This window comes from Cololabis saira, chromosome 6, assembly GCF_033807715.1.
Source record: "Cololabis saira isolate AMF1-May2022 chromosome 6, fColSai1.1, whole genome shotgun sequence".
NCBI classification, from domain to species: Eukaryota; Metazoa; Chordata; class Actinopteri; order Beloniformes; family Belonidae; genus Cololabis; species Cololabis saira.
The window spans coordinates 20,156,680-20,228,768 of NC_084592.1; the positions used below are offsets into that span (position 1 = coordinate 20,156,680).

At 40.5% G+C, this 72,089-nt stretch overlaps 1 protein-coding gene across 1 annotated transcript; it reads left to right on the forward strand.

Moving 5' to 3' along the window:
- Nucleotides 1-3,523: 3,523 nt before the first annotated feature.
- fign (fidgetin) lies at nt 3,524-31,719 on the forward strand. The gene is made up of 2 exons (XM_061724483.1): nt 3,524-3,632; nt 27,366-31,719. Exons 1-2 carry the CDS (start codon nt 3,554-3,556, stop codon nt 29,600-29,602), a joined length of 2,316 nt encoding a protein of 771 aa, XP_061580467.1. The 5' UTR covers nt 3,524-3,553; the 3' UTR covers nt 29,603-31,719.
- Nucleotides 31,720-72,089: the final 40,370 nt, after the last annotated feature.

Sequence of the window (72,089 nt, forward strand, 5' to 3'; positions counted from 1 at the left end):
GATCCCGCTCCTTTATAGTGATAAAAATGATCTTGTGAATACCGGCTTCCTCAAATACCCAGCAGCAGAATGTGTGCTCTCTAAAACGTCCAATCTCTCCCTCGCTGTTTCCTAGAGCGGATCATACAGTGGCGGTGAAAGCTACTTGAGTGTATGAGCGTTAAACTGTCATTCTCCCAGAGCACCTCGGTGGCTGCTCCGTTTTTTGGCCTTACGAATTCTCCGAAGAGTTCCTGCGGGTTGAATTAGCATGGTGCAGTCAAGGGAGCACTGAAGGCTGAATCAATGCATCACTCCCAGGGCCTTGGCTATGGAGATGAGAGGGCATAATGCGAATTTTGGTGCCAAAGCTCATATCATGTGTCTAACCAGGGTCTTTCTGCAGTCCCATGTGCAAAAGGATTCACCTTCCACTTTCAAGGCTGTGCACAGATAATAGTGTCGTGCTGGAAAAAAAAAAAAAAAAAAAAGCAAAAATAAAGGTCTGACTTTTCTGGGCTAAACACACTGATCCCTTTTTAAATGCTGCAAAGTACATGATTGGAGTCAAGGTTTTAAGTATTTGCTTTAGATTAGAGAGCGGAACAACGAGTCTTGTTCTACGTTTGATTAACACAATATATAATGTCTCTTTTATCCATAAATAGACCAAACTGTGCAAAAGAAAAGGAGTATCTCTATAGGGAACATGTGATTTAATGGCTGGATTCGTGGAAATCTACGTTTTTTCTTCTCCTGGCTTAAGAGTTCATATTATTCATTTACTTGTTCATCGTTTTATATTTAGAGGTCTCTTGGAACACAAATGACATTACTATTCTCCTACAGTACTGTGCTGCAGCATCTCTTGTCACTGATTATCCAAAAACACTTTCAGTTTCTGTCTCTTTGAAATCCTCATCTGATTTGACGTTTCAGTGTTTCAGTGTTATATATCTTTTATTATGTCACATATCCTGCAGAATCTAGTCCAACAAAGACAAAAAAACATCCTCTTCTAGGTGTACTTGAGAGATTGTATGTTCTCTGAATGTTAATTCCTTACCTTGCACACGGGGCATAGACTAATTTTGTGTCCAATGACACGCTTTTTGGGAATATAAATTGCAGAAAAGCTGATGCAGATTGATGCAGGACTGCTCCGGCAGTGTAGCTGACCAGTCAGAGCAGAGTGGGATTTCAATACGTCGCCTTCCTCACCTCTATTTTTTACAAGAAAAACAATAAATACACAAAGCATAAGCACCCTGTTAATCATTTCATGGGTGTGCTAAGTGGTTACTGTTTGTAAATGCTGCATTCAAACCTGGCCTCTCCTTCCCAGAAGAGGCTTCGGAAGAAGGAGTCTGCAGTCAATCGCACAGAAAAACCAGTAAATCAGAGAAATGAGACTGATTATTTCATGGGGGCTACATTTTGAAACGCAAATAAACATACCCAGACCTCTGCACAACCCTGTGGGAGGGTACTGCATCATTAGATTTTATGTCAAAGTCCCTGTTCTGCTGAATGAGCCTGAATGTGTGCGTGTTTGTCCAAGGAGGAGACAGCGATTGAAACTGATCACTATCCTTTTATAGTCCTCGCACCCACACGCTGTCATTGGTTGCCGTCTGTACACCCTGTGCCAAAAGCTTGCACACCAAAAACATCCAGAACACAGTAAAATGAAAGGAACAAGTGGACAAATATGGTGGGACACAGCATCTGATAAAACAGGATTACTAGGTTTGATTTTTTTTCTTAAATACGTCATAAAAAAGTGTTTTTATTTCTATGGCGTTAAGGACATTTTCCAAAATGCTCAATTTGCTCTAAAGGATCAGCTGATTGATAAAAAAGTGTCAGGTGGCAGTGACACAGCAAATTATTCTTTGTTGGATGCCTGATAAATGTATGAATATGTGTTTCACAGTTATATAAAAAGGATAACAGAGAGAAAGCCTGCGTAATGTGCTGAGCAAATGTTTGTTTTTGGTGGAAGTGAAGAGAAAACGTGAAAGAACGTGTAAATATATCCTCCGTACATCTTAACAATCACGTGCTAAGCCAGGCCTGCCTTGCTGCGCTGCTTTCCTTCATCAAACGCATTGTTTTCAGCATGATACCTGATAAGGCAGCATGAAGGTTGAGACGGACATTTTTCGAAAATATACACAGATTGAGGAAGGAAGTGGAGGTGAACAGCACTTGATGCAGTTATAGTGCTTTTGCAAACGTTTCAAATGGAGCACCAGCTCAGGTCGGAGCTCTAACTTGGAAAGTTGGACAAACGTCACAGACTTCCGAATTCAGAATCAAACATAGCTGCTGCTCACATCAGCAAAGCATTTAACTCGCTTTGTTGTTTATAGCAGTATTGTCTTTTTTATTCACTTCAAGTCAGGCGTACACATCGTAGGCTACTGTTATTTCTTTGTTTTTAGTGAAAGTGCTTCACTATTTGTATGAACTACAGCATTGTTATAGAGACACATTGATAGCAATGGCTAGCAGCAGCTAGTCCTACATTTATAAAGATTCAAATATACGTGTATTTGTCCCAACTTCTGTGTCATCCTGAAATCCTACTTCAGAGGTAAATGGAACGCACCATTATAGCAGCATAACAGTCAAGATCCTGTTAATCATCCAGTGAATCAGACTAAACTGTGAGTGAAGCATTTCATCAGTCCGTTGGTGTCCAACGGGCTTTGCTGCACTGAATTGTAGGTTCCATGTGTCGTGGATGTAGCATCACCTCCATCAACAGTTGGGGAATGTATAACTTCTGACGCTTCAGTGCAGCCGATCGTACATGGGGGCTGGACAGTGTCAACGTTTTTGTATGTCAGAAGTGCCACTCACGCACGGTTACGGTAAACTCACACGGCAGTGTTGCATTAATGCTTGGCGAGGGGTTTCTGACGTGCCCTTGTCATTACCATAATCGACCAAAACAGATAATCCTGCAAGGTTTGAAACTGTCTCAACTTCATTTGCTACTACTAGATGCAAATTGATTTGGCTGATGGTCTGGTGAGGCCCAAAAGTTCAAAATTCCCAGCATTGTCATGTGAGTGTAGGGGAAAACCCAATCTTTGTCTAAGCTATGTGATTGCTGCTTTTAATTTAAACTTGGCAAATAAAATAAATTTCTCAGTATGGACATATATAACAGTTTAGCCCAAACATTATATTTGAAATCGTATTTAAATAGTCAGAACATCATGTGTGGAGATCAGGATGACTAACATACCCCGTCCACAGCAGACATGCAGCGCAGGGCAGGGGAAGGTACAGCAGAAAGCGCCTGCAGATAGCAGATATAGCCTATGATTATTTGGTTAATACTTCAAATAAGCCCGAGGCGAAGTGTGTCCAACAACAAGGCTACTTAACCGCGGCTCATTAAGGGGCGATTCTCTTTTGAATTTGGCTCCCACCAGAGAGAGAACATGCGCAGTGTTGCAGCAGCGTGCTGCCTCCAGTCAGCGGAGCAGCTGTCCGGGGTTTGGAATTCCAACATGGCAGAGTGTGCTGCGGTCAGTCTTCCTCCCCGCACTCACTGGGAATGGTTTCAGACCGAGAGCAGCCACGCTTGAGCCGTTCATGGTGCGGTAAACCCCGAGGCTGCCCTGTCACCTACACAGGTAAGCCCTTAGCTCGCCCCTGTCTGTCCGCCAGTCCGTCTGTCTGTCCGTGGGTGATGGGAACAATTAAAACGGCGCTGGACGCGCAAACGCTCCGCGGGCTCCACGGACGCGGCTGCGCTGCGCGTCCGTGCAGGGCAGCCGCATCCGTGGAGCCCGTGGATCACTACAGATCCCCTGGATCCCTCAGTGTTTTACCCCTGCACGCTCATTCTGCGTTTTTCCTGCAAGCTCCGAAGTTTTTCTTTCTCTATTAATGTTTAACTCACCATAGTTTGTGTGGGGGGGGAAGCAGCTTTTACGCACGGCTGGATCCGATCTGCTTAATAATAACTTTCCCCGCAACGACAAGTTTTTTTTGTTTGTTTTTTGTTTTGTTTTTCTTTTTCTTTTTTTTTTTTTGCATGCATCCTGAATGAAACTTGCGTTGATTGCAAAAGCGGGGAGGTAAATAGAAAAATTGGCTGTCATTGCGCTCTTTTAGTGGGACCAATGCTGGCAGGTATAGTGTGTTTTAGGGGAATAAAAGGGAGGGAGGGAGGGGAGGGGGGGCATCACGCTGGTTTGGCCGCTTCCTTTAATGGGCGGCATGAAGAATGCGTGTTTTATGTCATCTTCAGCCTCTCACATGCTTCCTATCTCTAGTTTCAACTCGCGCAAAGAAGTGACAGGCTTCCCCAGTCGCGGATCTGTGGCTTCCGCGTCTCCGGCACATTTGATTTCATTTCATTTCGACCTGACTCGCGTGGCCAGTTTTGTTTTGTTTTTTTGTTTTTTTTTTCACCCTCCTTGGTTTATTTTTCTTCTGAATTACTTGTATTGGCCGAAGTTGTGAAAATCCGCTGGCTCGAGGAAAAAGTGGCTGTAATGAAAAGCAACGTTTGGAATTCCTCCTCGTGAAAAATTCCGATTCTGCTGTTTTTTTTCCCCCTCTCCTCTTTTTTTTAGGCTTGAAGACATGATCACTAGCACCAGTATTTATGGTAGGCCATGTTCATTTTGTAATTACCTTCAATGTTGTTGTTATTATTTCCTATTTGTCACATTTTTGGGGGAAGGAAAAAAAAACTGTCATTGCAGCGTTTTGTCTTTGTGGCTGCATGGTTCACCCTCCAAAATCTGCTTGATTTAGTTAAATAATCTAATGATCATAGATGGCTCAAAGATATTATTTTCACTCAAGTTAGGTTCAAAGAGCCTTGCGAGGGTTTAGGAATTTTAATTTAGGTTATGTGGCTTCTGTATCAGACATGTAGTTTAACTTTTTTCTCTCGCTCATTGCACAGTTTTCATGTTTTTGCATGCAAAACTCCTACGTGGTGGCCTCTTTCATCGCATAAACAATGGAGATGTGTTTTTGCTTCTTTTTTTTAAGGAATGCAAATGTGCATCAAAGAACAAAATACAAACCCAATCCAAAACGATTTTTACTGTTAAATGTAATTATAGTCATTATTTAGTTTAGTCACTTGCTTTGTCACTAAGAGAGTTTACAGGAGACATTTATTTTTCAAATTTTCAGACATTTCAGCAGGTCATGATCTTTTTAAAGTGGTAAGGATTTAAACTAAGCTCAGTATCATGGTTTCACATTTGCTCATCACAAATATACTGCAGTTTTTCTTTTATAATTATGTATTTGAAAGATGTCTAAAATGACTGGAGCAAAATACTGGAGAAGTTATTATACGTTTTATTGTTAGAGTGTCATAATATGTTAATAATAGTATAATGTAGGCTGTGTGTCAGACACCATATGGAATATATAGGAGCGTTTTTGTTACACACTTGTTAAAGCAGATCTGCTCACAAGTAAGTTCAGTGACTAGTTGTTATTCTTGTTCTGGATGCAATTACTTGTGACAAGCCAGTAAATGGAAACAAAGTCAGGAAAAGTAACAAGTTGTGTGCTGGTTTTCCTCTGCAAACACGCTGTCCTGAGTGAACCTTTTTTTCACCTGCACAGAACAATCTACTTAATTGTGTTCACACATTTCATTTTCATGTTTTGCTTTGAGAGGAAATTAACATCATCAGCAGTGAGCTGAAGTATGTTTTCTCTCCTCTTCAAAAATAACAGCATCCAAGCTTCTGTCACTCAGTGGGGGAAAAAAAATGTACATTACCATCGTGTTCATTATGCTGGAGTGTTTAGTCGTAATGTGATTTTTGTAAAGTGGGTATTAATTTTTTTTTTCTTTGCTTGGATTTGAATGTTTTTCATACTTGCATCCTCCCATGCATGTGTGGTGTGTATTTCTCTACAGTTATTATCATTATTTGTTTATTATTATTTACTTGAGCTGCTCAAACATGGACACTAATCATGATGGCTAATTATTTGGAGCAATAAACAGTATTTTTATTTCTTTCCAAAGCTAGATGCATTGTTCTTTAAATGCAAGATTTGATATTTGCAGGTCTTTAAGGAAAAATTAATAGATGTAATTAATATGTTTATCTTTTAGCAGATGCACGTATTCCTAGTGAAAGTCAGATTTTTTTCAGGGTTGAGTAAGACTGGGTTTGTCTTGATACATCAAATCTCAAATAATTGTAACATAGTCATCAAACTCTGGAAGTGTTCCATGTGTGAGCTCCTGCAGTGTGATAGGCGATTCTTGCAGATCCTCACTTAACCCCAGGCACCTCGGGTGTGCATGGAAAGAAGCTGACAGCCTTGTTTATTTCTGATAGGATAGCGCCTGTGATAACAATCTGAGCTGTTGCTTGACATAAATCTCTGACCAGAATTTGACAACAGATGCTGACCGTGCTTTTTGTCATCACCAGTTTCACTGTATGGCTCCCATATTGTAACGAGCGCTGCTAAATAATAACACAGTCGTGTGCCGTAAGATAAATAACTGCATGCAAACACACTGAGGCCGAGATATGAGAAGAAGAAAAAAACGTGCTTGTATCTTGTGCTATTATTAAGAAATTTAAGAATTCTTTGGTAAAAATATTAACACATTTCTTTCAGGCCAGTCTTATTGCCTGTACATTTTAAATTGCCAAAGTCATTTTGACTCTTAAAACATTTTTTTCCTCCTAAAATGTCCCTTTACAATGTCATATTTTTTGTGTTCACTGATTGCTCCATAGTAGGTCTCCGTTCATTTAGCATTTGAGTCTTCTGCATGTAGGAATATCTCTTTGATGTAATTGTCAGGTCACTTATTTACAGATCTACCCAAGTACTCGCAGAAATAATCAAGGATGTGCCGATTACATTAATCTTTGTCCTGATTCTTTCATGTGTCCTTGTGAAGCAATTTAGCTTTTCCAAATGTTCTGTCTATAATCCGAGGTGCGTAACACCACAAGTGACGACTAAAACTGTCAAGCACAATTTAAAGCATCAATTTAGGGAAGTAGTTTACAATGGAACTGACACTTCATATATGCACTAATGACGACAATTAAAGCCAGATCAGAATGCATTGCGCTGACTCTTTGTAAACGCCCCCTGGGATGTCTGGGGAGCTTTTATAACTAGATGAAATGTTCATCTTTACAGAAGGATCCAGTTAAGTGTAGCTACATGAAATCACATTCACTCCCTTGACTGTATTAAACGAGATCAGAGCCGGATTGTCATCTTGGAGCAAATATGTAAAGCGGTGTCTTTACTGTTCTTTATTTAAAAAGCAAAAGAGTCCCCACAGGAGCCAGACTCGAGCAAAAAAGGGACGAAAAACTCCAGTCTTTCAACGTGTTTCCCCCCCTCCCTGCTCTCTCTTTGTCTCTGTCTCCGTTCATCTCTCCCTCCCTTGTATCCACATTTCTGTCGTTTCCCTCATGGCAGCTTGCTATGTTATCTTTGTGCGTTTTCTCTCCACACTGACAATTCTTGCACTGATTTAAGTTGGACTGCATTAGAAGGTGGAGGCAGCTGTCTGTTGCTATACTGAGGGACGTGTTTGCTCTACTGCAAAGATGAAGGACCATGAATCCTTGACATCCTCCCTTTTTCTTCCCTCCTCCTCCTCCTACCATCTCATTTAGACACAGTGACTGTCTGCTCAGAGTTGGTTTTTTTCTCTCTCTCTCTCTCTCTCAGAGTGACAGCATATGGCATAGACATTTTCTAAAATGCATGTGCTGCCCATTGGCTGCTTGTACTTACCCTTCATATGTCTCCAAGCTATGGGCTTGTCATATGATTTATTTCTTATAATTATATGAGAATACTTGCAGATTAATTTAGTTTAGCAAAACAATACAGATTTTTCAGAACCAATTCAACACAGTCCCTTCTATTTTTTTATTGATTTTTTTTTTTTTTTGCAATGAAACTAATCCTTCTCACGTTCGTAATGTCATTATGATCCAACCTATAAAGCATAATGTGCTTATAGAGCTTAGGGTTCCCTGAATGATTTCCAGTGGGTATGTCACAGGCCTGCTTTATTCAGGCCATTACCAGACATATTATTTACACAGAGGGGTGCATTTGTTGCTTCAGAAATCCTTGTTCTTCTCATCTCCAGCACACTGAATCAGGGGCTTTGTTTCATCTCCTTCACATGAGGTGTCTCTGCACTCATAAGCAGACAAGGCAGCTCGGAGCCTGTTGGGGTTTGGCTAGAATAGACAATCCCCAGGTGTACTAAACTAGGTTTAGCGCTAAGGCTTTTAATCTGGACTTGTAGGAGATTCATGTGCATTCATAGATTTGCCTCTGTAATTATCATACCCCCTGTGGCAGCCAGAGAGACGTTTGCCTAAATCACTGATGTCCTCATTACACTGTTTACATTTTAATTAGACATGCAAAAATCCTAGATTAAAAAAAATATATATATATTTTTATTTTTAAATGACCATAAGGATCAGATATTTAGAGATCTAAGCATTGGTATGACCCTGTATTTCAGTACTATGTGCAAAAATACTGATAATTCTCCAGTTTTTGCTAAAAAATAGTAAATGCAGCTCTTTTTAGCCCATTTGAAGTATTTTTCTTTCTTTTTTTATCAAATCTGTGATAACTTGGTATTATGTGGAGTTATTTGCAGGGCATGGTCTGAACAGAGGAGGTTTTTTTTCACGGCTTTAGCCAGCAGCATGAGGATGTTATTTATCAGCAAGAAAGAACAGGATCACGTCCTCGTGAGTGAATCTGCTTTCAAATCTTTAATTTAATTTTATAAAGCAGCCAATCTATTGTCAATTCGTAGCTATCAAGTGCCCAACACTCAAAAAGTATGATTGACTAAAATGTAAAAAAAAATATGTATAACTTTTGAAAATATCCGCCACTTTGAGCTGCCATTGTGTGTCTGAGTACTGTTGCTTATCATTGAATAACCTTGGTGAAGAGAGGCGTTTGTTCCTGTCCTTCTTCCAAGGTGTTTTTTTTTCTTTTTTTTCTCTTTTTTCTTTTTTTTTTTACATGCTGTTGGGGCGTTTCATATTGTTGAGAGAAAGGCGAGCTTTTCACAGGAGAATAAGAGAAAACTCAGTATTTTTTTCTGTATTGAAATTCCCCTTGTGCTCCGATTCTTCAGCGCCTGATTAATCTGATAATCGAGGCCACCAATCGCACCCACATCCAACACCGCATGCAAGTACACAGCTTTTTAAATGATATTTCAATTCACAACATTTGTCAGCTTCTTTGCCAATTATTCTTAACGATATATTTTTGAAATTATATTCTTTAGGCAAGTTGTGACTTCTTGTGTCTCACTTATGTGGCTTTTTCAGATGTGATTCAAAACATGACTTTGTTTTGAACACTTTTTTTTTTTAAGTGGAACTAAACTTTGCCATTGATGTAATAGCAGAAAGGTTGTTTTATGATTCATGTATTGAAATACATGCTTGAATTAACTTTGACATTTATATTCAAGAGCACGCGTGAATTTGCTCCAAACATGAAAGCTGGTCTTTTTCACTCTTTTCCTCCTCCCATTTTTCACAGCCCGCGCTAATTGTCTTAAATATCAATTTGAGACAATTAGCTAAAGAGATGATCAGATGAGATGCGCGCTATCAGTGCTTTTTTCTCCAAGTTCCCAGCGATTCATTCATCCTTGACGGCATCGGGTGGCTGACAGGTTGGCCCGGCGCCAGGAGCTCGCAGAGGGAGCTCTGAGTGCCGGGGACGGGAGACGATGGGCTGAGGTTCGCCTGCTGGTCTAGAGAGAGGCGAGACGGGACGAGTGGAGGGAAGGGAAGAGAGGATAGACTGGCTCGTGTGAGCTGTAACAGAGGTTTAAGTGTAAGGTGATGGGGACATGATCATGTTTGTTAGATTCATTCATGTACATAAATCAAATGAACTTGTACTTTTGCTCCTTAAGTGAACAAACCCGTCTCATCTAGTGTGTGGCCTAACTGATGGTCCTTCTTAGAACCATCTGGTATTAAATTCATTTAAAACATTGGGGGGGGGGGGAGAAAAGAGCACCAAGGAGTTCAGCATCATCACTGAGCTTTATGAGGTCTGACGCTTCTTTTGTGTTCATTATCAAGAAATCCCCTCAGGGAGTTCTGTTGACTTTGCATGGTTTAAGAAAGCTGTTACAGTGGACTGCCCCCCGCTCGCACGCTCACTTCCATTGCAAGTATCTGGGGAGGCAAAGTGGAAATACCAAGCTGGGCTTTCGCGGAGAGGAGCTAAACATAGTTTAAACTCCCACTTTTGCAGAGGAAATCAAGCCATTTGTCCTGCTGCTCTGTCTGGCGTGTTGCGCAAGTTAAACAAAAGCTGTTGTTCTGTTTGATTCCAGAGTGTAATATAGTATTATATCTCTTCAGAGTCATTTCCTGCTGTTAGCTGGCGGTCGCTGCAGTGAGACCAACTCAGCCAGCCCACAGATTGTTTCCCACAGTGACATAAAAAGGCGCAGGGCTGTTGTCAGTGATTTCTTTAATCTCTCCTGCTTATTTGAAGGTATTGACGCTACATAATTCCTGACATTATTAGGCCCGTGAATGGTTTATCGCAATAATACAACAATAGTGGATTCATTTAGTTAAGAGTGTGATGTTTCTGCAGCCCAAACCCTGACCGCATCGCCTCTCCCACATCTTTAAATGGATCCCACGAGTCTTCAGCTCTGTTGTTTCCATTATTCATTTCAAAACAGATGTAGCACAGGGAGACGAGAGGGGTGAAAAATAATTTTATGACTGAAAAAAAACTGATGCAACGGAAAAAAAGATAAAGTCCCTGCTTTATGTAAAGTCCGCCGTGCCTTGGGAGCACGCGAGGCCGGTGCACCGTAGGAGGAGTAGGCGCTGGTTCGGGAAAGGGGGAAGAATTGCGTGCGCGTCCTGCATATGCATGTGCAGTGCTGTCAGTCTGTCAGTTACGCCTAATGTTGCTCCCTGGAGGTACCTGGGGGAGACCCATCTAGCACCCAGTCAGCCTCCACTGGCGGCCGAGTGGTGACAACGGGTTCCCACAGAGAGAGGAAGTGTCATAGTATGTATGTAAACTAGTGACAGATGACTGGAGACATGTGGCCAGAAGACGCGGGGTCTGAAAGCAAAGCAGTTTTGCCTGTGTGGCTTTCCTTTTTTTTTTTTCTCCCCCCCTCCCACTTGAGACTTCAGAGAGTGGGCATCAGGCCCCGACAACGGTGCAAAATACTGTGACAACGAGTCAAAGATGTGAATAAAAAGGATGCAAATCATTCAGCATAAAAAGACGCACGCTATGCACGAAGCTTTTGTTTGCTTTTGAAAGGCTGTAGCGAAGGAGTGAGGAGTTTTTTTAGCACGCGGAGCTTCAGGCAGCTTTTCTAGGCCACAGGTCATGTGGGTCAGTGTTACACTCCCTGCAGCCTCACTTCAACCCTGGATCTGGAAATAGAACATGCAACGTCACCCAGCCAGGAGGGAGGTAGATTCCAGACCTCCGTGGCCACGGGCTGCACATGTGGATTCTGGTGTGTAGTTGACCCCAAGTGTTTGAAACCCAGAAATGCTCCCAGTAGGATGTTGTTATTTCATGCATACCCAAATGAGGGAGGCTGTACGAATCGCCTTGTACAAAGTGGACCAGTAGTGTACCGTCTGTTCGCTGTTAGATATACACGATTCATCAAGGGAACTCGCACCAGCCAGAGGCAGATTAATTTAACAATATGCACATAACCTGTAGAAAAGGCAAAAGCGAAACAAATAAGCGAGCAAGTAAATGTTCTTTATTACACATTTCTGCAAGACAGCAGTGTGCTTGCTTTCCCCTAGTAAAGATTCAGCGTGATATATGGAAAGCAGAGGCATGTACGGTCGAGACAAGAGGCGTGGAGTTAGGAATCAAGTAAAGGCTTCATCCAAGTATTGCGATATAAAATCACAAGCATGTGTACAGCCATCCTTTTTACTGCCTCTCTTGATACCAAGCATACAGTATATTTTGGGAAACAAAAAAACAGTGGCTCATTAAATAAACAAAAAAACATAATTACTTCCAACTACTTGCTCATTTCAGCAGACATATCAAGCGAGCGCTGAAAGTCAGCAGACATTTCTAAATGCAGACGCATCGTAAAATCATGTGCAACTTTTGATCATCTGAATCTTTAGAAGGAAACCCGAGAATGCCTTTTAAAGTCCCCAGAAAGTAGAAAGTGAGGTGGATACATTTTCCTTCTGCTCTGAGCATTCGCAGAACAATTGGTCTGGGTGTGATTACAATAACAGAGATCAACAGCAGTCAGTATCAATATTTGATAATTAAGGTCTTTCCTAATACTGACCATTCGCGGGAGATTGTATGTCCAAGCAGCAGCTCAGCTTTCTATCCGGGGAAGTAAAATCTATCAGCGCTGATGAGTTCGTGCTCCGTCGAATATATGCATGCCAAACTGTTTATTGTGAGCACCGATAGTGCTATTGTGCTATTCTCTAGTCCACGCAGCGCAGAGAACCGATTCACATCTGAGCAACGCCCGACCCTTGGTTGTGTATATTGATGACTGGGATTTGTTTCTTAATAGAACTGTGTCTAATTAATTAGCTTTTAATTGGGTGAACTCTGAACATGCAAATGCAGCACAATGTGGAACAATCATAGCTTTAAACCGCGTAAAGAGATGTGCACAATGAAACGGAGGATGTGTTCAGTGTCTGCTTGCTATGTTGGTGGTGATTCACACTTTGTAGTTTATGATGCACTACGTCTGAACTTAGGCGAGGAACGGAGGAATGAAAGAGGACTTTGGGTGGAGCAATAGTTAAAATGCCCACCTCTTTACTCCATTAATTATCACATTTATTTTTCACAATTGCTTTGTGACACAAATTGATCTCTTTTCTTCCTTCATTTCATAATCTATTAGGGAATGCTCTGGAATCATTTCCACTGCATGTCCCTCATTTGCATCGAAGCTCTCTGAAGAGTCTGATCTTTCATCCGCTTGCCTCTCTGTGCTTTTAGCTGTTACCAGAAACCTCTGTCTCTCATTCATTCCTGCCATTTGTGCACATTTCAGTGCAGTCTCAGAGTTGCTCTACATCCCTTTAAATACATGACAATTAAAGCCATTCACACACTGCTGGTATTTATTACAGCAACCGAGTATGTGCAATATTGTGGTTCATTATTCAGAGTGAGAATGTGATTTGGGGTTTTGTTTTGTTATTACAGCCCTGCAGCATCCTGTGTCCTGTAGCCTAAATGAGGATGTTCAATTATGCTAATTAGCCACGTTTCCATTAATACTGTAGTTTTGCTAGGAGAAAAAAAAAAAGACGGAGCGGTGTTTTGAAAAATGGAGTTATGCAGGTGGAAGCAGGAAAACAGTTGAAGGCGCCTTTGCCACTCACCAGAAATGATGTTATTAATTTTTCATGGTCTGCTGGTATTGTTTCCTCTCCAGAGGTAGACGCTACACATCCTGCAGATCAGCAGAGTGATAACTTAGGGAGTTAATTGTTTGCAGATTCATAGTTTAAATGTGTTTGTATCTTTCACCGAGCACATTATCTCCTCTTTTTTGTAGATAAGGAACCTTTTGTTATTGTTTTTGCTGCCAATCTATCGAATGCAATACTTTGGGATTGGGGAAAAAAAAGGCAATGAAAACACTGGTTTAGCCCTTGCATATACCTCAACAGGTCTTTCTTTATATAATCTCATGTCGCTCGGTTCTCACTTGTAAATTTAGGTATTAAAAGAAAAGCCTAAACCATTTTATTTCTGCTATGAGGGGATCTGGTGGCTGAAATTTGGGTGCAAGTGTTGTCAGAGGATTAGATGTTTACTTTCATGGATCCTGGGGCATCTGATCACACGAGAACGGCTTTAGGTACGCGTGTGTGGCTTAAAAACGCGTCACCGTATGTGTATGTATACGTCTCAAGTGACTGCTCGTGATCAGATCTCAGATAGCTGCTTCAAATCGAAATGAAGCTGTGAGACCAGAGTCAGCTGCCAGCTGAACATCAAACGGGTCGTGTTACAGATGTCTACAGATGTTTCAGTTGAATGGAAAGTAAATCAAGTGACGAGGGCTACGTCATCATAGAGACATGAAAATACCCTTTATTCCTCACATTTTAACAAGCTCGGTTTTATAAGCTCAGATGCCATACGAGAGAAATACCAAGTAAAAGGAGCATAAAATTAATTATTTGTGATGCTACACGAAGCAAAGCTTTAAAAATCTGCAGGTTTCATCCTGAATCAGTCCCCGGGGAAGAGGCTGAAGCAAAGCAAAACATATGCTCTCAATAAATGGCAACTTTACTGCCTGTAATATATCCATGTGTCCTGCAATTCCCCCATCAGTCCGACGTTAAGTTTTGCCACATGAGGGGCGTAATGCAACAACACGGCCAGGTTCTCTTGTGTTGTGTATATCAACAACAGAAAACCAGTTAATAAACCGACTTCACTTAGAGATAACAGTTATGATCTGGCTCTCCTAATTTACCCTGTCCTCTCTTGGTTCTTTACACACTCACACAAAAGCAGGACTATTTTGCTTTTTTTTCTTACAGAGAGAATACACTTTTCACCTGACAGTTTATTCATATGGAGATCGAGCCATTTGAATGGAGAGATGTGAGGAACGGGAGAAATGTTCCAGCGGAAAGCAGCAGTGTAGCTGCGTTTGAGGTGAAAGCAGAACTCTGCAGGGCTGATCATACGAATCGGTATGAACCTGCCGTTTATGTTGTGACAGCTGCCCAGAAAGCTGCTCAACTTTTAACTCCACGTTAAAGAAGTGCGTGGCTCTGGCTCGTTCACTTAAGCCTGTTAAATTCTTTTGACTGAATATTCTCTGATATAATAACTACCATTTTAACCTGTATTATATCCACTATCAGCTGTGTCGAGTGGACGTCTCAGGAATTTGAGACAAAGTATATATTCAGAGCCAATGTGTGGAATAATGGTTCCCATGGTAACCTGACATGTAGCCTCTTGTTTGTTTTGCAAAGTTCTTACGGCAGTACAACATGCAGCTTTGCAGATTGGGAAATGTGATATATTCCTTCAGCTGAGAATCTTCATCATGAATAGTGGTTTCAACATTTATTTGTTGTCAAAAGCTTTCATTTTTGATTAAGGCCAAAGTCTGTGCAGGAGCAGCCATGCACCAGATTTAATACTGAAAATATTTATTTCAGTTGACTTTGTGTGATTGTTAAATTCAGCTAAGATTCCATCATTTTATCAGCGTCTTAATATACTGTCAAAACTTTAAAGATCCCATTTTCTCTCAATTTAATGTTTATTTTAAAGGCATTCAAGCCTTTTCCGTGTGGTTCCAGTGCCAGGCACCATTGGATTTCTTATTTCTGCCTGATGACGTTTTAATGTCGTTACAGTTCAATTATATTGTTTGGAATATCTTCAAGAAAAGATGATGGTGATTTTTTATTTTTTTATTTTTTTTCATCAGTTAAATAAAAATAAACAGCATGTGCTAAGAATTTGGTAACATGGTGACCCGGCCAGGTTAAGGCTGTAGTAAGGAGGAATAATTGGCTCTAAATATTTTTGGGGGAAAGAAAAGTGACTTCCAGAACCGTATTTTCTAAATACTGTACGATTGAGAACACATCCAAGTGCAAACCAGTCCCTAGGTGGTTCTTCCTAGTATGACCCAGGGTACATTTGTGGTCACACTGTTTTACAAATGTGGCAGCGATTGTCCCAGACCACTGTGTTGCCTCAGCGATCAGATCTGAGTGGATCCTCCATCAGCCTTGATTTCACGTTTGATTTCAGTGCTGCGTACTTGTGATCACATCACCCAGGACGCGTGTCAGCGCCGGGTCTCAACAGGCCTTGAGAGGGAAAGGTCGCCGCAAAAGAATATATAAAATTGTTGCGCGAACTTCCTTATCCAATGATAAAAGCGAGTGGCCTCTTCAGGGACTACAATGTTTCCACTCACAGGACATGAGTGGTCACTCTGGAAATCTCAAGCTACTTTCACACAGGTCACGCTATAAATCCACACACTGGTGATCCCATTTTCATTCCGCCTCCACTCTCCAGCTGTGTATTCACAGTGATCCAACAAAGACGCTATATCCTGTCCCCAGTGTGTGCTTTCACAAAGCATCGAGGCATCCTGCAATCTGAGGATGGCTCCTTCCCACTTCTACGCGGTCCACAGTCAGAATCAAGCTCCTAATGTCTCCAGACCTGACTCACTCATTCACCAGGGAGCTGAATAAAACACAGCGGTGAAAAAAGCATATAAAAAAAACTAGTTCCCACCTGCTTCGTCCCTTGGGATACAGAGATTGGTGCTAGCTTCAGTTTCCCTTTTGCTGCTGGAGTGTCATCGCACTACATCTGACCACTGCGGTCAAAGACCCGGCGTTTTTTTTTGCTGCATCTTTAGTGTGCTTGTTAAATTTAGCTTTGCGGCCATCCTCACGCCCCATTTCCGTCTTTCTGCATCATCACTTCACACATCACTCTGTTACGCCCCTGTTACTACCTCCCAAGGCCGTAACGGTGGCTGTTGTATTTTGCCTATAGGGGGTTTGATGACGTGTGGGACCCGTGTGAGTGGAGTTCACATACGTGACATTCAACAAATAAATGCCACACGCATGTGTCTTACCAGCGGTAGAGTATAGTGTCGGATGCCCGAGACCAACAGGAGCAAGAGAGTGTGTGACAGATGAACTGAGGAGTACGCAACTGAAGCGTGGAACATAACTTTATGTCAGTAAAAAGCATTTCTTTCTAGGGATAAAGGCAGTGGGGAAGGAGTTTATAGTTCACTCAGTTTAAAAGTGTTGCCACACAGCTGAGGTCTCTAGCATGCTGTCGTGTTCAACAACAAACATGAACTGAGACGTCAGGGCAGGTGATGTTCACGGTTGCCAGGGACCGTTAGTGCTGAATGTTGCAGCTGGCTCTAAAGAAAGAACGTAAAAAAAGAAGAGATTTGGATACCCAAATTGAAACCCGGATTTCCGCATAACGACCAAAGGTCCTGACATGGAACTGGATTGTGACGTGGCGTGTCCAGGGATGATTGACCCTCCCTCAAAGTTCACTCAGGGGCTTGAACTCCACATCACTCCAGTATGTCACCGCGTCTGAGCGTGTGATGCTGCTCGCACAAACGTCATCACAGCGTCACACGAAGCGTGTCCATAACAACGCTTCAGAGAATCAGCAGAATGGAGAACAGCACAGAAAAATATGGTGGCAGCTCCACTGACTTCTCGGTTTATTTGGACTTTTGGTCAGATACAGCCCCCCTCACGTCTTTGAATTCCTGAATTAAGCCAAAACAAAGACTCCCTGTTCACTGTGCAGCACATATTACCGTAGCCTTCCCAAGCACGCTTCTTCCAACATGCCAGAGACCCGGAAATTACATGAATAGATTATCAAAGTTATCAAAGCAACATTTATTTTCTCAGTTACTTTGATTTGATGGAAAAAGGAAATTCCATCAAATCCAGACGGACCTTTAAAAGTGAAGGCTTTAATTTTATTCCATGGCACTGACACTCACCGTGCCAGCTTAGCTCTTGGAAGCCATTGTTTGCCAGTGGGCGAACCAATCTTCTCCACAGCTCTTTCCTTGTAAAAGTTCCCCTTTATGGCTTCACTACTTCACTTCAGTAACTTTATTACAGTATAGCTGAGAGATTTCTATTTCATATTGACCTAAGATTGCTTCAGTTGTCTCATTTCACCTTTTGTCTGGCCTGTGCTGGAGAAGTGACCTTCTTTGAGACTTGCAGTCGATACCACAGAATGGCTCAAGAAAGCTTCTGACAGCGGTTGCAGGCAAACATCCTTTCGCTGCTCACTCGGGTATTTTCAATTAGACCGCAGTTTAAACTTTTAATCACTTTAATGTGTGGGAAACAGTAAATAGAACAACAAACGCCCTTGGGGTCCTTTGTGTGCACACGTGCTGAAAAAAAAAAAAGTTATTTAGTGTTTTAAGTTCAGTTTCATTCATATCTGTACAATACTATGGAATGAGTTTAGGTGAAATTCAGACTGGGGAGGCTTTACGTTTGAGCAGCTGTCATATAGGTGCTCCTTCCAAGAATTTCTTACATAAAAAGAGTAATCCAAAGCAGTGGTTCCCAACCTTTTTTCCATGGAGCCCCCCCTACTTGTGTCTAAGACCAGCCGGGCCCCCCAACCCGTACGTACTAGCAGCAAAAGAGTAAAGTTATTCGTTACAAACCTTTAATTGAAAAAATGAACATTAATTATGTTTTTTTGATACATTTCTCTTTGGTTTACCCTGTATACAGATGACTTTGTTTTTCTCACCTTCATTTTGTATCACCAATGTATAAAATACGCACAAAAAATAATTGCAAGGACATAAAAATATTTCTGAAAAATGTCTCTTTTAATATGAGAGCAAAATTTTTGTTTAAATTTTTTCTTTAACAACCTGTTGGAGTAGTAGTATGATTAAATGTTGAATAATGATATGATAATACGTTTTTATCCTGATAAATAACTTAGTATTTTAAAATGACCAAAATATTTCTAAGTGGGTTTATACAGACTTGGATTACTGTATTCCATTAGGTGTGTTATTATGATTTTTTTATTTATTTAATATATGTTGTGAAAACTATGTTTCTCTTTTGTATTCATCGCTTAATGAAAGCAGAAGTGTTGCTTGGTCTTTATTTGATGATTTCCTTACATACTTTTTTTTCCTTTTTCGCCAGGACAAAAGTAATTTTGCAAAAAGTTCTGCAAGGACTTTGTAGCCATGATTTTAGGATTTCAATCTGTTCTCGTACCCGCCGTTGCTTTGACAAATATGTTTCGTGGAAGCTGGCGGCGCCTCTCAGATGGGGAGCAGGTGTCCGCTGGTGTAGCGCCGTTTGATGCTGGGGGGAAATGTTTTCTGATAAAGGACTGACCAAATCCACACAAGAAACTAGAGACTACACGGTTGTCGTCCTGTTGGGTGACACTGGGAGATGATTGCTTTGTGGTTGTTTTTTTTTTATATCTCATGCAGTATCTGGTCGACACACCAAAACTACTTGGCTAGAAAAAATACCGCGGATGCAGTTTTTCCTTAGAAAAATATCCAGTTTTCTCTGTGTCGTGAATTATGAGGTTCTTTTATTTTTCTATTTTGCTCCTCTCTTAACCAGGTTATCGTGGGTGTAAAATTTAATGGTCGGAAGTAATCACAGTTGTGAATCGGGCCGGTGAACAAGATAATTTGTTAATTTCCAGTGGGCCTGTCAGTGCTTAAATCAGGTGACTCTCAGTGAGCTTGTCACCACAGCTTCATAGCAAAAAGTCAAGTTGTTGCACTTGTTCTTGTCTTTGTCCGGCTGTCGACGTTTTGAGGGAGGAAGATGTTAGTGAGCACCTTTTGGTCAATGAACTCTCATGTAAGAGGGTCACAGCCTGCCTCAATTCTCTCTTTAAGAGTCTAAGTGATCCCCCGAGAGGCAAAATAGCCAAGTTTGTGGAGAATTGCAAAATCACTGTCTGTGCTCTGAGGTTAAGGAAGAGTTTGCCAGCGCTGGAGTTCAGCAACTCTCTTCCTTTAACTAACAAGCCATTTGAGTATTCATCAGTAGCATGCACTACAGAACCCGTCTCACTTTTAGCCAGTGTTCTACTGGTGTGTTAGTTCAGCATGTGCATAGATTTCGCTGTACTTAGTGCAGTAATGGAAGACGTTGCCTCGGGGGCCTCTTGGCCTGAAGAGTCGTTCCTTAATGAGCATCACCGAGACAAAGAAATGACAGTTCAACCTCACAATTTACAGGATTGCTGAGGAATATGAAAAATAAATCCTTCCCCGAAGCCAGCAGAGTTTATATGGCAAGCTCGGCTCGAAAAGCCCGTGAGACCGGAAAAAAATCCAGAGCATGCCACACAAAAAATGCATTATGCAATCAAATGTGGATGTCAGAATCTGTGTGCATTCAGCAGGAAATGTTATAAAGCTAGATTATGCTACTTACTGTTCTGGAGTTTGCCAACAGCATGATACATTATATTCTACAAATGTTAGTGTATATTATTTTTGAGGGAAAAAAGTAGGTTTTTTTGTTGTTGTTTTTTTTTTTAAACAAGTATAAAGATCTTAGATTAAATTTTGAGTCTAGCTAAATTTATATTTATTTCTGGAGTACAAGAGTTGATATTACACATGAGATGAAACAGGATGCGCTGTGAAATTGTCCAAAAAAAACCTCCTGAGCAGAAGCTCTTAATTGGGGTAAAAGATTTTCCCAGTTTCCAGGAATCAGGGACACAACTTCGGAATAGGGGCCCCCTCAAAGGTTCCTCGTCCCTGGGAAAATCTCATGTCATCAAAACACAACCTAATTCCATTGATGTAAGACCGCTGTTACATCAGGATTAATTATTGTTAATTACCTCTTTTTTTCCCCCCCAAATAGAAACCTAGTGGTTTCAGTCAGTGACGGCTGCTGCTGCAGAAAGCAGTTTGGTACGGAGGGAAAGACTGCTGACTGTGGTCCAAGTCAAGCGTTGAGGCCGGCTGTACACCAGCTGTGTGATGTGTGCATTGCTGAACCGCTGTGATACGACTTGTGTGTATATGTGTGTATCCACATCGCCAATGTTCCTGCTGGATCTCTGCTGCAGATCAGCTGCTTTCTGCACAATCTTTGAACAAAGCGATACCCCTGTAGCAGTAGCCACAGCACTTTAGTTGATATGGTTCTAAATGTGAAGGACAGAGAATTTGAGACCAGTCAAACACAACCACCAGAATTAAAAGAAAACCCTTATTAGGTGAGCTGTATTTTGAGATATATTGCCTGTACTATGAGATTACAGGGACAGTTTTATCGGTGCCGATGCAACGTCAGTGTGATGGCAAACAAACGTCGTAGCTGTGTTTTTGCTGGCACTCACTTACCTGAAAAAAAACAGGCAGCACAACCGAGCCGCCAGACAGCACATGGCTGCAGCGCAGTTTGACCTGCAGCTGAAGCCGCTCTGTCACGTCACCGCGTGAGCCGAGATGAAAATCGTGACACTCTGCACATGCATGACAGCTGGTGGGAAGCGGGCCCGGTTGTAAACACAAACTGCTGCCACAAGCTTCAGTGAAAAATATTTTTCTAGCTCTCGGTCCCCTCGCTGTTTTCTTCACTGGTGTTTCAGATTATCCATCAGCTGTTCAGGATGCTGTTAGCTCGTCGTACATCTGCTCCTACCGGGGAGTCGGCTGCCTGGGAAGCTGTTGGATGATCTGATGGCGGGGTCCTTGTTTCTGGGATTAGGGGGTTGTGTTCGTACCGGCTTTGTATGCAAGAGTGTGTCTAAATAATGAATTAACTAAAAAGATGAAACCAGTTGTGGTGACCGAAAATATACAAGATGTGTATGTAATTTGTTTACTAACTATGGGATTAAAATGTATCCTATTGATTTGGAATATTTGACACAATTGTGATTTATTTTTAATAGCCATAATAGCCGTTTTGAGCACGTGATGGGTCAGGGACCAGATGGGAACACCGAGGCTGAGTTGGGATTTGAGGGAGAAGCAAGTGAAATGGCCTGTTGACTAGGGATGGAAATTATTGATAAGATTTCATCGATACCAGTGCCATTATCTGTTGTGGTTATCGATTTGATTCTTTACTGAACCACTTATTAATTCCAGATAAGGGTTTTTAGCCTCAGCACGACTCCTTTACTGTCTCAAATTTCAAAAATAAAAACTCCCTTTGCAGATTACAGCAGTATCTCCAGTTCAGCAATGCTGCTTGTCAAAATAAAAGTCTTATCGTATGCATCATGTGTCATTGTTGATTTGGTATGTACATTTTGAAACATGCTGAGATTGGTAATGGGATGGATACGTTTAGACGTTTTAATTTATCATGAAATTTGGACTCAAATTTCATTTTGGATCAATGTTTTCATTGTGTCAAACATTTGTTGGACCATTATCAGTTAATAATGTTCATACTTAAAGCAACACAAAGGATATTTTCTTGTTAAACACTTAGTTTCAGTTTCATTTCAAGGAATATTTGCTCATCTCTAGGAAGTGCTATCAAGCTCACGCCATCTCCCATTCCTCATATCGGCACATTGGATTCCTGTCCCGGTCGTCTCTAGCAACGACTGGATGTTGCTTTATGGCACTACAGTATGTCACACATCAGCAACGATGAAACTCACGCACATGGCAGAGGTGGTTAAAAGACACGAGAAAGTAATGATTGAACTGAGCAAGAGACTGAAAAAGAGTAAATCTTTGACAAAGCAATTTAGGCTCCGAACCTAAGAGCTAAAATCTACAATATATATATATATATATATATATATATATATATATATATATATATATATATATATATATATATATATATATATATATATATATATATATACTGTATATATAGATATATATATATATGAGACAATTTGCTTCACTGAAATGTACATATTAAAATATTACAAATACACCAAGGTCATATGTTTTCAGTGTTGGATTTATCCAATTAAGCGAATTAAACGTAAGCTTGCAAATGTAGTTATATTAAAAGCAACAGTGGAAATGCTGTTACTCTTCTGCAAACTGACGAAAAAACACAAAAACTGTATTACAACAACATGTTCGTGTTTATGTGCCCTCGATAAACAATGTAATGCATTTATCTATTTCTGAAATTGAGCTTGGCTTTTTTTGTTGTTTTTGTAACATAAATTGACTCTACTCGTCTTTGCTTCGACAAATCACAAACACCTGAACACAGCCGGCAACAGCTCCACTTGTAAAGAACTGCTCGTCTCAGTCTCACACCGCTTCTAACTCGTCGTCCACTTTCATCAATTTTCACATTTTGCTTATTATATTTCAACATGATAATTGGCTTGAACACTTTTAAAAGTTGAAATTTATTGTGGTGAATTCATAAAGTGACAAGATCTCTTCTAATAAATATTAAATTAAATTTGATAGGTCAATGTTCAACTTGGAAACATGTTTCTGGTTTAACTGTAAAATATCAAAAAGATATTTCAGCTTCTCACCTGCATACCCAGTTTGTTAAAGTCATTAAGATGAACAAATTAAACAAATATTGCTCATTAAATCTGCCGTCTGTAAATACTCTCCATGAAATCATATTTTTCCCAAACTCTGCTTCATCAGATTTGAGTTTAATGAGTCTTTTTTTTTTTTTTTTTTTAATTAATGGACAGTCATGATGTCAGACTAGTGATTGGGCAAATGTGTTGATTTCATCCAAAATCCACAGATGGAGTTGTCGATTGCTTCCCATAACTCACTTGTATTAACTTATATTCACTAAAACAGCTAAACAATCACGTACTGCTTTTTTTCCTCACATATTTCTTCCTGTATGATCAGAAATGTTGTCATAATTGCAATGAAAAGTCTTCCCACAGTGAGTTGTTTGCGTGACTGGCAGGGCAGCAGCAGTCCATAAGCAGTCATTTTCCACCTTTGATCATAATAGAATCCACCAGGATCCGTGCAGACGTGTAGTAATTTGCTGCCGTGGGTGGCCAGACTGTGAAATATATGGGGAGACGGCCCTGCAAAAGACTGTGACTGAGGAAGGCCCCTTTTCTCGAAATGAGGGGTTAAATGGCACGCTGCCACCAAAAGATTGGTCTCACAGCCACATGGAGCTATAAATAGAGTTCAGATAGTCTTAACTTAATTTGTCAGATGTGTATTATTATCAGTATTAGGTTTTGCCCCACCCCTACTTGGAATGTGTCTAGTGAATTTGAATATGAACATGATTTTGTTTTTATTTATCAACATAATTACCGTCTGTCTGCAATATTTTGCAGGCTTGTCAAGTAGAGAGGGCCGTGTGTGCAGAATAAAAGCAAATATCCCCATAATTATGTTTACGTCTGGCAAAGAAAATCCCGGGGTTTTAATGATCGGTAATTGTAAATACTTTTCGGTACGTCTGCCGCCTCAGCTGGGACCATTGTGTGGCGTGGAGTGCAGAGTTTGCGCGGCTTAATTATGACACCGTGCATGTTTGAACATACCGGTCTGCGTCAGCGCTGCAACACACGTTGGGGTGTGTAATCTCAGCCCAAGTCCGACTTTAAAGAGCTCATTACAGTTAGTTTTCTAAAGAGCAGCTTATTAAACACAGTTACCTAATAAGCATCTTTGGTGGTGCAAATTGGTAAAAATGGAAATGAGTCTGATTAGGCCGCGTTTCAATTACGACAGCAACCCCACACCCCCAATCTCTGTCACCACGGCCCCTCCCCCACCCCACCTCCCAAAAACAGCAAAACGATGAAGAAAAGTCCAGCTCCTTTTGCTCAGGAACCTCCTGGAAGGCATTTTGCTTCCACTCTAAATCTCTCTTCCTCCCGTTCTCACTTGTACACACAAGCCGCGCGCCCATGCACTGGAAAGAAAAAGGAAAAGAAAAAACCACTCTGCCACCTCTGTGCTTCCTTTCAGCAGCACTGTAATGAATAGAGAATTGTGCAAGCGGTGGTCCAATTTACGCGCTAGGAAATTGGATGGACATTGCAGAGGCCCACTCTTGTTTGCTTAAAAATGTCCTAGGCTACCAGATTAATGGCTCCCAAAAAAGGTCAGCTTTTTTTCATCGATGACAATCGCTGAACCAGAAATTACGTTGCAGGATGACACCGTAGCGTCATCACATGTCAAGCAAGCGTTGCTCGTCTTTTTTCTTTGATCAGTGTGAAATCGTGTGTACGTTGGATGACGCGTAAGGGTTCATTTCAGGACATCTCGCAAGGGATCGGTCGGATCCGCTCACAGATTTCAACAGCTCCCAAAATTTGGCCTCATTTTGGAGAAAAAATATTAACGTCTGTTTTGTAACGATATCCCTAAAATTTAGAGTTGAGGGTCATTCAGGCCCGTGAATTGACAAACACATAAGACTCTAACAGAGGCTTTATTGTTTGTTGGCTGATCGGTGGAATTTGAGCTCATGTCCTGAGGCGATCTGAAAACATTCCACTCGTAAAACGCTCTGTAATTATCCCATTTCAAAGAAGGACAAAGGAACTTGTGGATGCTGGTTTTTCAATTTCTATGCAGGTTGAATAAAGGGCAACATTTTACTGCAAAACCGAAGTACTAAATCATTATAATAATGTATTGCAAGAGTGCGTTTGTGTATGTGTATAAACACATTTTATTTGTGGGCTTTGCGTTCGTCTCCCTCTTTGTGTGCACTATTTTTTATTCATAGGATAAGAACTTCTGTGCCATTTAAACTATTTAGAGTCTTATTCCTGTTCAGATATGTTGGTTTGGATCATTTTTCTTCCTTTTCCACATGAAAAACGATCACAATCTCCTTACGACATGCAATCCTGAATCTCCCCTCTTTATTTAACATGTTTGAAATATCCATACAGCAGAGGGGAAAGATATGTTTATTTATCTTTCAGATGAATTGCACTTACTAGCTAAATTGAAGTTATTTTTCCAATCTGCCTGACAGCGCCGTGCTGTACTGCGATGAGCGCCCTCTTCATAAAACACCTGATGCTCAGTGAGCTCAAGTACACTTTGCAAGCAGTCCAAAGTGGCACATTGTTCAGAGAGGATTTGCAGTGACAGAAGAATCTCTCTGTGTGCAATTTTGTTATTGACAAAATGGTCCTTGAGTTGTTAAGGAACTCCAGCGAGTGATTTCTTTTACATGCTGCTACGCTCGCTGCGATGGCAGTAATGTTTGAGATTCTTTGGCAGCGCTAGGCGCTGTTTCCCCAGGACTGTTTTAATTAAGAAAGCTATTTTTTCTTTTTTTTATATATATATATATATTGTTGCACTGGAAGATGACTGCAAGATCTGCACATAAGATGTCCAATTTTGAAGTCTACCTATGTGCAAGCCTAAAATAAATGTACTATTTGACTCAGATAAACATGTAATTAGTGACTGTGGAGGCTAAATACCGTGCTGGCTTTAGTTGAAACTGATGAAATGGTACATTTCTGTATAACACAAGATAAATGTTATTTTTATTTTGCTGGTACCCCTAATGACGCGCCCCCCCCCCCCCCCCACACACACACACACACACACACCTGCCAGTTAATGAACATTTCTTTTTATCCACAGTGTGGCTTGCTTACCTTAATTTTCTGCTCAGGCTCTTTCTTTCTTTTTTTTTTTTCCTTACTCATTATCTTGGATGGTTGACAACTATGTAAGCCATAGCATGCATCTCTTTGACTAAAACCTTGTAAATTAGCACAATTAGTGCAGCATCATCCTGCTAATTAGCTGCTGGGTGGCGGGTTGGCAGTGGCTGGGAGAGAGTCAGAAGGGAATCTACAGGCAAACACTGTTTCTGTAATCTGCCTCTGGACCGTCTACGTTTGTTTTTTTTAAATCCTGTGATATGGACTTAACCCACTGAAGTATAAAGCACAGCAGTGTGGCAGCAGCTTAACAAAGACCGCCGTGTTTTTTTCTTTTTCTTTTCTTTTTTTTAACGCAACGTCTCATGTATCTTTGTGTAGCTTTTGGTCAGATTAGTGTTGATGAAAGATGTTCCAAACTGTACACTATCACAGATTGTTTTGAGCTGTAATCTCTAATAGTCCACATTCTGAAGGGTACAATACTTTCTCTGATAATCCCAGAGTAAAAGATGACAGCGTGACGAAAAAACTTTTATTTGCAGATTGACTTTAGGATTTAACTTGATTATTTCTGTCATTCAAACTCTTAAGGCCCCATCGAGAGGCTGAGCAAGGCTGCACGGAAAAAAGACAAGTGAAGCTTTTTTCTTTTTTTCCTTTTTTTCCCCCTCCTCAGTCTTTCAACGAGGAAGCAGTAGGCAGACTCGATATGGATGTAATTCATGCTGGGCTGAGGGCTTTGTGTGATGAAAGCAACAGAGCGCTCCCAAGGAAGATTGCTTTGCTGCTCTCCTCCAAGCAGATTTGAAACTGTCTCAGAATGTCTCAGATGAGAGTTGGATTATAGACTGACCTGCAATGTCTGTGTCATTCTGCTCTGTGCTGGGTGGACTACACTGCAGCAACCAGGTGTTGGGGCCAGCATCATCAAACTGACCATGATGCGAATCCAGCCCGCATTGTTCGTTTGTATGATTAGAGCAAGTAGAGAAGCAATTATGTATTTGTCTTCAGTTTATTCTAATTGCTTATTATGAAGCATGCTTTAATATCAGGATGTGCATTTTATTTATTGATTGATTTATTTCATTAATCATTATGTAATGCTTACGTTGACATATTTTTCCCTTATGTGGCATATCCAGGTCTAAAGATGCAGTGGACCCCAGAGCACACACAATGGGCAGAACAACACTTCGACATCTCATCCACTACCCGCTCACCAGCACACAAAGTGGAGGCCTACAGGGGGCACTTACAGCGCACATACCAGTACGCGTGGGCAAACGATGACATCTCTGCGCTGACTGCCTCCAATCTGCTCAAGAAATATGCCGAGAAGTACTCTGGGATCCTGGAAGGTCCAAATGAAAGAGCCCTGCTGTGCTCCTACTCCGATAGCACCGCTGGACTCATGAATGGACGAAAGTCGGAGAATGAATCCTGGCAGGAGGGGATTTACCCAATGAACTGTGCTCCAGATGTTATATCTGTGAGCAAAGCTGGAATGACAGCTGCCCTACCCCCTGCAGACGTGTCGGCCAGCATAGGCAGCTCTCCGGGGGTGGCCGGCAGCCTGTCCGAGCCCGGCTACTCCAGCAGTAACTGTGGGAGCCACCCGGCCACCACTCTCCACTCGGGCCTCCCGTCTCAGGAATATACTGCCAGCTACAACGGTTCCTACCTGCATTCTAGCTACAGCAGCCAGAGTACCCCAGCCCTCCCCTCCCCACACCCTTCCCCTTTACACAGCGCTGGGCTGCTGCAACCACCGCCCCCGCCTCCTCCTCCCGCTTTAGTACCAAGCTACAACGCTGGGTCTCCAAACCTCACCAATTACAATTATCCTCCAACAGGGTACGCTTCACAGACTGCCATGGGCCCTGGCTACAGCCCCGGGGGGGCAGCCCCACCTTCTGCTTACCTGCCGTCCGGTATTGCAGCCCCTACACCGATACCTCCCTCCACGCTGCCCGGCTACACCTACCAATCCCATAATAATACCCCAATTGCACCTACACCTTTGAATGGCAGCACGTCCAGCTCTTTAAAACGAAAAGCTTTTTACATGAGTGGAGATGGCGATATGGACTCCAGCTATGGTAATTTCAACTACAACCAACAGCGCTCATCGCAGAGCCCAATGTACCGGGCAGAAAACAACGGCGTCTCAGACTCAAACAGAGGTAGTGGCTTTGAGAGAAGCGTCGAAGCATCGTCTCTTGCTTTTAAGCCTACCAAACAGCCGGTGTCCTCCGATCAGCAAAGGAAATTTAGCTTACACTCTGGCAGAGCACTCACTCCTCCATCCTATGGCTCAACCAAAAGCTCTGCAGGAGATCTCAGAACCGTCGAGCCATACAGAAAGTTCGGATCTCCCATGATGAGCGAGCAATCAGAAGAGCACAGACAGCACCTTTCCCACTCCCTGACGGGGGCTGACATAGGTACGGCTACCTCGACTATCCACGCCGCGGAGGAACAACTAAAGAACAGCGATTCCAGCCTGGTGGAGATGGTGACCACTGAGATCCTTCAGCAGGGCTCTCCTGTGGACTGGAGTGACATCGCAGGCCTGGATTTGGCCAAAGCAGTGCTCAAAGAGGAGATACTGTGGCCTATTTTAAGGCCTGATATGTTTAGTGGACTTGCCACATTACCTCGGAGCCTCCTTTTGTTTGGACCTCAGGGAACGGGCAGGACCCTGCTGGCACGCTGCATGGCCAGCCAGCTAGGGGCTGCCTTTCTGCAGCTGAGCAGCTCGGCGCTAGTGACCAAGTGGCTCGGGGAAGGGGACAAGATCATCCAGGTCTCTTTCCTCGTAGCGCGGCGTCGTCAACCGGCAGTGGTCTTCATCAGCGACGTGGATCTGCTGCTGTCAGCCCAGCTCAGCGAGGACAGCCCTGTGAATCACCTCAAGACTGAGCTCCTCATACAACTTGACAGTATTCTGACCTCCGCTGAGGGCCATGTTCTCGTGGTCTGCTCCACCAGTAAGCCTGAACAGATTCCAGAGACCCTACGGAGGTACTTTACAAAGCGATTGCTCATCCCCTTGCCTGATGGGACGGCACGCCATCAGATAATCAGTCAGCTGCTCTCACAGCACAACTACTGTCTCAGTGACAAAGAGATGTCATTGCTGGTTCAGAGGACAGAAGGATTTTCAGGACTGGATGTAGCCCAGCTGTGTCAGGAGGCTCTGATCGGCCCTCTGCACGGCATGGCCGGTGCTGACTTGTCAAGCGTTCACCCGAGTCAGATGAGACCGGTCTCGTACCAAGACTTTGACAGTGTATTTTGCAAATTCCAGCGCAGCATATCACAGAAAGATCTTGACATTTACACAGAGTGGAATAAAATGTTTGGTTGTAGTCAATGAGAGAGGCCCATCAAACACTTTCTTTAAACTCAGCTGTTGAAAACATACAAAAAAAAAAGAAAAAGAGAAAAAACGGTTTGGCCTTCAAGACAAAAGCAAGCAGTGGTGACACGAACACACTAAAAAGAAAACTGTCTTTCAGACTTCAGACCAAGGACAACAGCATGGACGTCACGTGCCGTCAAAAAAACCTGGTTAACAATTTATACAGCTAAAGCCACACGCTCAATGAAACGATTTAGACAGGATGTCCCCCATCTTTTTGTATATAAATATATATACAATATAAATATATACTGCTGATCTTGAGATTTAGTTGCTATCAAGTGCCTGAGATGGTGCTGTTTAAGTTACTTTTTCTTTTATTCCCTTTTTATTTCAGTTTTTTTTTTTTTTTTTTGCTACACAATCTTCATCGGTGGTATGTGCAAATATATACATATATAAAAAGCTTTACAATGTGACAAAAAAAGAAAAGTCTTCACTGGAATAGTGTTTTTCAGCTGTGTCTGTTTCGTGCTCTCTGTGAACAGTTGTGGTTAATTTGAGCTGAATTCAATGTATTGGCATCATTTCAGTTGAGCATCATTACCTTGCACTGGTTTTATGTGTGTGGAGCATTTAATGAGAACAACACTGACACACTCACTTTGTGGCTGGAACAACAGGATTTTCTATGATTTCATCTGGCCGATACGCCGGCCGCCCTCCTCTTTACATGCAAAGATGGATATCATTTTACAAGGTGACTTCAGTTTAAACAATATGTTACATTGTAATTCCTATTAAATATTACGGTAAGTGGTTCACAATATTTTTTTCTTCTGATGAAGTCGATTCTGAACACTCAGGAATGTTGTGAAGATGTGTACAGTACCTCATGATCTCGTATTCAAGCACTACATGCTACACAAGCATTTGGCTTGCATTTAAATTTGCGTTCTCAAAACACAAAAGGCTTTACGATACCTCAAAAAGCTCAAAATGAGAAGGTCCTACAGTGAATGTATGAGGGTAAATGTAATCGTGGTTTATTTGCAAGGCTTAAAATCATTTTGTTTAGGCTTCTTTACCTTTTAAAACTTTGTTGGAGTGAGAACTGATAATATGTCCTTTGTGCTGGTTGAACTTTATAATTGAGTAAATTTCAGTGTGAAATATGTTTTTTCCCCCTTTTGGCCATAATTTACCTGAAATACAATGATCCTACGTTTTAGTTCCCTGTTTTTCATGCACATCGGTCCAGCCTGTGGTGGTGGAGGGTTGAGAGACATTCTGAAGGTGCAGACACACAATTGACGTTGAGGGAAACAGCTGCCTTGAGGTATTTCGCTGCGTCGCTCTTTCCTGACGCTGTTTTAGCATTAACCTAAGGATTATGTACAGCCCGAGCTCCTTTCTACCTCAGTTTGTTTTTTATCTCGTGAAAGAAAAATTCAGCAAAATGTCAGCGCCTGCTCGGCTTGTTTGATGAAGAGACCTAGGAGACAACCAGACAGCGCTTTGGTTGCGTGCAAAATCTATTAGCTTCACGTTTTTTGATAACCCTGTTTTTCATCACACAATGCATTTAAAGGGGAGCACAGCTGAATATCATACAGCATGCCTTTGCCTTAGGACAATTTGGCCTTTATCAGCGAACATTCACCAGTGGATCTTGTTGCTGTACCTTTTTCGACCCCTGAATCTGTGATGTCAAATAGACACGCTTGAGTTTTCTCATCCATGAGTTTTCTCGTGTGTGCGCATATTCTGTCTTGGACGTAATTCCAGTATTTCAATCTAAAGTTTACACAGGAATTAACCGATTTGCATTCCCAGGTTAGACTCACGATCTGTAATGAAAATACCCTGGCCCCTTTTATAGTAATTTTTACGTTGAAACTGTTACTCTGATTTAAATCTGTCTTTGCTGCCATTAAGCAGTTAATGTCCACTGAACATTTCCAGCTCCACGAGAGCCAGTCTGAGAGCAAGTAAAAGCACTGAATGTATTATTTCCTGAGAGCAGTAAGAAGAAGCAAAGCACTTGCACGTTGAAAAATGCCACTGATGTAGGTGACACTGTAAGTATGAGTGCAAAGAACTGCAGAGGCACTAAAGGACTTGCTTCTTATATACTGTACATATATATATATATATATATGTATGTGTATACATATATATATATATATATATATATATATATATATATATATATATATATATATATATATATATATATATATATATGTTGACTTTTTCCACATATATCTAATGTTTTTTGTTTTGCTTTATTAACTCATTTTCATATAGATCACTGCCACCTGGTTCAGTACCAACAACCTCTGCAGGTCCATATAGGGATGCTATCAGGGCATCCAAACCAACAGTGCAACATTGACGTTGAAGCAAAGAATGATATGAGCCATACCGCCAGTAATGCACACCAGTATTGTCACATTATCTGTGCTGTGGCTGGATCTGTCGTGATGACAGCATTTTCTGTAAAATTGTGCAAATTATAGTAATTGGTGGGAAAAAAATGATTTGTACAATTAAGAAACATTCACAAGATGAAAAGTGTAAGAGAGGGGGATAGCTGTATGAGCCTCTGAATTCAAATTCAATATGGTCTTCATTGTTGGGTTTCTCTCTTTAGATAATGGATTACCCAGACATCACTAAGAACGATATTCATAACAACAAAAGAAAAGTTGTAATACAAGTACAAAAACAGTCAGAGAAAATCCAGCAGGTAGTTAGAGTTTCTCTGACTACAGTTCCTTCAGTGACCATTAATGTTCCCATCCTTAATACACGGTTAGATAAAATTAGGTCAGTTTTCAGCGAACTTAAACGTGAGGAAAAAGAGCAGAAAGCGCTTGAAAACACTCAACCTAAATGTTATGTACGTATTTATTGCACTTTGAGATCTTTCTTAATTTTTCTGTATTCTTGAAACCAAAGTAAACCCTTTTCTTTTTTTGTCTGAGGAACATTCTTTGGAAAAGAATTTAAATAGTTTGTGTGTCCTTGCTGCGATAATACCAACCATCAGCTCAAAATGGAACATTTCTGGTAACGTCAGTGGGTATTGTGATGTTGTTTCATAACAGCACAATGAAGATTCAAAAGATTTGTACGTTTTATAATGTCATTTCAATCAAGTTTTATTCCGCCAGTGTTGGCCTATTTATTCATATTCAAAAAGCACACCACAGATATTTCTTTTATTTTCATTTTTCTTCTTTTTTTCCCTCCTTACACTGGATTACAATTAGTAAATATCTCTGAATGTGTTTTTTGTTTGTTTCTGTTGTTTTTTTTTCTTTTTTTCATTTAAGGAAAGGCATTAAAAAGTGGCACTGAGTAGCACATACTTCACAAATATAAAAGATCTGCTGTTCAAAAGAGATGTCTGTTAAAAAAAAAGGGAATTATTCTTCCAAACAGTACCAGAAAGACAACTAAAGGACAGACATTGGTATTATTAGGGCCCGAGCACTTACAGTGCGAAGGCCCTATTGTATTTTACATTTGTATTCATAACGTTAGCCTCCCCCAAAAAAATGTTCAATTTATATAATTTAAACGGCCATCATAATTAGGCTTACAGCAAAACAGTTACACGTTTATCAATATATGGGCGTATACTTCATTTGTCGTAGACATTATAATGAAAAATAGACATCCATTATTGAAGGTTATGTAATAAAAGGAAATAAGTCACCAGAGACACTTGAGGAGGACCTTTGAGAAGCACATCACATCTGAGAGTGATCCCAACTCAGTCGATCAAATAACTTCTCTCAGTATTTTTATGGTTACTTTTATCGTTGAGAAATGTTTATTACGTTGATTCCATCCCAGTTTTACAGTCCGGCATCCTTTAGAAACCATTTCTACCTCATTGCTACATATTGTACGTGTAGTTTTCATGTTGTTTCATTTTGAATGTCATGCATTTGTGTGTGTGTGTGTGTGTGTATATTATATATATATATATATATATATATATATATATATATATATATATATATATATATATATATATATATATATATATATATATATGTTTATTAAAAAAACAACAACAAAAAGAAGAAAATAAGAGCTTGCGTTTGAATCTGAGCAGTCTACCTCAAAAAGACTGTCTTTACACTGGCGGGTACAAGTCAGAAGAAATGAGGCACCTTGAGGACAAAGATGAAGTCAACCTGCACATACTTATGTACAGTTTATTTACATTTACACTTTTCATTGGGCTGTTGTGGACTGTATCTTCTGCAAGGTTTCAGATGCAAAGTCTTTTCATAAAAAAAAAACTAAATAAAAAAGTTAAAAAAAAAACATAAAAAAAGACGAAAAATAAAAAAACTTGCTTTAATCCTTTGTGAATTCATGTAATGCCATGTTAATGTGTATTTATGTGCACTTGCAGTTCTACATGCAAGTATGAGGGGTGAACATTACGTTATGGACTGTCTGAATTTTTACTTTTCATACACATGTACAGAGAATGACCTTGCACATAGCTGTATGTATTGTACATTTGCTATTGATATACAGCAAACATACAAAAATGCACCACATACATGTTTCTATGTGTGTATCTATTGCCATATTTACAGTACAGTCAATTTATTTGTATTTTGATTTCAAGGTACCTAAAGGTTATTGAAATAAAGATGTTTTCTTTTTTCTGAACTCTGGATGTTTTGTATCTTTGATTGCCGGTGCTGTGACATGATGTACTCTTATCTTTTTAAGTATAGTTTCATATGAAAGACAATTGAAGGCAAGATTTTTTCTGTTCTCCTACATTAATTTCCTCACTGGCATTTATTGTACATGTAGTAAAGTAGTAGAGTAGAGTAGAGTAATTTGGTTACAGCAGCTACATTTAAAGGATTTTATGACACTCCTTCCAACAATAACATAATAACTCATAACCTTATTTTTAATTAGAAAATTAAGTGCTATACTGACAACTCCGCTTGCATTGTGTCATTAAGTCGTAGGAGGAACACGCGTGGGTAGTTTCTGTGCAATTACCATAAATGAGGATGGATAGAACATTGTGTGATTTGATGATTTTTAAACAGTAGCCTCAAAGAAAAGAAATATTGCAATGCTATTAGTTCATGTATGACAGTCATTTAAATATAACTTCTATTATTTGCACTTCAATATGTCAATAAAAATGCATTTTCATTTCCATGTAGGTGTTGTAAATAAAGATTTGAGTTCTACGCTGTTCAAAACAGTAAGATAAACCGTATGAAAAGGAGGCGGGGGGTGGGGGTGGCAAAGGTAATTTCATATAATCAGTTCCTGATGGGATCTGAATACTTTTCCTCATGAGGGACTAATAAGCTTGTCAAGGCAGAAATACAAACACTTGAAACGCTGCAGACTCCCATGGAGGGCTGTCCTCGGAGGATGGAAGTGATGCATGCTGGAGAATATTACCTGAAAAATTATTGTTTTTATACTTGAATTAAAAGAAACATGCTTATAATGATTAAATAGTTTTAAAAAAACAACATTTTATTCCAATTGGGAAAAAAGTCTCTTAAATAGGGGAAAATGTTAAACTAAAAATATCAAAGCAAAACTTTCTCAGGCAACTGTGCTGAGACAACTCGTTATTGATTTAATATGTGCTAAAGTTTTATGTTTAAAATACCAAATGAAGCATTAAATCATAGCCTGCAGTGATTTTCATAACTCTCTAAAAGACATCATGTTGTGAAGTAAACAGCCAAATATTTGTTTTGAATGTTTTTTTCTCTCTTTTTGTTTGACTGAAGAAACATTATGAAGCAAAATGAAGCAAAACCTCCTGTTTTATATGTTTGTTCAGTAAGTTTTGGATAAGGATATGGAATAAGAAGCGAGGTCTACATATTTAGAAGCTTGTTATGCCAATTATGTAGTTAATGCAAAAAAATATGGATTTTTTTTGTGTGAGGCTTATTTACTAAAACTGAATTAATCCAGTAAACTAACTCCCAAACTCTGACTATACAATAGAGATAGTGTCCAAAAAATGTTTGCAAGATGAGATTGAATATAATTCTCTGGATAAAAGAAAGCATGAAACTACAACACTTAAAACTAAATCAGTGGTGGATTCATTCAGCAGTCTGCTCCTTTTGCAGTCAAATACCTTATTTCACATACATGCATATGCATCCATTTTTGAACATTGTTATCTCATAGCTCGTACCACAGCCCACGGTTCTGAAATTCTTGAAGCAAGCATCTTTGCTTTTTCCAATGAATTTTTAAACAAGGCCCATCTGACCAGGAGTGGGGGAAAAAATACAAATAAAATGAGGCAGATAAGAGAAAAATAAAGTTGAGTCAAACAAATTACCTTCAAGTTATTAGTGGCTATTTTGTAAATATCAAAGATCCACTTGTCCCAGTGTTCAGTGCTTCATTTGCATTCTGATGAAACTGAAGTGGATGTGTGTGAACTCGGAGGTTATCTGTGGAGCTGCAGCGCTGAGCAGCCGAATCAGACAGCTTCGCAACCGCATGGCTCAAGAGGATGAGCCACAGACCTCTCTCAAATCACTTCCTTCATAACAATTAAAATATGCAAAGTGATAATTTTCCTTAAGTAGCCTTAAATGTGCAATCTATTTAAATGTGAGGGAAATTGCCTAAAGCTTGCAGTGCGCGTATGTGCGGTGGGTGGGGTGGGGGATAAATTATGCAAATAACCGAAAGGACTCTTGAAAGCCTAATTTTTCTGTAATAAGCATACTGTTTCATTTAATGTTTTGCCTCTTATTAAAAGTGACAGTTCTTTTGCTCTGTCTGATGGCTATATCTGACACAAGCCCGTGAAACTGACTGCTAGACTAATGGTAAAGCATTTTTGTAGCTTTTAGATGATGGTTACATTCACAAAGTAATTATGCACTAGAGAGTCCAGAAATAAGGTTTAATTACACAGTAATCGCTTCTGATGGACACTAGGAAGTGTGAGCACTGCCAGACTGCAATCCATCAATGACAAACCTCTGGCCAGTTTTAATTCCTCCTCATTTGCATCATAACCTCAGCAGCAAGTTGCACAAACGCTGTTAAACGTTAATAGGACCTGTCTCTCTACTCAAAATGAACACTTAAGCCATTTCAGTTTCTCCCTTTCCGTATATCTCTTTCTTTCTCACCCCCCTCTCTCTCACCCTTTCCCCCTCATATCACACACATACACACACACACACTCTCTATCTCGCACAGTCCATATCTCTTCTCTCTCGCCTCAATTCTCACATTCTCATGAGTCCTCACATAAATAGACCCTCTTCAGAAGGGAAGCTGAGCACAGGAGACAGTGCACGGTCACTGCTGTGCTAATTGGGAGCAACATGTAAAGTTTTATCTCTTGAGTGCTAACAAACCATACAGACAAGTATAAATTCTTGCTTTGTGTGTCCATGTGTGTGTATCTGGGAGTACAAATGAGAGAGGCTGTGCGGTTGTCTCGCATAGCTGCAGAGCGCAAAGGTTTGTGGGGGAATGCACCTCCAGTTTCCCCATTCCTAGGAGACTGGACGAAATTATGTTTTTATTAATTGAAAACTGTTATTGGTGTGACAAACCCATCTCTCTTCCTCGGCAGACTTTTATGAGGTTGATTAGAGCCAGGATGTCTCATTATCAGCCTGCCTTGTTTGAGCATTGTGAGTATACTCCTTATTATACCTGGGACATCCCAGTATAGAGCAGCGTATTTTAAATATAAATGACACCTTGCCAAAGGCACACATTCCACCCAAAGGGCCACTTGTGCATAAATAGTGGGTTGCTTTTTTTTTAAATATATAAACATGTTTATATGAAGATATAAATAAAACTGCATTTTATACTTCAGTAGTCCCTTCTTCAGCATCAATTCGACATATACTATAACATTAATAAGATACGACCTTATATATATATATATATATATATATATATCAATCTGTATTATCAAGAATTATCTAGTAATTATTTTTACTCCCAGTACCTGTGCTGACAGTTTTTCATGGATAAAAGTATTGTTTGAATTGAAGCAGTGTCAGTGAAGGCACATTCATTTATAGAAAAAAAAAGAAGAAAAGACTCCTTCCCGACCACGTCACATAAAGCTTTTTGAGAAACTAGACCTCAGACCACTAGACGTCCAAGAGGGAGACTTCATTGGGACAGAAGCCATGTGCTCCAACTGGCCAGACAGCAGTACAGATCTGCTTCCTGATGCAGTGATGCAGCACACTAATAAAGATAAAGATAAAGATCTTCTTGATTCTCGATTTTATGTTTTCAAAATACGGTGAAGTTGGAGAATTAAAATCATGTCTTTTTTAGTTAAAGGTCCCATTGAATCAATTCTTTGACTGTTTTAATTAGTTTTCTGAGGTGTCTAAATAAGGTAATTAATGTTGTTTTGACCAAAAATTGCTGACTCAGTGTGAATGAGCTGCACTCTGATTGGTTGGTTAACAACGCAGATGTGTGTCCGAGGTAGACATTGTCATCGACTATTGAAGCCATTGGTAGCTCGCTATCGGACTCGGACTCTGAGGAGCAGCCCGTAGCACACAGGCTGACAATTAATGTTTCAGAACGGTAATCACGCCTTTTCAAGCCCATTACATGCATCAGCCATTTAAAGGAGACCTATTATGGCATTTAATGTATATTTTAAACAGGCCTTGAATGTCTTAAAAACAATCTAAAGCTTGTTTTTTCTACATAAATCAGAAATCCAGCCTGTGGGCCATGTCACTAGTTTTACAGCTTCTAAAGCCTTTTTCTGTGCTTCATTTTCAGGGCGGGGGGGGGCTATGATAATGAGGCTCTGCGCTGATTGGCTGCTTGAATGACGTGTAGCAGGGGAGGAGAATAAGCCTCGCTCCGGCCAGAGCAGCCGGCTGCGTCGTACACAAAACGTGTCCCATGCGAGAAGCTTCTGCGACAAAATCAATTCCATGGCATTATTTTTTTTGTATTGGACTGTCCTAACTGGCCGCGAGTTTAACAGTTTCAGTGTGGACAGAGAGCATTCAGTTACATGCTGTAAACGGATCTTAAAGCCTGATTTACGGTTCTGCGTTAAATCGACGCGTACCCTACGCCTCAGGCTCTGCGTTGGTGTAACGCAGAACCATAAATCAGCCTTTAGTCACCTCGTCTTCACAGAGGAACAATTCTCATCATTTCTTATGTTACAAGACAGATGAATCATGTTAACTGTAAATAAATCACAACACTGAATTTTCACAAATGGCAACTTTATTGTTAAAAAAATAAAATATGAGTTAAATAACATTTATGCACTATTGCTGGCTCAAGGACTGTGCGTTTTCTGAAGGTGTTGTTGAACAGCTTCAGGTGCTTGGAAGATCTGAAACCAGACAGAAAAAATGTATTACTAATTTACCTAACGAGTGAGTGGCTCTGTTAGGGAACACTGGAGCCGGGCCGGTCCGTGAGCAGCTCCGGGCAGCTCCGTATGCGGCGCCGGGGCTCCGGAGCTAAGCTAAATACTTAGTCCATGCAAAGATCATACAAATATAAATAACATAAAAAAAGGAACTTACCGCTGACTGGTGTGCAGTTGCCGGGTCCGTGTTGTGGGAACTGATCCTTTTATGAGGGTAAATGTCGATGCAAAATCTTATTTCTACTCTCCCTCGCTGTGGAAACAGCCAGCGCTTCTAAACAATGGGGAAGCTCGAGCCGACGGAGAGAACTGGTTGTGGGCGTGGTTTCAGCAGCGGAGGCCAAACCTCTGCGCCTCGGGTGACGTCACCTTAGGCGCAGATTCTAATCGGCTCAAAAGAAATCACATGACACTGGGGGATTTTGTAGGGCGGGGGTCACAGACCTTGCAGAATTTCATGGGATTTCGTCTCCCCTCTGCTGGCAGGGTGAGGGGAGACCACTTTATATATGTTAAAACAAGAAAAAACTTGTTTTTCATAATATGTCCCCTTTAAGGAAAACACTTCCTCTTTTGTTGGCTCTTGTAGTTTCACGGATTTTACAGATGCTTACAAGTTTTACTGCATTCCCTTGTTTGGACTTTACCACTTTCTGAGTCTTGTGGAAGTAGCGCTCACTGGAACCTCTGTCCATTCATCGTAGCGACCGGATCCCCTCATCTAAGTAGCGCCACGAGGGCAGGGCAGGCTGTAACAATAAAGCTGATTCTGATGTGTAAAATGCCAGGATCCTATTTTATGCATATATCAGTTGTGCGCGTTGACAATTCAGAACAACCTGGAACGTTTGCAGTCTGATATTCTTGAGCTCAGCAGAAAGTGGGCTGGTGCTTGTTAAGCTTGGAGACATATCCAAACCAGTCAATGTAATGTGTTTCGTAACGCATTGCAGTTTTTGGGACTGGATCATTTTTTCAGCTGAATGTTTAAATTCTGACATTTCTATGAGAAGGAAGTGATAATAGGATTTGAGCTCCCATCTGACTTGCCAAACTATCTTTAAGTCACTATGACAGGTTACACCATGCTAAAATATGCTAAAAAAAAAACTACCGTATTTTCGAGAAGGTCCTCGCTGCAGCACCGCGGAAGGGGGCGGGGCGTTGGACATCACAGGGGCGGGGCGTCGGACATCACAGGGGCGGGGCGTAGGACATCACAGGGGATGGATGGATTGTTTTTTAAATGTTTTTTAAATGTTAAAACATTTTAAAAACTCTGTGGAAAGTGTGTGGGGAGCTTTTGGGCGGAAAAGTTGCAACTGAACCTAGTACCCCTCGCTGCAGCACCGCGGAAGGGGGCGGGGCGTCGGACATCACAGGGGCGGGGCGTCGGACATCACAGGGGCGGGGCGTAGGACATCACAGGGGCGGGGCGTAGGACATCACAGGGGCGGGGCGTGATATCAAAATGACACAGCACCATCTGGTGACCATTTCCAAGAATTACAAATGCAAATTTATATTCAAAGTCATCATTATACAGATGAATCTCCGAAAATAAGAATACCGTGCAAAAGTTAATTTGTTTCAGTAATTAAACTCAAAAGGTGACACTAATATATATACTCATAATATGCAAAGATAGATATTAGATATTATAAGATTATAAAACATACTTGTAATATAATTATTATGTTTAATATTACATAATTATAATACAAATATATAGATTGTCATTGGGTATTGAGTGTGATGAGTAGGCTAGCACTAAAAATCATTGGTAGTAATGATTCCATATATACAAATTACATTTTTTCAACAAACAAAAGAGGGACAAGGACAACAAAAGCAGGTGTTTTGTGTTAATGTGTTTATTCATTCAGCGAGTCAGCAGTGAGGAGACGCTGCCCAGAGAGTTGGAAAACTCAAGAGATGACTCCATTTATACCAGTGGCTCACAGTGAATTCAGTAGCAGGACTTCAGTTCAGTTGCAACTTTTCCGCCCAAAAGCTCCCCACACACTTTCCACGGAGTATTTAAAATGTTTTAACATTTAAAAAACATTTAAAAAAACAATCCATCCATCCCCTGTGATGTCCGACGCCCCGCCCCTGTGATGTCCGACGCCCCGCCCCTGTGATGTCCGACGCCCCGCCCCCTTCCACGGTGCTGCAGCGAGGGGTACTAGGTATTTTCTGGACTATAAGCCGCTACTTTTTTCATAGATTTTGAACCATGCAGCTTATACAAAGTTGCGGCTATTCTGTGGATTTTTCTTCCACCGCTCGGGGCGCTGTAACCGGAATTAGAATCAAAACTAAGACAAAATAAATGCAAAGAAGAATACGCTACTTCTTCTTTAGCAGATAGAAGTAGGTAGAAGCAGATTTCAAACAGATAAATAAATACGGGTCATTTTCTCTTGGTTCTGTCCCGTTTTAATCAGCAAAGTTGCTGCCGTGTTAAAAGACACTGTTAGGAATGGATCTATTTAGGTACAAACATGTACATCATTTACAGTTCAAAATCCTTCTGTACATGTAGTAAATATCTAATCTAACAACATAAATATCTGCAGCTTGCATATCTTTTTTTTTTAAATAGAGCGGATGCGACTTATATACAGGTGCGGCTTGTATATCTTTTTTTTATTGTTTTTTTTTTTTAAATAGAGCGGATGCGGCTTATATACAGGTGCGGCTTATAGTCCAGAAAATATGGTATTAAAAATGCAAAAAACATCTTTATCCCATAAACTGTATTAAACAATAGTAAAAAGCATGAGGTCACATTGGTTTCTGAAGAGTGGTTTTGAAGCCTGTCTGTCTTCATACGGGGTGCAGCCACGCTGCTTTAGAAGCTGATAGGAACATGCCCACTCTATGTCAATCAAAGTTAGCTTTGGCTCCCAGCTCCAGCCCCACCGAAATATCTGCAGAGCTGTCATCAGACATTTACACCACAAAATACCATTTAACATGTTGACTAAATGGCTTTTAGCCGACGCTGAGTTAATACAAACGGATGGTTGCTTCGCTAAGCGAGGTAGAAAGACGATTACAGAATGAAGAAGTGATAATGGCTTGCCATTGGCTAGCCAACTGTCAATCAATCATATTAGAAATTAAATTTAATGTTTTATATGCATTTTTCTCGGTGTGGCTCAAAAAAAAGTTTCAATATACAATGAATGAACACTTCAAATGAAGAATATAGGATTTTCTGTGTATTATTTCATGTCACATGTCAGGCATCATAGAGTTAAGTGAACAGTGGTTTCATACTGGTGCTGAATTCAAGTCCTGCTGAATTCAAGTCCTCATCACCCCTTTTAGCTGCAAAGTTAGATTTGGTGGCTTATTTATGAAAAAATGTAAAAAGAACACTCGACACTAAACATAAAAGATCCAAACTCAGAACTGAATCGAGAAACACCACTAACTATTTGAGGTTTTTACAAACTTAAACAGGCAACACAGTACTCTGACAACTAGGTTTTATGACTCTACCTTATTACTTGACCCGAGAAGAAACTGGCCCAAACTAAAGGTATAAATGTAGCTTTGTTAACTGAAGCTACTCAAAACAAAAACTAAAATTAATGCCCACATCAGAACAAAAATGGTATACGATGTAAAGCTCAAATAAAAAGAATAATATTGATGCTTAATGTTACGGAGGGAACACAAATGAGTTTCTTACATGTTAAAAAAGGAATTTCATTTGAAAGAATGCTGGATTTGATATGGGAAGTGTTTTCCAGCTCTGCAGCCTCCCGTCCTCACTATCAGCGAAACCCACACAAAGCAACTTTGGAGTCCCGTTCAGGCATGTTGTTTATACTCTCTTAGTCTGTGTTTGCTTATACGGAGGCCTCACAGAAATGTATCTATTTATGAATGAAGTTGAACTTTTACTCTGCCTGCATTGCTTCACCCCCCTCAGCTGAGCCACAGATCACGGCAGGTCCCTCTCGTCTCCAAGAGATGCGGCTCGATCAGTCCTCAGCATGACTGTGATCAGCCACTACGTGCAATCGTTCTTGTGGAGCAGCATACCAAGCTTTGCATGAAATTCCTCTCTATCAGTCTACACACCTCCATCAGCAGTAAAGTACTAATAATACACATATTCAAATAGCGCAGACATTCTATATAACAAGGTATTTTCATGTTCTCACCTCATCCATGTATTTTGTTTGTCATAACCATAACCACACGTCTGTTTAATATCCTTAAAGAAGAAGGGAAAGCTGCAGCAACAGCACTCACTGCATGTTGAAAGAGTGATATTTAAGGTGGAAGAGGCGGAGAAGAGCGGTTTCCAGCTGCCCTCAGTTCAAAGCCGGTAACCATCCACTGCGGTGTAATATGGGTTTGTGGATGCAATCTACCCTTGAGTGTTATTCATTTTCACACTTTTACAAAGTAGCTCAAGTGGTTTCATCATTCCTGTGTGGGTCTTTACTATAAATAAATATAAAATGACAAAATGTAAATGTCAGTCTTGATTCTTAGAATACTATATTAGTGAGGTAGAAAAAAAGTCAATAGAAAACAGTGGGTTGGGGGAAAAATGCATTTTAACTCCTTATTTCTCTCCTTTAATGCAAATATTTTAAGTGTGCTAACATCATTAAAACAGTTTACATGCTTCTCCTTAAAAAAGGTGCACTCTATTAGCAAATTGAATATTTGGTGCTATAATACACCCTGCTTACTGTACATAACCACATACCTTATTTGTGCTTTTAAACATTTTAAGATGTTTATTGCTGTTGCAAAGCTTTATTCAGAAGAATATTTTTGTCCCTCTGAATTATTGTCCCTTGCCCAAGGAGGGCTTTGGGTGGTCTCATTGGGAGATTGGTGGGTCTCTTTAGTCTGTCTTAACCCCTGACTGGGAACAAGAGGACCTAATGGGGAGCAAAGACAGAAGAGTACATGTCCAATAGTCACACATTCTGCCTGTCAAGGCAATCATGGGAAACACTGAACGTCACTCTTTCAATTTCATCCTTTCCACAGTGCAAGTCGCCCTCTATAACGTCATTATCTCCAACAGATCTGCAGGGTCCTCTGACAGGGCCATGTTATCCAGGCACCAGGGAAATGCAAATTGATTCCATATCAGCCATGGCATTTTTAAAAGCCTCTGCAAGTTACAGAGACTGTCATTTCAGGCAAAGATATGAAAATCAGAAGGAAATGTCAAACTGCAGATTGGCTGTATTATATGAATTGTGTTGTTTTTCTCTGATCACTGGATCATGAAACAAGATACTTCTTAATGCCACATTGTTAGTTTACAAGTCAAGAGGTCTTTATTGTGCTATACAAGAGCTGATGGTTTTTCACGTCAAAATATCAAGGACAAATCAACAGGCAAACGCATAATTCATGTAATGGAATAGCAGCTTTGAAGAGGACATGAGTTTTAAATGGGAATTGACAGGGTTGTAGTCTCATTACAGCAGATAATATATATATAGTTTTTTTCTAATTGAAAAAGATCAAATCTTTTCATACAATACTGTATAAAAGTGATTTGGTTTTAATTTCACTCACCGGTTTACTATTAGTCACAGCGGACAACTGTTTCAACTGAAAGTCCACTATGACCTGAGCTGAGGGAAAAAACTGCACTGGCCGCTCTAAATAGTTTAAAAATTACATGAAACACCTTTTTATTTTCATTTCTTTTGAATCTCTACAGTTGAAGAGCCGTCAGTTCCTCCCAAGCCTGGACTGTTGGGCCGACTTTCTTCCTCATTGTGGATGTGAACAACCCCAAAGGCGAAACAGCAGAGTATTTTTGTTGCACCTGTGTTCTGCCTTTGGAGGATAATAACAGAGGTTATGCTGCCTTTAGCTTGATCTATATGGCTCTTTGGAACGCAGTATCGTGGGGTGTCAGGATTAAAACCGCTTTATTATGCTGCGGGAAGCATTTTGGAAGGAAAGTTGTTTTGAGAGATCACCTTCATCGTGTGGTGAAACGTTTCTGTCCTGACATGAGCGCTCTCTTTTTTGTCGGGGGCGGCGTCCCCCACTGCATTTCAGGACAAAGCATTCTCACTTTTAAAGCTGTCAAACAATCACAAGGTGTTGAACTACTTGAACATTTTGCTCCATGAAACAAAATCAATAAATAAAATGGAAAATAAAAGTTTAAAAAACAAAACCTAGACTGCAGCACACCCTCAGTTTTCACCTTACCACAAATTATATATTAATACTCCAAAACTTCCTACTTTATTCAAGTATTTGAAAGTGCAAAGTTTGACTAAGTTTACCAAAAGTGGTTTTATTATTCTAATTAATCTTAGTCAACAGACTTATGAGTCATACAGCAACAATTCCAGCAAAGGATGTTCAGTTACAGGTATATTTGAGACAATTTCTTCTATTTTTCTGGGCTTTGAGACTGAACATAGTGTGTTCCTGCTGCCCCGGTGAGACTAACACATCAGTCATTGCAAGTTTTAGACAAATAATAGCCACGTGCTTTTTTTAAAATGGTTTCCTTTGAAGCATTTCTTTTTTTTTAACACACTGACTGTCAGGTAGAAATATTGTGTATAAAGTGAGGAGGAGATAAGGAGAAAGCAGATGGCTAAAGATGAAGGTCAAAAGCAATTGAGAAGTTTGTCAAAATTTGATGACATAAGCAATCTGTAAGCTGTTATTGCGCCCGAGCTTGAGGTGCAGAGAAACATATTGAAATTACAAAAAAAAACGTAAGAAAAAAAAAACACTGCAGCTGCCAGCACACTGCCAGGAATGATTGCCCCGAGTGTTTTTTTTTTCTTGCTTTGCTTCTCTCTTTTTGTCCCTTAACCCTCCTCCTTCACACGCATGGCTGCCTGCCAGATTTGAAGAGAGGCATATCTGGATTTAATGATATTACAAATGCCTTTCTTTATGCTCAATAATAGCTCCGTTTTGATTGGTGTAGCACTGTCAGGGCCTTATCTTGATACAAATAGAGCTGTCTGTCATCCAGCATTGAGTCATCAATTTTAGCAGTGATGAGGCTTGTTTGCCATACCTAATCATCTGTCTTGTTGGCAAGCCTCTGAGGCTGAGCAGATAGCACTTGTAACTACTCCACAGCAACAACCATCACAACAGAAGCTTTCAGGGAAAATTGAGTGGGTCTCAATATAGCATGCACTTGTGGCGATGTCTGATACTTCTTTGTATATCAAGAAAAGCCTTTGAATAAATCATACGTTACACCCCCGTTTCTATTGATTAAAGCCGTTCCCATGCCTGCATCTGGTGAATTGTCCACAGAATAAAGAGCAGCTTTATACCTTGTCTTGTCAAAATAGGTCATTTTGTCAGGGTAGGTAGTTCTGCACAATAACACCAACCCAGTCTCGCAGCAAAACATCAAATTCTCCCCAATAAGCTATTAATCTATTAGTTTGACACAGACTTCTCAGCACACACAAGCAATAACTTGCATTACATTTAATTGGCATCAAAGTCAACATTTAGGCCCCGTTTACACGTAGCAAAAACGGTGGCGTTTTCATGCGTTTTGGCCGTTCGTTTACATGAAAAACGAAGCTCAAATTCACCAAAAACGATCATTTCTGAAAACTGCGAAAGTGGACATTTGCAAAAACTCCGTCTTTCGCGTTTGCTTGTAAACGGAGGGAAACGGACATTTAGGCTTCAGAACGTCACAGTATGCCACAGAAACGTCACCACACTGCAAAAATTCAAAATCTTAACAAGAATATATGTCTTATTTTCTAGTTAAAATGTTTCATTTTTTGTCAAAACAGGTGAAAATTGTCAAATAACAAGTTATTTATCTGGTGATGACTCTTGTTTTAAGTGTAATGAGATTTTTTGACTAAAAATAAGACATTTTAACTAGAAATAAGACGAATATTCTTGGTAAGATTTTGAGTTTTTGCAGTGCAGTGTCATGTGTGCGACCTGTGTTTACAATTTGTTTGGCCACTGTCAATATTTTCTTGTATTTTACCTGTTTTATATTCTAAAGTTACACTTAAAAGTAACTCCACTTCTCTGTCACTCCAAACGAAAGACTCTCGTTCATTTTGGAAGTAACTGGAAGTTACACTTTTCATTTGTTGACGTTTTTTTTCCAGGTTTCCGATTGGCTAGCATGACTTTATGCTTCTCGTTACACTGCCGCCTGTAGGTTTGGCTGCTCATAGCACCTTAACCGCGTATTTATGCGGGTTCGTGTAAATGAAGAGATTTTGAAAACCATCTCATGTAAATGATGGTATTTTTCAAAACGTAGAGGGGGAAATATCCGTTTTTGTAAATACCCGGCTATGTGTAAACGTGGCCTTAGAGGTCAGAGCTAACGACAGAACAGCTGTAAATCTGAATTAGAATCCTGTTGGAAAAAAGCGGGCTCAGTGTTGGGCAGGAGTCTGGACCCGCTAAGATCTGTGGTGGAGAGGGGCACACTTAACAAACTGAGTGCTATAATGAACAATAGCAGACACCCTCTCCACAGCCTCCTGGAGCAACAGAGGAGCAGGAGCTGCAGCGGTCGGCTCCTCTCACTGCGCTGCAGAACGGAGCGGTTCAGGAGATCCTTCGTCCCCACAGCCATAAGACTGTTTAACTCTTCCTGAACTCAGTCTCACACACTCACCTCTGCCACAACTGGACTATATTTTTTAGTTTGCACTTTACTTGATATTTGTTTTAAAAACCTTATATTTCATATTTATTTTAATATTATGAATGTGTTTTTATTGTGTGGTTGATTTTTTATGTTTACGTTTTGATGAGCTGCTGGACGGTTGAATTTCCCTCTGGGGATGAATAAAGTTCTATCTATCTATCTATCTATCTATGTTGCAACCGTTGTTATTTTATTGTAACTTAACATTGAAAAGCAGGAGTGTTGGGGAGATTTTTCGGAGCCAGATCGTTGCCACGTGTCAACAACCCTGCAAAGGTTTCAGGAACCTTTATGGGTTGAAAAACATTCCTATAGTAGGAGAGTTAGAGGTTGGCCAAGAAGGACCTCCTAGTGGAGGTTCTCGGCTAATCAGAATTTCTAAATTACGTTCAGTAGCCTACTCTCACATGAACATACATCATGTGACCACACCTCATCTGAACCTATTGGACCAGAACCATTTTGCTACAAGTACATTTGATGAAGTTAAAAATTACAAGACCAATAGATGGACAGGCTTGTCGGTTTGGGTTATGTTGGCATATTTTACCAATGTAAAGGTCCGGCGGGGGGGTTTCCTTTTAATCTCAATCGCTATTTATTCTTTCTTCTTTTGCTGGATTCTTCTTTATCATCTCCTTTTATGCTGCTAGCTGTTTGCGAACAGCTAAAAATGTGCATTACCGCCACCTCATGGTCAGGTGGGTTATTTATCAACCAATGGCTCTTGTTCTATGGCGGTGCAGCGTAATGGAGACACGCTGGCAGTAGGGGCCGAGGAGACGGTTTGCCCTGTCAGAGTTCAGTTCCTTTCTCTTTAAGGTTAAGGAGTGGAATTTACTTGGGAAAACCTCATAGTTTAAATGCATTCAGCATAACTCATAAAAGCCCATATGTATTTTCAGAACAAGAAAGTCTGAGATTTAAACTCTTCAAGAAAATAAGCAGAGTTTTGATTGGTCAAATTCCTGGAGGCTTGCTGATGGGCAGAGCTACTGACTCGTGAACGTGCACAACTCCTGCCACCAGTCAGACATACATATTTTCAATATATTTCCTGTAAATGACCCATGCAGCTCAAATCCCTCCATAAACATTCAAGCCAGAATCTGACCCAGAATACAAAAGCGGACAGCGCGATGAAACCGACAACAAAGGTTAAAGGTGAATGTACAAACATGCAGGTTTTACTTACCACTCGTGGTTCAGATTCACCAGCATTCAGGAGCCAACGTCATTGTGACGACATTAATTTCCAGTTTAAGTCTTCCAGCAGATCCAGTACCATCGGATCAAACAGACTTGGCCCTCGCTTCGAAGTCTTAAAAATTTGCTTTTGGAGTAAGTGCTAAAGCTTTTGCTCATGTGCACTGCTGAGAGGAAACGACCACATGATCAAATCTATACAGTATGATGTCATTGAGAGCCAATGCTAGAAAAAAAAAAAACTAGTAGCCTACTTTGTGCAGAGGAATACTACAACATATGTTTATTTTGTTTTTTAAGCCTCCAATTACATCAAAGATTATTTATAATTCTATTCATAATCTATTGATAATAATGTTTAAGATAAGTCAGGGATGAGGTAAACGTAATGTGGCCACTTCAACTTCAAACAGATATTGTCGCAACATACTCAAATTTATCTGAAGTCTGAAATGTACTACTTACTTACTTACTTAATTACTTACTTAACTTACTTACAAAGCTTTTCATTCATGATTATACTCAGGGTGTCGGTGATCTGCTGAACTCTGTCCCAGCTGTCACCCAGCAAAAAAGTGTGATACAGTGTGGAAAGAGCGCCTGTCCGTCACAGGGACAGACATACATGCTACGACTCACTTTTACCGCCAATTTATAATTCCTAATCAGCCTAACATTTATGTTTTCGGTTTGTTGGAAGGACCATGACCCCTGAGGACAGCATACAGTACAAACACACAAAAAGGCCCTGAATACAAACCCCCCGCAGCACCGTGAAGCCCAAGGTTTCCCAGTTTGGTGCTGTTTGATGTTGTTAGCTGATGAAACAGGAAACACTAAAAAGAGAGAGAACTTTGTATTTTCACATACAGTTTCTACGTGAATAAATACCAAATGTTTGTCTCATTTTAGCGTGTTTGGCCTCATTCCTTAAAATCGTAACTTTCAGCATCTTTCAGCAAGTGATTCAGAAATATTATTTCATCATGGTTTTCATTTTCATGGTTTTATGCAGAGTTTCAATAATTAGAGTTTATACATGTACGTGCTACTTCTACGGTTTAAACCATGTATCATTGGAAATGTTGGATTCATATCAAAGATAACTATTGACATGCAATAGTTGTACACTTTGCAGCCAATCGCATCGAGCAAGATGAAGAAAGAAGAAGAGCTCTGTGAAAATCTGTTTTAAACATTGCAACTGCTTTTCCATGTCTAGTTTATGGGTTGTTATTGCGTGTCATTGGTTTTACAAACTTTGCACATGGGTTGGTACACTCCTGGGGTACAAACCAAGCAGAACATATCTATCAGGAGTCCTTTTGTGGATATAATTTACAAACCTGTATCCTAATCTGTGGGCACACATTACAGGGCTTGAAAAACTGTTTGGACAGTTTTCTTTTTCTTTTTTTTCCTTTTTAATACTGGCATTTATGCCTGTAATCACATACTGTGTGTTGTGATTTTAATTACTGCTATGATTTAAGATGGGGTGGTTTAATCAGACCAATGACAAAGGCTGCCGGGATCATCCAAAACACCGTCTTAAACTTGATTTCTTTCTCCGTCGTTACCTGATGAGCGAACTGAAAAAGAACTGTGTTAATGTGAGTGTGTGCAAAGGCCTGTAGCCTGTAGACTCTGCTTTCATTCATCTCACTAACATCAGGGAGCTCAAGCTTGGCGTCACTCAAAGCTTTTTTTCCTTTGATATTCCCCAGGCAGACCCACAAATTAAGCTTGCTTCTGTTTGACCAAAGATGAGACCAGCCCTGAAGTACGGCAGCTTTCCCTGTCTCTTTTTTTTTTTTTTTCTTCATGAGAGTTTGCAATCTATCCCTCAGAACTCCACAGACCTATAAATCTCTTGAAAATCTCTCTATTCATTGTCAGCCCTGCGGTAAAGAAGCGTATAGAAAATTCTTTCAGTTTAGATTTCACTTTGACTGCAGAGCACATATGCGGTTTGCTCGTGACTGTTGAGCGTTGGTACAGGAATGAGTTTTATTTTATTTTATTTTATTTTATTGTTATTTGCTAGTAAAAGAACAGTAAACTGTAAACATATTTCAGTGAGTCCTGCTGAAAAAGTGACAACAGTTGAACCGAAGACAGTTCTTGCCTTAAACGTGTGGGTCTGCTGGATTGTGCATAGTATTGAAGATGTGACATTGCAATCCATATATGTAAATGTCCCACTGCCTCATTTGTAATGATAATATATTGTTTGGATGAAGCTTGATTTCCAAGCAGAGAGAGAGAGAGAGAGAGAGAGAGAGAGAGAGAGAGAGAGAGAGAGAAAACATTTTATGTAAGGTGGTGGGTAGGATTTATTGATTGTGGATCCTGCATCTTGCAAATAAATATTCATTTTAAAGAATGTTTTTGAATTTCAAAAATACAGATTTTTTTTTTTCACAAGTTTTTTTTCACAAGTACGTCCACCGGTTAAACATCGCCAAGTTGGAGAGCATCTCATGACAAGCAATCACGTATAATAAGATTCGGCTCCTCCAGAAAGATCCACGAGGAAAGATTATCTGAATCTATTCTGAGCACATTCAAAGGCAAGGGACCATGCACTCCCCTTGCGAGTTCATTATCATTCTCAGGTTATCCCTGGCCCAGTGAATCTGGAACGCAAATGAATTAGTGAGAATTAAGAAGTCTCTGTGGTCTGAAACCTCTCCAAATCTCCTCCAAGATGAAAGCTACGTAGCCACGGCTTATGCACGGTCGCTCTCGTAGCCTGAGCCCCCGCACTAGTCCTATATCTACAGACCCGCCCCAAGACGCCCCTACACCCACCCACAAGCACGCATCCCTCCAGTCAGAAAATGGAAATGGTACAGGCCATTAATGTTGCCTAACATCTCCTGACCGCAGGTTTCGTCGTGAGGGAGAAGTTGAGCCAGGCTGCCATTGCTGGCGATTAATTACAGCGCTGTGGCGCTGGCACTTTGGCGTAGTTGATCCCTCTGCAGGCAGCGCTTCCTCTCATCTCCCCTCCGTAGCCTTCAAAGGGCTCTTTGCTGCATGCAAGACTGAACCCAGGCCAGTTGAGAAAAGTGCCGCGGATCCATGACTGTACTTCATAAATTTCAATGGGACTACGTTGTCTCTCCTGCTTTGTGCAGACTTGTCGTGGTAAGTTCTTGGCCACAATAAAAGTAAAAGAAAATAAATATGAATGAGGATAACTGTGATATATACTGCTCTTGCCCATGTGTAAGCCACACTAGATTGCTGCATGTGCTTTGTGGCCACTTTCTGTGACAAACTGTATAAAATACAGTAAATGTGTGTCTGCGCTCAGTATTTTTCCCTCTCTCTCCACCCATCAGGCCAGGCCTTTGCAACAGACTGCAGAGGCTGCCTCTCTCCCTCAGCTCATTCGGCATCACACCCTGCCCTTGTGCTGGACATCAAATGACCAGCTCACCCCCTGAGGAGCTCTCAAGTTTCTTCATTTCAGCATCCGCCTGGCTCTCCCCTGGTCAGCAGCCGGCCACGCAGGGAGAGGGGACATCTGCCTGTCTGAGGATAAGGGACAGGCTGGCTCACTATCCGTCTGTCAGCTCCCTCAAACTGGACCCCGCACGTCACCGCTCCACTCCCTTCTTGTTATTCTGGGGAGAACGCTTGGATCTGATATGTGGCATTGTTTGTGCCATACTGGTCTGGAATACCAGGCAGCTGGGGCTGATGCACTGTGACTTGAAAAAGAAAATATCAGTATTTGGCACACACTGCTCGAGGAAAAAAAAAAAAAAAAAAAATGGGGGAGAGAATAATAGACCAAATCTGTCTGACAATATGCAAAAGCCTGTGATAATTCATCCTCTTGAGGGTATAAGTTTTGCAAATTGTTGAGTACTGCAGGTAATCTTTCCTATGCTGGTGTAAACAAGGTCCATTAATGATTGTTCCATAATGATTACTACTATCTAATCACTTGCTGTTTTCGCCATCAAAGAAGGCTGGAGTAATCAATACACATATTTGCATAAAAATCTATTTCACCATAAGTGGGGGGATCAGGTCTGAGCCATCTGGATGAAGCTACTTTTTCAGCCTCGGCGCTCATCTGACCTGCAAAATAATGTGTTTTGCTCTTAAATTTAATATTTGTTCTTGTGCTCTGCTTATTTACAGATGGGGTTATAGTGCAAAATAAGCATGCGGCTAAAGGAAGTGCAGAGTCTTATTGAAATTCTGGATGAATGTTAATTAGCTCCCAAGATGATAACCTGAGTTTGTATTTAAATGGATTGTATGGAAATGCTCTCGCCGGCCACTTTATTAGGCACACCTGATAGAGCTAATAAAGTGGCTGGTGAGTGTTATTGTAACACCTGCGTGTAAAATTTCCACTAATTGTGAATCTTTACGTTTTCATTTATCGATCATTAGATCCGTCCTTGGCTACCTGGTAGCTAAAGCAGTGTGTGACACCCCGACGCCCCCGGGAGACGCAGTGTACTGTAAGTGATCCCGTATGTCCGACTGCGGGGCCTCCAGCCACGTCTACGAGCAGAGCAGCCCCCGACGAGCCTCCTGGACTGAGCCGGAGGTGAAGGAGAGAGTATCACAGTCTCCTTGTCAGCTGCAAGGGTAATTACTGCTGGCTGAAATTACTCAACATTTGTTTATTAGCTCCCCAGAGCACACTGTAAATAGATTGTCTGTTATGGTCCGATCACATTAAAATCCTGTGCTGTGTGAACCCGCCTCCCACCGCCACCGCCGCCTCCTGTTTTTGTGAGAGCCAGCCTGCTGCTCACTTATTGAACAGCTAGAACCAAGGAGCCATGTTAAATGTGATTGTTTTCCATTAGCTACATCCTGTCTAATACCTCACTTGTGCGTTGCAATTACTGAATTCTGCCATGTAACATAACCTTCATTAGCTGACCGTATAGTCCTGCAAGCCCCAACATTCCCTTACCATTATTCATTTTTCTTTTTTTATTCATGAGTGGAGAGTGTTTTAATTCAGTATTGATTTCTACATGGGCAACTTGTGCTTTGTGTATTGCATATGTTTGCCATGCTTCAAGTGTGTGCAGTGATCGGAAAAGGGAAAAAAAAGGTTGTGTCTTTCCTCGTGTTTTCATCGCGTCGGTCGCTTCCCGTCAAAGAAGACGTTCTGAAACATTTGACCCACTAAAAATGATTTTTTTTTGGTACTGGAGCTTGGTGACAGTGGAGAGCAATTTGTAAGGAGTGAGGAGATATTTTAAGAAAAATAAATAAATAAATAAAAAGCAGGGCCGTGGAATAGGACTGTCAGGAAAACGGGAGAGCAGAAGAGCAGTGGGGGAGAAAAAAAAGGCAAAAATAGTATATTCATGCGAGTGAAAAATATGAATGAAATTTATATTCACAGCTGTCGGCACAGAAATCATTTCACACCATTTGAAACATTACACCAAATAACTCATCTCCAGGCAGCACTGGAACACTTTTGGTGATAATAGCCTGGAAACATTTGTACCAGGGATATTTAGCTGTAAAATGAACTAAAGCAGCATGCTTTGTGTGCCTGTGACAGGTAGAGCATGGCTCCCTGGGAACCAGAGTAATAAAACGCTATCTTTCCGCGGCATTCTCCCTTTTCCTCTAATGTTACCCTAATAAAAGCAACCGCTGAGGTGACTGTGCGCAAATAAGGGCCTAAATCTGCTGGACATCTATCCCAGCCCCCTGGAGCCACATTACACACAGCTAATGGCCACTCCAAGCTTCATTAGGGTATTAATTCTCCACCTTTCTGAAGTGATTCCATCCGTAATGTGACAGTTTCTGGCTGCTAGCAAGACTACTTGTTGTTATTGGTGTCCCGCTTACTCCATTCGACTCATTTTATCCTCCACCCCACCCCTCCTTCTCTAAGCATATTGTTATTCTTACAGTGCCAGGGTCTCAGTTTTTCGAGGAAAGAGAAATCTGATAATACCGGGTGTCCTTTGAGATGCAGGCCAATAAAATAGCTCTGAGTGCTGCCAAAAGCATCGCTCCATCTGACCAGGGGAGCAGATGGTCAGGTCCACCCCCGGGCCCGGGGAAACCAGCAGCAATGCTAAACATTAGATGTCATTTTGCATTTTTAAATACATATCACCTCCTCCCACCTGCAGAATGTCGGAGTCCAATATTCACAGCCAGCAGTCATGTGGAGTCCATGTGGCGATGATTGATTTGTTTCTAACAGGCTGCTAGGTGAAGTGAGAACAGCCAAAGCACCTTTTCAGAAACATTTTCTTTATATATCTAACACCAACGTAACAGTTTTTCGACTGGCTTTCAATTACAAGCCAATCTGAGCGACTTTGCCTCAAACTTAAAGTTGTTTGAACAAAACTAACATCAGTGTGATGCAATAAGGCAGTTAAACTGTAGCTTTTCAGGAAATAAACACAGTAAGAATGTTTGTCGAGGTTAAGAGATTGCAAAATGATACAAACCCATAACCATTTATTCATTTATTCATTTATGATTTCATCCGAATCATGTATTTATTAATATCTAGCCCTTAGCATGTATTTTCAACTTGTTCTGCTTTGGTGAGTATTATCTATCTAAATGCAGACTGTTAAGCTTTACTAACTCAAATGTTTATTTAAAACATTGCTTATTAAATAGCCAACAAAGCAACTATTGAACTCTACCAAATTACATTTCAAAATACGTTCTGGGGCACTGTGTCTCCAACTTCTCTGGTGACCGATGCGATCGCCGCAAACAGGTATTTGGTCTACACTTGCTGGTTTAGTGGCTTTAATGTTATTGTGACTGCAGGCAGAGGCGCCACAACGGGGCAGGCAACGCCGGCAATTGCCTAGAGCCCCGAGATGAAGGGCTCCCCGAGGGACGGCTGACGTCAACAAGAAAATAATGCAACTGCTTTAGGCGCTGCAACGACAACGCATCAGAAATGCCCCACACGGGGCCCTTTCCAAGTTGTCAATGGCTAGTTGATAGTAGGGGGCTCTGACGGACGGCTGATATCGCTCCATATCAGCGACACAACTTAAAACCCCCATAGACACAGCAATGACAATCTGGAATCGCCCTAATTGGGCCCCATTAGTGGCCAGCATTGACGTGGCAATAGCGATTCACAATTTGAAAGAAAATTAAGCGAACAAATCCCTCTGTGCACACGAAAATTAAAAAAAAAAAACAAGAAGAGAAAGAAAATACAAAAGGGGACAGTGGTAACTGGAAATGTGTAAGCTATGCATGTTACATTAGAAAAAAAGTAGTGCTGCTAGCCAGCCTGCAACTTTGTCCCAAATTCATCTAAGCAAGTTTACTGCACATTAAAGTTCATGTAAAGTGAATTAAGCCATTTTCTTCTAAACACATTCATAGCCACATAATAAGTTTGTGTATGTAAAGTTTGTATTAAGATAGTTATGTTATTTCACAAATTATTTCTGAAGTTGTTTTTACATATTATTGAAGTCACCACTATTGCACTTTATTCGCTAACAGTTTGCACTCTCATTTTAATGTTTATTATGTTATTGCTGTTATTTGTGTGTGGACGTGTGCTGCTGCCTTCCTTGGCCAGGTCACCCTTGGAAAAGAGGTCTTGACCTCAATGGGTTTTTATCTGGATAAATAAAGGTGAAATAAAAATAAAATAAAATTTATAGTGCTGGCCAACGATTAAAATTTGTAATCTTAATTAATCCATGATTTCTGTAATTAACTGCGATTAATCGCATATTAATTGCATATTTATTGCATATTTATTCACACATTTTGTGCAGTTCTAAATTACCTCAAGGTATTTTTTTATGTTTTTAATACAGTTAACAACATGAGAAAGGGCAAATATGCAGCTTTATGCCAATGTTTATTCAACTTTCCTCAAAAAAAGCTTTTGACCTGAATGTAACATTCCTTCATAAATACAAACACAATGTAGTCCCCAACTTTACACTTGCAAAGACTAACTTAAGATTCCTTGTTTTTTTAAGCAGCTCAATGTAAAACAATGAACCATATGCATCACAAACATACAAGAAGTGCATTGGTCAGTTAAATGTTCCCTGTAATTATGTCTAACCTCATATGGAGGAAAATAAAAGGCTCAAAAAATATCCCCTTCTCCTAAGTGGGATCAAAACAGGGGGATACAAAAACTAAATTACAAACAAATAAAGTGCACATGTAACGGGAGTAACTCAGCCGTTTCCTCACCTGAATCCTCAGTGCGGGGGCATTGTTGATGTAAAGCGCTTTGCGTTGCATTTCTTATTTTGTAAGAAAAGCGCTTAACAAATGAAGTTTGATTTGATTTGACTCGTCCTTTTTTGCAAGCTGCTATCCAGCGAGGGGGGGGGGCGGAGCAGCGCTGCGCTCTCTGGTATTTGAGACTCGACGTACTTCGATGGTCATTCATTTCAAATCGATGGTACATGCAAATAACTTCAGTCTTGTCCAGCGAACCATCTGGGATCTTTTTGAAAGTGAACTTTCTGTTCAAAATCGCTTTTCTTTCTCCATCTTTCAGTTCACCAGTCTTTTCCTCGAACTGCCGTCAAGCGCCTGAAATAATATGCGCCTTTTTTTTTTCTTTTTTTTTTAATTGTGCGTTAAAAAAATTGTGGCGTTAAGAGAACGTTAAGTTAACGCGTCGTTAACGCATCAACTTGGACAGCCCTAGTTATTTATTATTTATTTTATATGTTAATAGTTTGATAAAAGATTTTGTTGCTGATCTGTGGTCCTGGACTTCATTCATCATGTTTCTGGGGGGCCCCATGGTCTTAGGGCCCCCAGGGGGTCTAAATACACCCCTGACTGCAGGAAGAGGAGAGATGTACACAGCAGAATATTTTTAGATACTGTACTGTGTACTGACATGTGAAATGGAAGAAAATGGATCATTATGCCTATTAGCCTCAAGTTAAAATGATATATATTTGACTTTCAGCTTCTCAAATGCTCATTTTCTACATTTCATATTAACATTTGAATATACTGAACTGGATGAAACATTGTAAAGTTGTCACATTTATTTGAGATTTAAACTGGCAAAGTATTCTTACTCCAATAAAGTCAGTGGAGCTTATATTAAACCATACAGTCATTCGCTGCCAAAATGTGTTCAATATTACAAGAAATTCCTCCCATCGCTGCTTTCACACCAATTAAACCTTAAACCTAAAACCGCTCCACCACTGTGATCCTATCATTTCTGCGCTCACATCCTCTGTCTTGAAATAGCATGGCAGTTTCTGGAGGGATATCAGAGCGGGGGGAAATGAATTAGGAATATTTAAAATGCAAAGAGTTCTCTTGTTTCAAAGACTGCAATATCAGAAGGGTTCAGGGATGGTGGGAGAGGGCCGCTCATCTCCGTCGATGAAGGATCCCATTCATCCCAACGAAGCTCCTCCAGATACAACTGAAGTGCAGGATTTGGACATTTCTGAAGTGAAGTGATAATTGCCTTTAAAGACCAAGGAGGGAGAAGTTCGCGGAGATGAAAGATAAAAGGTTGGAACTGAAGAGAACATTAGTGTGCCGAGCCGGAAAGCAAACCACAAAGAACAGACACATAAATAGTCATGAAATGAGAACTTTTTGCTTTGTAATGAAGTTAAGAAAGAGACATTCATCAAGGGGCCAGCAGGCCGGGCTAAATAATCCTTGACTGAGTCTCCCGTTTTGAATCCCATATTAGCAGCCCAGATTTTAATGTAAATATGCCATTACACTGTCATTACAGTGATCACGCTGCATGGCTTACAGGTCAGCCCAGCCACTATTAATTTTGCAGGCAAAAGCTTTTTTTTTTTTTTTTTGTCTTTTGAAATGTTAATAACTTTCTATTAGTTAATGTAGCGTGACTAAAATTCAAATTAGACATAATTTATTTTAATATCTGTGACTAGCTCGTCTGGCCATTTAGCGATGGTCTTCCGCTGAATATAACATCTAAAATTGTGATAATTTGCTCTGGATGGTTGAGGCACTTCATGCCGCTCTGTTGTGCTCCTGTGATCAAGTCAAGGATGATTCTTTTCTTTTTTCTTTTTCTTTTTTATCCTCAAGGTACAAAAATCTTAAATTAAATAATGCAATGCATTTGTTTTATGCAGAGCAACAATCCAAACACCTGTGAAGTTAAAGGGACTAATGAAGATTTAATATTTAGATTCATTTTATTCATTCATTTTTTAAAGTTTTAGAGCCACTGACCAAGTGAAACAGGAATAGTTGATCTTCTTTGGTACACGTATGCACCGTTGAATAAACCCGTTAGGGCTCAAAGGTGGGGGTCCAACCCCCTACTTACTCTTTGAATTGTGTTTGTATGACGTCAGGTCCAAAATACAATCAATTACACACTTTAGGGTCACAGTGTTATATACCTTTCCATGATAAACTCCTATTAATAAAGAATGAAAAGCAGATTTTTTGTCATCCAGTTTGTGGAACTTCTGCAGAATATTTTCTATGAGGAAATGCAGTCGTACCCCAGAATCTCTGATTGGTATGTTGGTCAACGCCACAAATTACAGCAGTGTAAGGACTGGATTATATTGCATCATGGCTGCCACGCATATCCTGTGTTCGTTTGTCACGTCGGTCACCCACGGCCACAAAAAATATGTGATTCTGTACTTACAATGTAGATAATTGTCTTGTTTGTCTTTTTTTACTTTTTATATACGGTGGCCGAGACCTGCCATTGCTGAAAATAAAAGTAACGCTGCAAACAGAAACAAACGCTGCTGCTGCAAAAAATAAACGCTGCAAACAAAAAGAAACGCCGGTGCAAATAAAAGAAACGCTGCAAATATAAATAAACCCCGCTGCAAATAAAATAAACCCAGCTGCAAATAAAATAAAAAAATGACGCAAATAAAAAATCCACAACGGAAGTGAATTACCGGGGACTATTTTTGCCGATGCACTGGTGTTGCACATTAAAAATTACACGTAGCGACGTTGAACACTAACCTTTTCACTTATTTTCTCGTTCGTTGTTCTTCTTATTCCTCGCTCTTCTTATTTCTTCCTTTTCACTTACGTCCTCTTCGTCTTCTTCTTCTCCTCTCACGTAAAAAACACCGGTGCATCAGCAAAAATAGTCCCCGGTAATTCACTTCCGTTGTGGCTTTTTTATTTGCGTCGTATTTTTTTTATTTGCAGCGGCGTTTGTTTTTATTTGCAAAGAGTTTATTTTATTTGCAAAGCGTTTATTTTATTTGCAAAGCGTTTATTTTATTTGCAGCAGCGTTTCTTTTTATTTGCAGTGTTTCTTTAATTTTCAGCAATGACGGGTCTCGGCCACCGTAGTAGATACAACCCAAACGCAAGTATATTCCAGGCGTAACAGTAACGGCTGTGAGACGCAGTTGCTAAGAGTACGGTGCAAAACCATTCACAAAAGTCTCGCTATTTCTATATCCCTGAAAACTTCTTGTAACATTTTAGTTTGTTTTTTTAGACGTCTTAAACCATTTCTATTACATTTTATCTCGTCAGACTGGGCTGGGTATCGAAGTACATACTATGACTGAATAGTTTAAAGGACCACATCAAGCAGCAGTAACTTTTACAGAAGTGTCATTAAATTATAAGTCTTGCATCATCATGAAAGAATTTGGTTCATTCTTCTTTGTCTTCCTTGACATCGCTTCAGCTTATTGAGGTTGTCATGCATTTCTTTATGAACAAATGCTCCTGCCACAGCATTTCAAACAGGCTGAGGTCTGGATTATTATGCGGCCACTGCAGCATCTTGATTTTATCAAAATCTTTTTCATCCATTCTGTTGTAGATTTGCCAATGTGTTTATCCTCCTAACATTTGATTCTAGAATATCTATATATATACGAAGGAGTTTATCATAGACACAATGGCTGCATTTGCAACAAAGCCTTAATCATCACCCTTCCACTGCTGTGCCTGTTGATATGCCGTGTTTAGTTTTAGCCAAACGTACCACTGTGCACTATGGCCCAACAACTCCACTTTGGGCTTCTCTGATAAACGGACGTCATTCTAAAAAGCTTTGCAAATGGTTCAAATCAAAACTTTCCAAACCAAAACAACACTGAGGTGCTTTCATTTAGAGTAAAGAGGCTTTGCACTAGCAACCAAGCACCTGAGTTGTAGTTTTGCATTCTTTTACCAACTATTTTCATTTTAACTTTTAACATGCTCATTTTTTCTTTTCTTTTTTCCCTAATTACTTTTTTTGCTCTTTCCAGATTCATAGGCAGGAACATTTGCTTCTCTAAGATCATTGCTGATGTGTTAGCATTGAGTTTACACATACCTGATTTCTATAGAGCCGCAAACTGCCCAAACCTCTGCATTTATAGAGGTGGTTACACTCACTGGTTAATCTGTTAATGAAATACATTGATAAGCAACATCTGCTGCTACTTACTGTTTTAATCCCTCTGGAAGAAATAAGAAAAAAGGTATGTGTAAGTGTATTTTTTTTCACTTATTGCTCGCAGAGTTTTTACAACTGCAGATAAATGATGGCACAATGTAATTCTTTGTGTTTTGTTTTTGCTTGTTTGTTGTTATTGTTTTTTGGTTCATCTGAAGCTTTATTTACCCAATTCTAAGACATGAAAAGGACTGCCATTTGTTTTCTCTGTTATATGCAACCATAAGGGTGTTGTTTGTTATAAACGTGCCATTTTATCACAGATATAAAGTGGATTTTTTTTTTATTGATTTTTATAGTCAAAAATTTAAATCGTCCACAAAAACTGTATTTTCTCATGTATTTCATTGCGTATACATATTATATGCAAAATATTACACTTTAAATGATTCAAAATGTTGTTGTTTTTTCTGTTTGACTGTTTGACACTTTGTAAATTAATTTGAAATTACAGTCAGATGTTTGCTGTTATTTGATGTTGAGAAAAAAAAAACGCAAAATGTCAGCAGAGCTTTCAGTTAATCATATTTCCTCCTTCACTTTTTATAAAATGTATTTAGCACTGGATAGTGGCACTCCACACTCGGCACAGAAAGTGGGTGTGGAGGATAGGAGAAGTCCAGCTGATTGGAAACATCTGGGTGATTGTAGGGAGCACTCCCACATCATCCTGCGTTGGCTGAGATTTGACAGTGCCCTCTGAAGTGACAGCTTTGACCTCAGCCAGTGTGCATGCGTGCAGCTGCCAGAGACACGGTCTGCTTGAAAAAAGAGGACAGAGCCAGACGCTCTAGGCGCTGGATGGTACCGCAGCTTTTGATGGGAGCTCTGTTGACAGCCAACATTTCAGCGGGGGTAAAACACAACCAGCTTGTTGATGCATTTGGTACCAGTAAAGTGACCACGCGACAGCTTTTCAGAACATTCGAGGCTCATTGTTCAGATGTTTGCCATGATGTTGTTTTTTGTGTGATTATTGGCACTTGGTGTTTCTTATTCTCTCAAAAGGAAACGATACATCACGTGATCACTGTGAATTTCAGGATGTCACAGAAAACAAAAATATTGTCTCTTCCCCACTAAAAAATGCCATGTTATTTGTTCATAGTGCACACATTCATTCATTCCTTCAGCAGATTCGATGCAAAACTGGTGTAGAAACATATGCAGAATACAATTAATTTTAGAAATTACCAGCCCACAACTCAGTAACAGACAGCAAATGTCAGAGTTCATTATAATTAGTGACACATGTTTTGCTTTTGCAAAAATATCCTAGTTTGCCACATTTATTGTTGCCTCCATCATTTCCAAATTTGCATATTTCAAGAAGCAATTAGAAACTGTGTTTGGGTTTCCATCTTATTTTTGCAAATACGGGCATGTTGAAACATGTCGTTAAATATTTTAGCCCAGCATCACCATATAATGACATTAATATTAATGTTTATGCTAATGAACTTTCCTGAAGAGGAGCACTTATTCATATTTGATTCATTAATGTAATGAATGCAAGGAAAGATCAGATAATATGTTCTTGTGTCCTTGATATGCAACACGAGTATTAGACTGCCTTATATTCAAGATAGGTGTACCTAAGCTGTATTAATCTGTCCTAGAATATAGAAGCTATAAACTCAGTGAGAAAAGACTGCCGAAAACCTACAACGTTATAGATTAAACAAAACAGAGTGAAATGGAGTTCATTTGCTTCACCCTCCTCTTTTCAGAAGAGCTAAACAGCTTACCATTATTCAAAGATATCTTTTAAATAAGGCCCAAATATGCGGGCGAAACCAATTTAACGAGTGGCCACCAAAGACGTTTGTCGAATGATCTATATTGAGATTTTGACTGTGTAAGCCTCTTATCATAACTTCTATAAAACACACATCATTCTGTTTCAGCACTGAATTTCAGAGATATGAAAATACAATAAATGTGACATTTTAAAGCTTGGCTTACTTGTTAATTACAAAACCATTTAAATTTGAACTTGGGGGAACTTGATATGTGCATTTGTGTTGAGGAATGAGATTTGCTCAGAGGAGGGGGACACAACCCCACGGATGCGTCCCATAAGAGAACGAGCGAGAGCGTCGTGCCGCAGGTCACTTGATTTAACTGCTGTGAAAGTTGAACTGCAGGTGCTAACTTGCATGAAGTTTGGGACAGTCAGGACAGCACCAGCCATGTGGAAGGACTTAATTACCCCAAAGAAAAACAAATTAATGAATCCCCTTTAATTATCTGCTAACGACCACTACAAACGAAGGAAATCACTGCGCGCATTTTTCGACAACAGCTGCATGCAGAAGAGTGTAGGAGTCTCCATACTGAACCATCCAGAGGTGTGGAATTTCTGTCACTGTTATCTTTTGTGCTTTAATTGCACATTTAACCTCACCACTTATTCTCGTGTTGAGTTAAACAAAAACAGTTTTTCTCTATTGCTGTAAGCCCTTTTAATGAGTCTCGTGTAACTGGCCAAACATCTGCTAATGAGCTTGCTGCAATGTGGAAACTGCTTGTTTTAAACTCAACATCTGGTAAGGATCACTCATTACGATTCTTAAGGATATTAACACGACATCAGCTGCTGACACGAAGAAACAAACAGTTTTCCTTAAATTCTGCCACAGAACAAATATCCACTCTAAACCAATTACAGGAATCCAATGGATGCGCCACTTTGTGTCTTTACCCCGTACAGTACTGTGTGGCTTATTAGGCTCTCTGTCTCCTTCAGTAAACACTGCACACGCGCCCAGCACAGCAAAGATGGATGAGCAACACTCCTCGGTTACTACAGCCACATTTATTTAGACACAGTGGGGGGAGTTTTGGAGGTGAGGAATAATTCCAGCCAGCGGTTGGTGCCCAGTTTGAGAAAAAAGGAGGAAGAGGACCACCACGGGGCACCTGACAGTGATGAAGAGCATGGGCACATGCTGGCAGATTCATCTTGAGCCACAGTGAGAGAGAGAGAGAGAGAGAGAGAGGGTGGGAGGTGGGGTTAGACAGGCAGAGAAAGAGGGAGAGATGGAGCTCAGGAGGGAGGGCAGACAATGGCTGAACACTGGTTGAACAATAAAAGCGGCACAGAGTAGTGTTTTCTTTGAGGTGTGCTCTTCAGGAGCGAGTGTTGTAACTCTCCTGCAACCTGCAGCTGAGAGAGGGGCAGGCGGGGGACAGAACGGTGGAGAGAACTCCACATTTTATGTGATTCACAAATTGACACCAGGCTTTCAAAACATTACCTGCCACCTGGCCGGCGCCGGTCAATCAGCTGTCACTCTGAAATTCCTTTATTCCCCACTTCCACCCTGGAGTGGGACAGTGGTGGCAGCGTGGCTGATCGCGGTCCCTGCAGAACAGCTGTCAGACAGCAGCCAGGCGGGTGCTGGAAGCCCAAGGACGTAAACCAGTGCACGCCTTTGATGACTGGGAGATGCACCCCTCTAGTTTGTATTTATGTATTCAAGCTGCCCTCTGCTGTTCACGCTCCCAATGACAGGAAACGGAACAAAAGGACATCGTCAAGTTTTGCATGAAATCACAACCAATATGTCAGAGCCTCTAAGATGTGAAGTCCTCTTGCTGCTGTCCCTCCATTTTGACGGATCTTACTGTTTTTTTTCCCTCCCTTTTACACTTGGTTTTGTTAAGTGAAAGAATTTCACAATTGTATAAGATGTACAACTTCTTTTCCATGGATGACAAGATATTAAGATGAATGTTAATATTTGGAAGCTGTGACTGATACTGATTGTATTTGGCTAATTAGTCTTTTATTTTCCAGGAGGTCTTTGTTTTTGAAGACCTGCTGATCTGTTTCCTGACTCACAGAGGAAGAGGTTCACTGTATAATGCATGTTGTAACGCTTTCCAACATTTTGACTCTTTTTCAAATTATCCGTATCACTTTGGTTTTGTAAATCCACTCATTTAAAGAAAGATTACATAAAATAACAATAAATGAGTTTAGCAGGTTCATTTACATGCATTTGATTTACAAAGAAATTTGACTTTCTTCAAAAATATCTTTGATCTTACTGGATTAAATTGAAGCACTCACTTTGTCCTGCATCACAATTAGATTATTGCTGTTATTCTCTGAAATATGCAGGCTGAATGATAATAAGTTTCTGAAATGCAAGTGGCCCGCATGCTAACAGGGGCAACGTATTTCCCTTTCCCATTAACATATCATCGGAATTCAGTTACCTGACACAATTGCAGAGATCAACAGTGTTGATGTGTCAGCTCCATGTATGTGTTGGCTTGTAAAATCGGCTGCACTGCGAGTCAAGTGGATGTTAATGCCCCACAGACCTGTCAGTCTGATTTCCCTCATAAAGCAGGAGTGCATTTGTGAAAAAGCTCTCTTTACATCTTTTAAGAGAAAATTGTGGAGTTTAACCTCCCAACATTATCTCTCCTTATTTCTTTGTGCAGGGAACAGACGTATATCCACAAGGAATTTGGCACAGTCCACACAGTCAAGACGCTGATAATCCCAAGTCTTTGACTGCTGATAAGAAGGCCAATTTAACTTAATTATAAACCAGTAGTATGAATAGTAACGATTCATTAGTTTGGAGCATAGTGGAAGATGATAATTCAGATCTAGCATTCACTCCCAATTATCACTCATGATAATGATTTCATTATATACTGCTCGGTTTTTGGCATTATAAACATAACTGTAATTGCATTAAGAAGAGAAAAAGCAGTCTAACAAAATAAAACCGTAGACAGTAAATTAAATGGTGTCTGCTGTATAAAGGGTGCACGAAGAGGCAAAGCTAACAAATCCCTCAAAACAGATGCAATTGACCAACACTATCATTACCTACGGACTTAATTACTTTCTTCTTTTTGATTTAATTGCTTCCCTAAAAAATAATCCTTACAGGTTTTTTTTTTAAATTTCACTTTGAGTGACCTATGTAGAGATAATTTATTATTACCGCACAGTAATTATCCTGTCACATTGCAGATAGGGGCTATTGTCGAGCCATCTTCTGCACAGCCATTACCGCTCAACTACTTATTCACTGGCCTCAGAACTTCTTCACAAGTTGCACAGAATGCACATCACAAGCAAATATGATTTGATTTGGTGCCAGAAATGTTGTGGAGTCAAAAACATTAGGCTCTTTTCTTCCAGAGTGCCTCTGAACAGTGTTTGTGGGCAACACACCCAATTATAAGTTGATTTGTGAGCTAAAATTAAAGCTCATAGGTGATACAGATCCACAGGTCCAAACACAGATTTTCATTAATTTATTTTTTTAATTCAGAATTCACTGGGTGCCTTTTTTTCCCTTTGGATAAATTAAGAAGTGGAAATGCAAATTATGAAATCAGTTTAATCCACAAGCTGCAGATAGTGTATGATGATACAGTTGAGCTGACTTTCTATACTGAATAATTGTAATGTTTCATCAGTTTTCTGCATTGCATGTTCGTTTCCTTTTCACTGTAGTTGATCCAGCAGTTACAAAGCAACATGTAAGACTTTCAACAGCTTGTCACAGCAGTGTGCTATAATCTCCTGCTCAGCGGTTGCATCTTGTTCAATTCCTCCATTAACTCACTCACCGCCCGCTCTCAGCGCATCATGATAAGCTGACATTTCTGATCAACATATGCTATTTAGTGAAGAAAATAATACGATCACAAACACGATAAAGGGACCCGGCGCATATTTGAATAGAAAAGAAGCACTGAATATGTATCAGAGTAATTGTGCATTTACGGCTGTGGCTGTACACGCTCATTTGCCTCCACCACCCCCCCCAACGGTTGACTAGGGGCTGCCCCTTCCTTTGTACGGGTGGCCTTGTCAGTCCTCATCCAGTCCCCAGCAGCAACGGGCTCCCCGATTCCTCCAGCCTCACTGATAGGTTAACAGCAGCTCCTCCAGAAAATACATCCTCCAAGAATCGTCACAGAAAAAGGAAAGAACAACAACCACTAAGCAGATACCGTATGTAGGCGATTTACTTTGAATAATAGGGAAATATAATAATAAAGAATCTAAGTATATTTTCACAATAAGGTGGGATTTAAAAAATGGGATCTCTTTAATCTTCCCTACTTTTCAGGCCACAATCACAGCCGACTGTAACACCAGCGAGAACCGCATTCAAAGGAGACTTTCAAAGACATTTGAAATTTCCAGCTGTACTATAGGACAGAAACGTAAAGCCTCAAAGCAGATACCATATCGTCCTCAGAATCTGTGAGTAAGGTCTGAGAGGGGCGCAGTGGGACAGCCTTGGGACTGGGGGCCTCCTTCATGCTGGCTTGCCAGAGAGCTGCCCAAAGCATGGACAATTAGAGGGGTCCCTGGTGCCTCTTTGCTCTCTGTACGCCTGGTGGGCTGCTCTGTAAGGCACCAGGGGGGAACTCGGGGAACCGACTGGGTTGGCTCGAGCGGCTGGGCCAAAGGCATAGAGCCAGGGGAGGCCTGATCTCAATAATCCTTTTTACCCCAAGAGTCTGTCACACCGCTCACACTGCTGGAAGCTAGAATGGAAATGGGCCGAGGGCTTACTGAAGCTTTTACCTGCTTGCAGAGCTCATCATTGAGAGACGCAGACATACTGAGAACTCAGCAAGGTTCAAACGCCGAGACGAGCCGTTATACGGCGGAACCAGAGCCGCTGATGTCACTCGTAGCATTATAAAACATCAGTGTCTTTATATGATAGAAATTAAATGTAATCAATTGCAAATTGACTCTGTCGAAGAAGCCTGCGACATGTTTTGATTTGTTCCTCAACATAAATAAAAAAAGAATGTTTTGCATCCCAGACATCTTCACCTCTCGAGACGTATGCAAGCCCTTTATTTAAAGGATGGAATGTAAAAGAGCAACTCTTCTCCGCAGCCATTCTCTGCTTTCATTAATGTACAATTTCCCTTGAAATTCCCTAGACCATGTCATAATCTATTGGCCTGGTGGCGTATACATGATGTAGAATCACCTTGTTGTACAACTTAAAGTGAGCTGTCCCATAAGAATATGGCTACAGTCACAACCAGTGGCCTAATTAGACCGACATGCCTCCGAATGTGAGGGGAAACTTAGCGCAAATGGATAAAGGTCTTTCAGCACTGTGCCACTGGCTGTCTCAGTCCCTTAATGTATTACCACCTGCACCCACAATCAGCACAGGAACATTTAAATGACTGCGATTCAGAGGAGACCGAGCTTCAAACTGCTGGGTAGCACATGAGAGGTGATTTAAGATATTGGCTGTAATGAAGCTGACCGTTGGCAGGTCTGCTCTGAATGTGATGGGGAAAATTAGGGGCGGGAACAGGTCAAAGACATACATATACCGAGGGGCACGGCGGCAAATGAAATGCAGAGTAGAAGTCTGCAGTCCAATATACTGTTTATTTCATGTCAGGTAAACATCAACCACTGCGATCTCTGGGTGTCTGTTAAAATGATAAAATCAATGTTTTGTGTTTGTTTTCCAACAGCTTGAGTATATTGTGCCGTTCCCTTCTTATCACCTCTGACTGCACTCTTCCCCGACATCAGCCCTCCCCCTTATAGGCTTCAATACAAACACAGAAACAAACAGCCTCCCTTGGGACTGAAAATAATGCATTTTCTGCAGCCCTTTTCTTTTTTTTTTCCTTTTAAAGCTACTATTTTCCCATTTTTCTAAACAATAAATAACCCAAGACAAAAGGAAGCAATTAGCAGAAACTGTCAGAAGACATATGAGGCATAAGGGCAGGAAGATCAAACAACAAGTAATGGAAAACACGAGGAGATAGGAGACAGGCAACATCTGGGTACGGCTCCTCAGACTGATGGCTGCTAACTGATCCTTGTGATTGTGATTGACAGACACTGACCACCACTCTACCGGTCCCGGTTTCTCCACACTGCTGAGCACAGCAGGTAGTGTGAAGGCTCGCTGAGATTCCCAATAAAATGGACATTACAGGGATAAACAACAGCCGGCCTCACAGAGGTGAACGTTGAGCATGTAGCACTCCTCCATCACACGGTGTAGCAGGGTTCACTGACTCTGCTCTGTTTCGGGGATTGCAGAATATAGAGCCACATTCAGGCAAACATCTTATTGAGAAAGCCAAAGTGACCTGTGGTTTTCTGAAGATGGGCTCCTTGTTTGAAAAAGGCCAGGCGAGCGAGACTCCAACACGTTTACGGTTATGTTAAAGCCGAGCGTGGATATTCAAACGTACTTTTAATTAGGTCGGAAACAAAAGCTTGCTCCTGGGTTTTGACAGGTGCTGCTAATAAAAGCCCACTTTAAAGAAGTGTTTGTCCTTGAAAACAGCACATTACCTTTCGTGTAGTTTCCAAAAATTGAAGTACACCGGTAAGTAAAAATGTAGGTTACGTAAGTGTCATCTATCGGGTAAATATTCCCACGAGCAGTAAAAATAAAGGCTCGAAGCCATTTACATCCCTAATTTTCACATCCATTAAATAGATGAATGCTTTGATTCTATCGCCGTGTTTATCTGCGGTCTTGGGGGATTCATTAAAGTGAATGCTCCTTTCAAAATATAATCTATTGCTTAATTAAACTTCCCAAATATAAAATTTGAACTTGTATATCGGGAGAGAAGTTGCTGCTTTGTTGTTCCCTCATTTGCACAATATTTTAATGAAGAAATTGCCAAGTTATATGTTACCATTTGCATGTAAATAAAGCTTCTCCTCAAGCACTTAGCAGCTTTGATTAGGATTACAAGTGTCCCTTTTTGGAGGGGCGGGGGTGGTGGTGTGGGGTGGGGGGTTGGTGGGGGGGGCTTCCCAAGAATAAGAATTCAAGCCCACTGACTGCTTCACAGCTTCTAGCTCTAAAGCACATCATTACAATGTGTGAAATTTTAATCAGAGATGTTGGGAAGAAACAGAGATCAGCCAGCGCAAGTAATTAATGTCCTCTGTCATAGAGATTATGATGGCAAATTTGAATGGGCAAGTGTTTTAAAGAGCAAGGGGGAAATGCATTAACTAAATTACGTAGCATGACATGAATGAGCCATCGTGCTTTTCTGTCAGTTTATGTATGCTCAGATATCCCTTATTATATGGAATGCCATTACTTCCCTTTTAATTGAACAGTGTTTTGTTTGGTACAAGCTTACTGAACTTTGCAGCAGTCATGCATAAATTTTATGCATGGCTACCTCATACGTGTCCCAATCAAAGCAGATTTGCACAGAGCACGATGCAACACATGGACACGGTGACCAGTAAAAAAAAATACAATGAACTAAAACTGAAAAGGACAGAAAAGAAAATGCCGAAATTGATTTTAAATACACTTCCAGTGCAATCTATATACATTTATTTATACAGATCACTTATGTTGGAATGCATTCATAAAATATTTAATTACTATTTTGAGCCAGAGCTTTATAGTAGGAGTTGCTTTTGCCTGAACAATTTGTTTTATGACAATCACTTGCTCATTAAAATGCAAATTGTGCATATGCTTCAATTTTCCAGTATAATAATCTAGACTGTTTATCCAGCCATCAACCATACCATCAAGACGAGCTCGGGTTTGCACGATAATGCTACTGAGAACGGCCGTGTGCGGCCACTTGGTCCTGTGCATACATATTCAAACACTTACACATTTTTACTGTTCCAGCACAGTTATAAATGCATAAATTCATGGAGTCGGAATCTCAGAACAAAAGTACTCAAAGTACTTCAAACTGTCCTTGACCAAAGCACAATTCAGGTTACGTTGCCAAGTTTAATGCTTCAGATATAATCTAATATTTCAGGAGTCAAAAAAAAAAAAACTTAATTTTTTTACTTTTTACGTTGGACATTCGAACAGTCCTGGCTCACAATCTCCTTACAAGTGGAACTATTGAAAACAAGAAAAAAAAAACCTGGCCCCGAGTGAAACGACATGTGGAGAGATAATGCTGCTAAGTTATCCCAGTGGTCACATTGTGGGTGTCATTAATGTGCCGCTAATGTGCGCACGAGAGAGGCAGAACGAGAGAGAGAGAGAGCGAGGGGGAGAGAGAAATGCTGCAAGGAAAGCCTGGACACCTGGCACCCTGCCCAACAGTTGTCGGGGCCACACTCTTGTTTCTGTCACCAGCGTTTGTTTCACAAGCCTCCTAATCAATTGGAATGCAGCCCCTGAAATAGAACTTGGCACCGGATTCAGCTCCTCCATTGTGCCGGCTGGTCAGTGCTGAGAGAAAGCCGCCCGTCAGTCATGTCACTTTCCAATTTCCCTCTTTAATATGTTAAGCAGGGAAGACATTAAACAAATTTTACATTATCGGCCTGCCAACTTGTAAGAAGAGGATCCCTACTCTACGATAATTTACTCTGGAGTTGTTTGGAGCGACTGTAATGCCAGGTGTGTGTCCTTTTTGTGTGTGGTTGACAACTAGCGCTAATGAAATCAGAGGCGATGGCATGGGGAATAAAGAGAACCAGTCAAGTTGGCCATTGAAGACTCGTGATTAGGAGAATTGGAGGAAGTGAATTTATTCTAATTTACTAAAGACAGCAGTACAGATTAGCATTCGAGTACACTGTCATTAGTTCATTTGATGCACTGTTAGACACTGGGATGTAAATAGCAGATTTCTCTCACAGTGAATAAACAGCAGATAAACAATCCCCAGCAGGAAACTTGAAGACTGATGGGTCATTGCGTGGGTGACATGCCACTGC

Excerpts from the sequence above, each read along its gene's own strand:
- fign (XM_061724483.1), top strand. The coding sequence starts at position 3,554 with ATGGTTTCAGACCGAGAGCAGCCACGCTTGAGCCGTTCATGGTGCGGT. Across the intron at positions 3,633-27,365 it reads CTGCCCTGTCACCTACACAG|GTCTAAAGATGCAGTGGACC; the intron begins GTAAGCCCTTAG and ends TGGCATATCCAG.